Source organism: Nomascus leucogenys, chromosome 7b (genome assembly GCF_006542625.1).
Source record: "Nomascus leucogenys isolate Asia chromosome 7b, Asia_NLE_v1, whole genome shotgun sequence".
Lineage (NCBI taxonomy): Eukaryota > Metazoa > Chordata > Mammalia > Primates > Hylobatidae > Nomascus > Nomascus leucogenys.
Window position 1 is genome coordinate 105,093,435 of NC_044387.1, and position 72,089 is coordinate 105,165,523.

Genomic DNA, 72,089 nt, shown 5'->3' on the forward strand with positions numbered 1-72,089 from the left:
TGGTATGAAACACTCTACCAACTAAAAACCTGTGGGAGAACCCTCCTCAAGGCATTTATATTATATAATTGTGGGGATAAGACTCAGAAATGAAAAACTAATTTCATTTGTGAAATGCATTTTTAAAAAGGCAGTAGAGGATAAGAACCAAATGAATGGTATATAGGAAGTCAGTGATATGAACTCACAGAAGTATTGAGGAGGGAGGTTTTGAATTGGTCCTTTCGTGATGAGCAAAATTCAGAGGATAAAGTAAGCGGAGGAGAAACTTCACACTGGGGAAATAATGAAAGCAAAGGGCTGATTGAGAGCTGGCGAAGGGCTGAAAATCATACAGAAGAGTGTGGAGTTCATTGGAATTTATGAAGTTGGTGCTGAGTTGTCTTGTTTACCATTATCCCCAGCACCTAGCATATAGCTTGGCATAACTATGTGTTGGATGAATGGATTTTTAAAAAATGAATGAATAAGCCATAGGGGGCTACTGCAGATTCTTATTTACAATAACTTAAAGAAAATGATGCTTATGGGAGACTAACCTGACAGCAGTGATCATGATGAGCTGGACTGAATAGAGAAGACGGTGAAGAACAGACCAACTCCTGGGAGGTCACATGAAGTATGGATATATGGATCTGCTCCAGGTGGTGCCTGCAGGTCTAAGAAACAGTTGAAGGAACACATAAGAGTCACCAATGGAGATGAATGGTCAGGCAGAAGGAGGAGTCAAAGATGACTGGAAGAATGGCGGTGTGTTTATGTGGCCTATTGAGTTGTAAGAGAGGGGAATGTTTCAGGAGGATTGCCATAGGAGAAGGTGACGTTTAGGGGCAGGAATAGGGAGGGCATGAAGGTGTGGAGTCCCTAGTCTAATTGCAGAGAGGAGCATCAGAGTCATCTGCTCTTGTGGGCAAATGCCTCACGTGAAACGTTCAGGCTTCTAGTCCTCTGTCTTCTTGTAAGCTAAGTTAATTTCCTCTGCAATTCTGTAGCAATACAAACTCATTAAATAACCAAATCAGGAAAGTGTGTCTGTGATGTAGTTCCATCACCTTTGATTTCTCCTTTGTTTTTCTGTGATCCTGCAGATGAAGGCTATTTTTTGTTTTGTATGTTCTAAGTAGGGGTGAGGGTTCTGCTTTGCTTGCTTCTGAACTGGAGAATGCTGTTGGTGAGGTCCCCAAAGGCAGCAGGAAGAGCCCTGGGGTGGAAAGTGACGCTTGCTGTTGTTATTGTACCCGCTATTGTACCCACCCTGTGGGGAAGGCTATGCAGCCAATGAATGGTCTAGTCAAAGCCTGGGCCTGCCTGTCTCTGGACCCCACATCTGTGGAGGGCTTTATAAAGAGGGTAAATTTCTGTCTGGACCAGCCAAGTGAAGACTTGCCCAAAGGCAGGTGTATATTTAGATGACTGCCTCCAGTTGTTTCCCTCCCACAGTGGTGTCTCTGTGGAAGTACATCTGTTACATGTGGATCAAAGTCATCTTGCCATGCAGTTCACAGCATCCATGTTTTTGTCTTGTCAGAAGGAAAATAACGGCCTACAGAATTCTGATAGTGGTGGCAGCGACACCTGGACGGTCAGAAATAATGCACGTGAGAGATGAAGGGGGCTTATCCCTAGGTGATAACAGTGACAGTGGAAAAAGTGGATGTAGTAGCAATGGATGTTGCAATAGGACTGTGTCTTTTCTTTTTCTTCTTCTTCTTCTTCTTCTTCTTCTTCTTCTTCTTCTTCTTCTTCTTCTTCTTCTTCTTCTTTCTTCTTCTTCTTTCTTCTTCTTCTTCTTTCTTCTTCTTCTCCTTCTCCGTCTCCTTCTTCTCCTTCTCCTTCTTCTTGTTCTTTTTTTTTTTAAGACTGAGTTTCACTCTGTTGCCTAGGCTGGAGTGCAGTGGCATGATCTCGGCTCACTGCAACCTCCGCCTCCTGGGTTCAAGTGATTCTCATGCCTCAGCCTCCTGAGTAGCTGGGATTTCAGGCACATGCCACCATGCCCAGCTCATTTTTTTGTATTTTAGTAGAGACAGGGTTTCACCATGTTGACCAGGCTGGTCTCAAACTCCTGATCTCAAGTGATCCACCTGCCTCGGCCTCCCAAAGTGCTGGGATTACAGGCATGAGCAATAGGACTGTTTCTTGAATGGATGGGATTGGGTGGTGGTGATCAGGGGGGAAGAAGAGTAGGAAACTAGAAGACTCAAGAATGACTTCTAGGTATTTGCCCTGAAAAAAACCCGATGGATCATGGCGCCAACTATTAAGATGAAAAAGACTTAGGTAGGAGCCAGTGTGTGGGGAAAATAAAAAATTCTGTTTTGGAGATGTGAAGTTTGAGATGTCTATTACTCATCTAAGTGGAGTTTGCAAGTAGGCAGTCAGATATGCATCTCAGGGGAGTTCAGGGCTAAGATTCAAATTTGGGAGATGGATTTTTGCAAATCTCCTACCTCCTTCTCAGGCATTAGTTTAAGATAAGGAGAGGGTAGAACTGCTTCTTGACTTACCAGAAATGAGGAGCAGGTGCTATTGTTCACTCGTACTTTTGTCCATCCCTCAAATATTTATGGAATACTTTCAGTGCTAGGTACTGTGCTGACTTTTATGGACTGGATGAGCAGATACAGGTACAGACACCACTCTCACTGAGTTTGACATCCAGGGCTGTGCAGTAGAAAGTGAGCCTACTACATAAGCTGAAATTTTCTAATGGCCACGTTGAAAAGGTCAAAAGAAAGAGGTGGAGTTAATTTTAATAATCTATTTTATTTAACCCAATATATCAAAAATTAGTACCATTTCAACATGTAATCAATATAAAATTACTGAGATATTTTATGTTCTTTTTCTCATACTGTCTTCAAAATCTGTTGTGTCTCTTACACACAGCACATCTCAATTCAGACTTAGCCACTTTTCAAGTGCTCGATAGCCCAGATCTAGAGGATGCTGTAGAACTTGGCTCCTCGATGTCTAAACCATCCCCCCTCTTTCCTGCCCATTGGTGATCTCCGGACCTTTGGGGACTGTTGGGAGCTCCAGCGTGCTGTAAAATAGTGAGGTGTAAACCTTGGGCACACAGCCCCAGAGCAGAACCCCAGTCCACCTTGCCCAAAGTGCCAGCAATGGCAGCCTGATGATAGAGGTGCCATCATCACACAGATCAGTATCCAGCTGTTCCTAGCCACACCTGGATTAATTAGTGACCATTGGAAGATAATTGCTGTGTTTTAAAACTGAGAGCATTGCCACCATGTACCATGGTAAATATGTTTGTTAACAAGGTAAAAAAAAATGTTTTTTAGTAAAAGCAACTTCAATCCTGGTGTCTCCCCCGACAACTCCCCTTGTCCTGTTTCCCTGGCACTGGGTGCTGACTATTAGGCAGCATTTCTTCTCTGAATCCCACCGCCTGGGCACAGGAGAGATCAGAATGTGTTTGGGGAATGAACGAGCTCAAGAATGGGAGGCTTACTCTGTGACTCACGAGAGGAGAATGTGTGGGACTTTTGATATTGGTTCCTTTTTCGAATGACAGACACAGACAATGATGAATGCTCTCTCTTCTCATCAGGAGAGCTCAATATGAGCATTTCTTTCCGTAACAAGTATGCGTCATGGCTGGCTGGCTCCTCCCCATAACAAGCAGTTTAAAGGTGAACAAAAATGGGTCTTGACGATAGCAGCTTTTGGAAGCCGAGGCGCAGTACAGAAGGTCAGACAGGAATGGCTTGTCTTCCGCTGCAACATGGGGCTTCATCGGAAGCACCGCTGCTGAGGAACAACCACCTCCTCCCGACCATCACAAGCTGCCCAGGCAAACATGCTGCTAGCAGTGGCTGTTTCCCTGCCTAACTTTCCACCAGAAGATTCCTCCGTGTCTACGGGCGGACCCAGGCCAATCTTGGCATGCATGTTTAAGTTTGTCTGACCTTTCTATCTTTTGCCTTCCTTTTCACTAGAGAACCTGAGCACTAGGTTCTCCTGTATTATTTATTTTATCTTATTCTTTTTTTAATTTTTTGAGGCAGGGCCTTGCTCTGTCACTGAGGCTGAAGTGCAATGGTGTGGCCATAGCTCACTCCTGGGCTCAAGTGATCCTCCAGCCTCAGCCTCTAGAGTAGCTGGTATTACAGATGTGCAGCACCACAGCCAGCTAATTTCTTTTCTTTCTTTCTTTTTTTCTTTTTTTTGTAGAGATGGGAGTCTTGCTGTATTGCCTACGTTGGTCTCCAACTCCTGGGCTCAAGTGATCCTCTTGCCTCAGCCTCCCAAAGTGCTGGGATCACAGGTGTGAGCCACCACATCTGGGCAGATTCTTCTTTAGGTTCCTGAGCCTGGAGAGATGGCCTGAAGGGGCATCTGCTGCAAAGGAATGAGATAAGCTGTGATAATCTGGGTCCTCCAAGAAGCAGAGGCCATAGATTTTATCAGGGAGCTGGAGAAAAGTGGGATGACCATTGGACTGCAATGCAAGTCTGACTCCAAACGAAGGAGAGGAAAGGTTGTATAGAGGCCTCCTTGGCTCCAGGGAAATTTCAGCAAGGCAGAAGAGAAGTGCTGAGACAATATTCTAGGCAGAGGAACCCCATGTCTCTCAGGAAGGGGACTGCCTAGTGCCTCTGCCATGCCCCATCATGGGTGTGGAGCAGCCCATGGAAAGAGGGGCCTCAGCACAGGCCAGGTTGGATTCAGAGCATAGAGTGGCAGCTGGTGCCCTGGGCCAGATGTGCTCCCAACTGGAGGCACTTTCTCACAACTGCTGTGTAGGCCTGGGTCCACGTTGTTTCATGAGGAAAAGCCATGCGGGTGCTGCCTGGCACATATGTAGAGCAAGTGCCATATGACACGGTGGAAGGTGCCCCGGAATTGGCATCAATGTCCCGGGTCAAGTCCCTGATCCATCACTTATTATTAGTTCATGATCTTAGGTGAGTCACTAAACCTCTCAGAGCCTTGGTTTCTTGATCTTAAAATAATACCTGTCTTACAGTATGGTTGTAGAGTGAAACTAGCTCTTGTGATAAGGAGTGCTTTGTATAATGTTGACACAAATGCACACGTGGTAACAAAAGCAACAAAGCACAACTATTAAAGACCGATGACAGGAGCTCTGGAATTTTGCTATAAGCAGTCCGTGGCAATGATAGAGATGTGTCTGTCTCTGTGATTATACTTGCACGAAAATGCACACCATGCCAGTATACAAATTCCACAGGGTCTCAGTCACTTAGCAGATGTCAGTTGTCTTGACTGTTCTGGGCAGGTATTTATAAAAATAAAAAAATTAAAAGCATTTCAGAAAACCGTATTTTTTTAAACAAAAGATGGCTATTCTGCAGCTGCTAAATAATTCAAAGTCAGCAGTAATTCATAGTGAGTCAGCAGTAGTTTCTTACTGCTTCCCACTGCTTTTTTTCCTTTTCTGCTTGTAAGATGAAGACACTGGCGATGAAAGGGCCGAGGTGTTTTAGTTCCCGGAAGTCTTTTGGTCTTTTTTTTTTTTTTTCTTTTAAGATGGAATCTCTCTCTGTCGCCCAGACTGGAGTAGAGTGGTGCAATCTCGGCTCACCACAACCTCCACCCCCAGGGTTCAAGCAATTCTCCTGCCTTAGCCTCCCAAGTACGTGGGATTACAGGCAAGTGCCACCAGACCCGACTAATTTTGTATTTTTAGTAGAGATGGGGTTTCTCCATGTTGGTCAGGCTGGTCTCGAACTCCTGACCTCAAGTGATCCACCTGCCTCGGCCTCCCAAAGTCCTGGGATTACAGGCGTGAGTCACCATGCCTGGCCGCTTGGGTTTTGTGTTAGGGAAATTTTGAGATCCGAAAGGCTGTGGAGCAACCTGTTAGCGATGACGCGTGAGCTCACAGGAAGAGGCAGTGGCTCCAAGGCCTCATCCAGAGACCCAGATCCCAGGGCAGATTCACTCATTTTGTCAACGATTCTAGGGGATGGGGAGACGGGAGCTGGAAAAATAAACCGGAAAGACTTCGTGGGTTTATTTTTAAACAGATGAAGGTTTCAGAACAAGGTAAATTTTATGCAGGAAAAAGGGGTGGCAGTAGATGATCTAGCGTTAGAACCTCAGCATGGCCCTGGGGCTGTGAGCAAATGAAATTAGACGTGGGACTGGTGGGAACCAGGTAGCCGAGGGTGGAGGCCCAACCAGAGCTGAGGGATTCACACCATTAACAATGACTGACTGTGAAGAAGCAGATCACCCCACCTGAGGACAGCCCCGAAGGAAGACGTGCTTTTACCACCACCCAAGGATGAAAGGCAGTGATTTCTCCTTCCAATCCAGCCCCAAAGCTGTGGCTCTCCTTACCAGTTTTCCTTTCCTTCTGGCCATGCAACCTCTTCTGCTCCATGGCCAGTTCAGAGGACACTTGACTCCAGCAGGAGGGGACAAAGCAGTCACCATTCAGGAGCCTGACTAAATCTGGGCTTCTGACACCGTGGGCCTCAGACTACCCACATCAGCGCCACGTGGGCAGCTTGTTAAGGAGGCGACTTGCATCAGCCCACCCAGATCTGCCCATTCAGAATGCCTGGAAGGGGACTCCAGAACCTGTGTGCCCCTCCCCCATCTTCCTCAAGGCATTCTTTTGCCCACAAAAATGTAAGAATCACCGGGTGCGGTGGCTTGTGCCTGTAATCCCAGCACTTTGGGAGGCCGAGGAGAGCGGATCACGAGGTCAGGAGTTCAAGACCAGCCTGGCCAACATAGTGAAACCCCGTCTCTACTAAAAATATAAAAATCAGCCGGGCGTGGTGGCCCGTGCCTGTAATCCCAGCTACTTGGGAGGCCGAGGCAGAAGAATCGCTTGAACCCGGGAGGCAGAGGTTGCAGTGAGCTGAGATTGCACCACTGCACTCCAGCCTGGGCAACGAGAGAAAAACTCCATCTCAAAAAAAAAAAAAAAAATTGTGAGATCCAATTAAATGCTCTCTAAGCTGCCAGATCAAAAATACTGTGACTTCAGAATCCTGGTTTGAGAAAAATGATCTTATTTCTCAGTAATTTATAGTTTTAAAAGTTTAATCTTCTTTCTCCCCTGAGTATTATCTCTCCATCTTTAAGTCCCAACAAATTATTTATAAAATAATGTATGGGCTGGGCGCCTCACACCTGTAATCCCAGCACTTTGGGAGGCCGAGGTGGGTGGATCACCTGAGGTCAGGAGTTCGAGACCAGCCTGGCCAACACGGTGAAACTCTGTCTCTACTAAAAATACAAAAATTAGCTGGGTGTGGTGGCATGTGCCTGTAGTCCCAGCTACTCAGGAGGCTGGGGCAGGAGAATCACTTGAACCCAGGAGGCGGAGGTTGCAGTGAGCCGAGATTGCATCATTGCACTCCAGCCTGGGGGACAAGAGTGAGACTTCGACTCAAAAATAATAATAATAGTAATAATAATAATGATGATGGTATATGAAGTTTATTATGTGCAGAAACCTATGTTGTGCATGGAGGAAAAATATATGAGGCACCCTGCCCTTAAGGTGTTTCTAGGCTGGAAGAGGAGCTGAAAAGGTGTGGAACCAACTTTGCCGCAAGGCAGAGGGTGCTCCCAGGGCTGGTAATCCAGGAAGCTTCCCTTCCGGGTCAGTTGATAAGTATCCTAAATCTCAATCCTGGCAATAAGTACTGTATAAATGATAGAATCAAAGGTCTCCAAGATTTCAGAAGAGGGAGATAGGAAAACTGGCGGGAGCAGTGAGAGAAGCTTCAGAGAGGAAGTGGCATTTGAGAGAGGCCTTTAAGGATAAGTCGTATTTCACTGGGCAGAAAACATTCTGGAAGAGATGACATGAGAAAGGCATAGTGGTGGGGAATTGCAAAATGTACTGCAGAACAGGGGGAAGCTCATTTTGACGTGAGTGGAGACAGGTTTCACTGGAAAGCTGGGATGGTGTATCAGTTCTCAGTTGCTGCATAATACACCACTCCAAAATCTAAAGGCTTAAAACAACAATAGTCGTTTCTTTTGCTCGTGGATCTACAGCTTGTCTGTGTTCCACCCTGTCAGCTTAATGGGACCCGGAGAGACCACTTTCAAAGTGGCTCCCTCACATGGCTGGAAAGTTGGAGGTAGCTGTCTGTTCCTTTTGTGGGCTTCTCTATGGCTTGAACTTCCTCACAGCAGTTTGATTTCAAGAGAGCCAGGTGAAAGCTGTATTGCCACTTATGACGTAGCTTTTGGAGTCATAGTATCACTTCTGCTGCGGTCACAAGACAACATCCAAATTCAAAGAGAGAGAGCAAAGACTCCTCTCAGTGGAGGAGTGTCAAAGTCATCATAAGAAGAGAACGTGAGAAGGGAGATATTATTGTAGCCAATTTTGGAAAATACATGTAAAACTGTAACGCACGAAATACACGAAAACTCTAATCAGGCATTAAATAATAATATAAAGTTTTAAAAAAACACAAATTTCATTATATATCACAATAACCTTTCAAATAGGCAAAGCAAGTATTATTTGTATTTTGCAAATAAAGGAATACAACTCAGAGAATTGGAGTAGAAAGGTGGATTTGCAATGAATTTAATGAAGTTTTCACTTTTAGAGCCCCTCACTAGCACTGACACCTTCTTCCAAGGCCCCAAAGGGGACCCAGAATTGTGTTCACATGGTCATATGTTTCGTAAATGTTCAGAGGTAAAGTATCTTCACTACAACTAGTTAAGTCTGCTGTACCTTCACTTCAGCCTCCCCTCCATCACATTTCCCCTTGTGTCAGGTGTTACTGGGCATTTTGGAGACCCAGTTAAGGGGAAATTGAGTTATAGCAATATTTAGTTTTGGTGGAGTAGGTTATAATGATGTGGTTTTCAGTAACTTCAACATATGGTTAAGTTATTACTGGGCACCCCAGTGTAGAAATGACTTCCAGGAATACTCCTATGGCTTACTGACTAACTCAAACAGCATTGTGACGCCAAACTCCAGGACCAGAGGTCATACTGTGGTATAACTGTATCTTCTAGTAACCAGAATTCGCATGAAAATGTATGGGTAGTGGAGAAAAACAAGGTTTGAAAAGTACATCACCAGAAGCTAGTCTGTGGAGAATTCTTCCAATCAGACATAAAATTACAAGGACAATACCTTTGTGTATAGTTCTGGCTTTTAAAATCTTTTGAATGTTTCACACATTCAAAGAACAAACTTAAAATGAATAAGGTCTGGCAAGGTTACAGGATTAAGAGCAATGTACAAATATTAATTGTATATAGTAGCAATGAGCAAACCGAAAATGAAATTAAGAAAGTAATTTCACTTAAGATAAAAATTCTAAAATACTTAGAAGTAAATTTAACAAAGATGTACAAAACTTATGCTGTGAAAACTACAAAGCTTTGTTGAAATAAATCAAAGAAGAAACCAAATAAATGTAAAAACAGTCTATGGTCATGGATTGGAAGATTTAATATTCTCGAGATGTCAGTATTAACAAGATGTATGTTATACTTTAGTTTTTAAAAAATGGCCAAAAATGTGCTGGGATAGTCGAATATGATTCATCCTTCCCAGACCCACATGACCTGAACGCTATGATGCGTTATAATGGCAGGGAGAGGAATTTTGGATTCAACCTGATCTGAATTGGAACCCTGGCTTTATTATTTACTAATGTATGTCTTTCCTCATTTTCTCTTGATGTTGCTGGTTCTGATTTTCTTCATTTACTCAATAAGGATGACAAATAGCTACTCTTCAGGGTTGCTGTGGGGATCAGATATGATACAAGTAAAGGGCTGGCACCACTGGTTTCCTAATCCCAACTCCCTTCCCTCTTGCCCATGTCCCATGCAGGTACTGGAAAACCCAAGCGTTGACTCTCCAGGCCAGCCTCACACCTAAGAACGCCATGGGATGCAGTTTCAGACAGTGAGAAATCTGCTGGGGATGCCTGGGAAAGGGACATACCTGGCAGGTGCCACTCCATGGCCTTCTCGCTGCCTTGAATTGGGACATGAGCCTGAGTTGCAGCAGCCGTCTTGTGACTGAGAGGTGGCAAGCAGGAGGAAGAGGCTAAGAGAGTAGAGACGCTGTTGAGCTGCTGAAGCACAGTGAGCGGCCACTTCTCCATGCTTCTTGCTATTTGACCGTTAAGCTAGTGCAAGTTACTTTTCTGGTCAGAATGCATTCATAACTGAAACACGCTTTAAAATATGACTACTATTATTAAATGCAGCATAAAGCTTTCCGTAGCTGCTACATGATCACACCCACTGCTGTCTCAGACTGACCAGTAGCCAACTAAACATCACAGCAAGTACCGTTGCCAGCCTCTGCCTTCTTGTACTTGTGGAGTTTGTTTAAATCTGAATTCAGGACTCACCCTGTTAAATTTTACCTCCTTAGCTCTATCCCCTTCTTTTCAGAGATTTGCAATTCAAATTAGTATTATAACCTCAATTGATACATAGCTGTGACCAGTCAGAAATCATCGAATCATCCCCCCGCTTTAGAAAGCATAAGAAGCTATAGTTGCATTTCATATTAATCCTCTCCTATGCTTTCTCCTACCGTACAGCGTCAACATCTCCTTTCTCTCAGAAAGACCTCATCTTACTTGAGGTGATATTTGAGTACGTAGTTCCTTTCAGGGTACTGGGGACCTTTTGGTGGTAGGGTGGAGAGTGTGCACCACGGAGACTAGTCACCAAGAGTCCCTGCAGTTACGTCTGTGTATCCTGTGCTGGTGAAGGGTGGGTGGGCTTTATGCAAATCTCTGCTTGGCTGCAGAGTCTCCCAGTGAGATGAGCAAGGGTGCTTTGAAGTCAGTGTTGAAACCCCAGAAGAGCAGGAAATGATGCTGTTCCTGCCCAAAGGCAGAATGAAATGCAAGGAAAGGAGAAAAACATGATGACATGAGTATTAAGAAAGATGCTGTTTACAGGAACTCTCTGAAAGACTGCAGTTCAGAGCCACTGCCAATTAAGAAAGTTAATGATGACTTGCAGCAGGTTTGCAGAAAGTAAAAGGAAAGTGAGGCTATTTAATTGCCACCATAATAGAAGAACTTGTAGAAAATAAGAATGGGATCGCAATCATTATTAACTCATAAAAACTTCTAGGGTGCCATTTTCAATATGACAGTGTGCAGGGATACTGCGGTCTAGCATTACTTCCAGTTTAGACAGGCGGAAATACATACAGTTTCTCATCTGTACGAGATAAGGTGACATAAAATGAAGCTGATCGGGCTAGTTCATTGGATAAAACCAACAACGAAGGGAAATAAGTAACTATTTATGCAACATGGTAACTATCTACATTGTTCATTAGCAGACAATGTTTGTAACTGGAGATGAAATGCATGAAGCATGTTTGGGAAAGGAATAAATGGGATGTAACCATGGAAGTCCTATGCTTAACCAGGGTGGGGAGGGGGGCAGGGATTTAGAGAACTTCAATTAGACAGGCTTTGTGGAGAAAGTGTGTGTCTAAGAATTACTTGCAAAGTGAGCTGTGTCAGGGAGTTTGTTCCCGGTGCATGCTCCAAGATATGTTGGATAACAGTTGAGTGCAACTCATGATGGAATTACACAACTCCAAGATACAGTTGGGTAGTTGGGTAACAGTTGAGCGTAATCATGATGGAAGAGATGAAGAGACTTTTTGAATGTGTCTGAGAGGAGTGAAATGAATCCTACAATGATAATAATAATAATTGCTATTATTTTTTCAGACACGTGTGAAACCAGAAAAAAATAAATTAGGTGAAAGAATCTTCATTCCTGGTGACACCTTAGAAGAAGAAACAGACAATCTTGGATGGATTTGTTAAAGATCAGAGGATCCATGATGTCATCCAAAATGGTGGGATTGGGGGCAAACAGATCTAGTTGATGAGTGGGGTTAGCAACAGTGAGACCTGAAAGAGAAAACAAGTTAACAGACGCCAGACTAAGTGCAGGACTAACCTGCACCCTAAGAGGGTGCAGGCTCAGGAACCAGTCCGTGAGGAGTTGTGCCATAGTAAGGGGTAGAGATGAACTGAAGCTCGCTCAGGATTGTCAGCGGTGTTGGCCTCTCCGAGAACTAAAAATAGCCTCCTTCTTTGTCTTGCTATTACTTCCAAGCCACAGCCGAGTTCTCTCTCTATACTTACACCTCAGATGAATGGGCAGTGCCTGTGGCTGTGGCCAGTGTCTTTTATTCCCACCTGGTTCCTCCCAGTCTGTGTTCCATGTTGTCACTGCCCCAACTGCAGCAGCCTTTTCCTAGTCCTCAATCTTTTCTCCCCACAGCAGCCCTGGGCACAGTAGTCCTCCCTCGCCTTTTGAGGAACTCCTTCCTGTTACCTGACTGCTGTGGTCTACGTGACCATCTTACCTCTTCCTCTGCATTTTCCCTGTGTCTGTCACTGACTCTCTCCCGCATCCTGCTCCCCAACTGTGGGCACCCCAGATGTGTCAATCCTCATTCTCTGATTTTCTCTCTTTATACTAGACTCTAATTCACCTTTATTCATCTATACTCCCAGAGTCAAGTTTTGATTATGTATCTATAACCAAATGGCATATATCTCTAACTATCTATCTACCTACCTATCTATCTATCATCTATCTATCTATCTATCTATCATCTATCTATCTATCTATCTATCTATCTATCTATCATCTATCTATCTATGCCATCTCATTTCATGTCTTCAGGAAATATCTGTTAGCTGTTTTTCTCCAGATTATCATCCTTAAGCACTGTTGTGGTAGCAGTGGTGGTGGTGGTAGTGCTAGTAGTAACAGCAACAACTTCTATCATATAGTAAATGCTAACTATATCTCAGGTACTTTAGTAAAATCTCATTTAAGCCTTTCAATGCTATACATTGATATTGCTGTTGAACACATTTTATAGAGGAGGAAACAGAATCTCAGCAGGTTTAACTGTGGTTCCCAGTCACACAGCTAACACAGAACATGGCCTTGAACTCAGATTTTGTCTGACTAAAGTTGGTCATCCTATTTCTGTGCTAAAACTTCTACGGCAGTCCCTGTTGCTTACCAGGTGAGGCCCAGCATCCTCATTGACCATCCCAGATCTCCGTAACGTAGCTCCACTGATCTGCCCCAGTGACTGCCTTCTGCTCCCAGAGTGGCACCTCCTTAACCACCCTCACCTTCCTACGCAGTGGAAGTGCAGACATGAATCCTGAGTCTGCCATTTAGTACTTCTCTAAAACTGACTTTTTGTATTTGTAAAATACCCACTTCGCAATCTCAGGATTGCTGTGAGCATCGTGTATGAGTGCAAAGGGCCCGGCATGGTGCAAGGGACATGATAGGTGCATAACGAATAGGACCCACTGAGGCTGTTACTCATATTTTTGCTCTTGTGCCTTTATTCATGTTATTCTCTACATATGAAATGTTTGTACTTCCTATTGCTCTGTCTGGCCTGACAGTCTTTAAGGGCTAAATTCCATCTTTACTAAATGTTTCCTTGGCTCTAGCTCACATTGATCTCTCGCCTCTGCAATTCTGAATGCACTTTCTTTTTTTTTTTTTTTTTTTTGAGACAGAGTCTCGCTCTGTCACCCAGGCTGGAGTGCAGTGGCGTGATCTCGGCTCACTGCAAGCTCCGCCTCCTGGGTTCATGCCATTCTCCTGCCTCAGCCTCCTGAGTAGCTGGGACTACAGGCGCCCGCCACCACGCCCAGCTAATTTTTTTGTATTTTTAGTAGAGATGGGGGTTTCAGCATGTTAGCCAGGATGGTCTCGATCTCCTGACCTCATGATCCGCCCGCCTCGGCCTCCCAAAGTGCTGGGATTACAGGCGTGAGCCACTGCGCCCGGCCCTCCGAATGCACTTTCTATATACACCAGGTGGCTGGTGTTATCTACTGTCTTATTCTTGAATGGCTTCAGGTAAGCGAGCCTCATAAGTTACTGGTGAGCTTGCTTGTATTTCTTCTGTTCTCCTCTCAGAGCTACTGGCACACTGTACCAAAGCGATTTGTTCATTGATTGATGGAGAAATGTAAACATTGGGACAAATCAGAGAGAAAAAAGGGCAAATTGGACATTATCTTGTTCGATTTCAGTTGGCAGTCAATGGTTTGTGTTCAAATTATCCTGCAGAGGCTTGAACCAGGAGGGGAGGTTCAGAAAACAGATGGTGGGAAAGAGACGTAGATCTCTGTGTTATGGAGCTTTGACTTTAAAATTATTTCTCTTAAAGAAGAGATAGACCCAAAAGGAAATGATCTGAGATAAATTTCCAGGGAACAGTAAGACAGAAGTACCACTAAATATGAAGAGGCAGTGGGCTGGGAATAATGAGAGAAGACCCAGGCAATCATGCCTGTAAGTTACGATAAAGAAAACAGGAAGCACATTTCGACAGAAAAACCATACTTTACATTAAAGCAGTGAGATTGTGTCTGTTCCAAGAGTGAGAGGGAAAGCCTGCAACAACCTCAGGGACCCAGTGAATTAGGTCACGGGAAGCCCAGGGCCTCTTTTGCTAGCTGCTAATGAAGGGAATTAGATAACCATGTTATTTTGAAAGAAAACAGATTATGTTTATTGAATGATCTAAAAGAAGCGAAAAGGGCTAGGTAAAGATGCCATGTTTTGGATTCTGATGTTGAGTCACACCAGGGCGCCCGTTCTTCTGTATTCACGAAATGCCCAAATAGGGAGAGGTCTTGCCAGGCCTGTGAACTCGCCACTGTGGGTGAGCAACAAAAGTACCTTGAAAGGAAGCGTGTGCGTTTGTGGCTTTGAGCCCCTTTTCCTATTCTGCTGAAGATTAGGAAATTATAGGTTATATTGCTTGACATGAAGACAGAGTAAATGGTAGGAGTGTTGTAAATCACCTGCGAAGCACCGTCTTTGACCATGCCGTATAGCAAGGCTACCCAAAACACTCCAGTCTCTAATTTGTTCAACTTAAAGAATAAGAGGGATATGTCAGTCAGGGCCTGCTAACTGCTGTATCCGACAACCCCAGATCCCTAACAACTTACCTCACAGTCATCAGGGGCTAGACAAGCGACCTTCCACACGATAATTCAGAGACACTGCTCCATTCCTGCAGTTCTCCAGTCCTCAGCACAGGGTCTCAAGATCATCTGGCATCAACCAGTCAGCAAATGTCGGAAGAGGAAAGACAGCTTCCTTAGTTCCTAAGAGACAGCATCTCGTTTTCACCACATTCCATTGGGGAGAACTACTCATATGGCCACACCTAGACGCAGTGGTGACTGGAAAGTTAATTTGATTGTGTTTCCAGGAAAAGGAGATAGGCTTGGTGAGTCAATCTCTCTAGAGGAAAATATGGAATTGGGTTGGATTAAAAAAAAAAATCCAGGCTGGGCGTGGTGGCTCATGCCTGTAATCCCAGCACTTTGGGAGGCCAAGGCGGGTGGATCACCAGAGGTCAGGAGTTCGAGACCAGCATGGCCACCATGGTAAAACTCCGTCTGGATTAAAAATTAAAAAAAAAAAAAATTAGCCAGGTGTGGTGGTGGGCGCCTGTAATTCCAGCTACTGAGGACACTGAGGCAGGAGAATAGCTTGAACCCGGGAGGCAGACCTTGCAGTGAGTTGAGACTGCACCACTGCACTCCAGCCTGGTTGACAGAGTGAGACTCCGTCTCAAAAAAAAAAAAATTCAGGTAATGATTTAATGTTTCTATCAAGCAATATGCCTATAAACATGGAATGATTGAATTTTCAGTTTCAAATACATGTTTTGGGTTGTGAAGACTCAAAAAGCTTGTGGGTCTCTTTGTTTTTGTCAAAGTCTATGAGTAAACGAGGATTGCAGAAGTCTACTTGTGGAATGAATACATTAGTAAATTAATGAAGCTTTCTCCTATACTGAAAGAAGAGTATAAGGTCATGACTCATGGTCATGAGGTAGGAAATAATTCTGCTCACCAACAAACAAGGACATTTAAAATCTCTAAAAAAGCAGAAATGAGAAAGGAAGCATGAAAAATAATCATTTAGCCAACAGTTACAGCACCTCCTGACAGACAGAAAGCGCAGGGTATTGACATAATTTAAATCCAGTGACTTCCGTGTTTCCTAATAGAATCAGAGTGATACTGCATTTTAAAAGTTATTTTTATTATTTCATGTCTCCAAACCATTTTCAGAGGGAAATTATCATGGCTGTCACAACAGTAGCTTAATACACAAGGTTGATGGTATTTTACAAAAGTGCCACAAGTGGATTTTAAAGTTAAAAAAAAAAAAGGGCTGAGTGCAGTGGCTCATGCCTGTAATCCCAGCACTGTGGGAGGCTGAGTTGGGTGGATCACCTGAGGTCAGGAGTTTGAGACCAGCCTGGACAACATGGTGAAACCCTGTCTCTACTAAAAATACAAAAATTATCTAGGTGTGGTCGTGCGCGCCTGTAATCCCAGCTACTCTGGAGGCTGAGGCAGGGGAATCACTTGAACCTGGGAGGCAGAGGTTGCAGTGAACTGAGATTGCACCACTATACTCCAGCCTGGGTGACAGAGGGAGACTCCATCTCAAAAATAAAAAATAATAAATAAGGTTAAAAAAAAGATCAGTATGATATAGCTTACTTGAATAGAAAAGATGATTCTTGAACAATAGCATGAGGCAAATGAGTTGAAAATAAAGACTAGAGGTCTTCACCTACGGCAGAGAAAATTTTCACTCTCCCCTACCCCCCAGAAGACAGACAGACCTACCCCAAGATTAAAATGACATTAGCCCCATAAGCATGTTTCCCTCCTCAGGTAACAAAGAAGATACCTCAGTTCTAAATCCACATAGTTTTAAAGATGTCATATATTTAATGCTCTTTTTTCTTTTTTTTTTTTTTTTTTTTGAGATGGAGTCTTGCTGTGTCACCCAGGCTGGAGTGCAGTGGCGCGATCTTGGCTCACTGCAACCTCTGCCTCCCGGATTCAAGCAATTCTCTGCCTCAGCCTCCCGAGTAGCTGGGATTGCAGGTGCCCACCACCATATCCAGCTAATTTTTGTGTTTTTAGTAGAGACGGGGTTTCACCATCTTGGCCAGTCTGGTCTTGAACTCCTGACCTCGTGATTCACCTGCCTTGGCCTCCCAAAGTGCTGGGATTACAGGCGTGAGCCACCATACCCAGCCTAATGCTCATTCTAACCAGAAGCAAGTAAAGCCTCAGGGCAGTAAAATGATTTGCCACATGTCACAGTTGCAGTAAACAGTTCGAGTCCACTCCATAAAGAGATACTAGCAATCCTACAGTTTGTCGAAACCCAGGCTTCTAGGATAACAAAACATTCTAGGTTCTTTGACAAAATGGGTGATGGGAAGTAAGGAGGAGGGCCTAGTTTCTGAAGCTGCAGGTCATGGAAGGAGCTTGCCCTCAGGCTGGCAAGGCCCAGGAGTGGGGGGTGCAGGCGGCCTTCAAGTGCCCGGGAGCCAAGAGGAAGTGCTGCTGTCCCCTGAAATCTTTTTATGGTAGGAACTGACACTGTGGGTCTGTTCAAGTCCCCAAGATGGGGACAGGCTGGGGGCTGTGGACACAGACGCAAGGCCCCTCACTGGCAGTCATGGCCAGGCCAAGGAGCCCAGGTCAGGGCTGCTGGCTTATTCTCAAGCCCCCCAGGGATGTGAAGAGGCGTGCAGAGACTCACGTTTTGCACCCACAGAGTCCAGGACTGGGGTGTTAGAAGTGGGGTAGATTTAGTGGACGCAGCAGATTAAGTGCATGTGAAGAGCACACCAGCAGCTCTGCATCTCCCAAAGGTCCCAGCTGGTCCTCTGAAGACCTGGGATCACAACTCCACATCGTCACCTTGGGGTCCCAAAGGTCCCAGCTGGTCCTCTGAAGACCTGGGATCACAACTTGACATCGTCACCTTGGGGTTGTAGACCCAGGCAAGTAGTTTGTACTCATGACAGTGCAGCTCCTTTCTTTGAAAGGGGGGAATAAGACAGCTGATAAGTAGGCCAGACCTCAGTGAGCTCACCATGTGCAAAGTTCACACCTGGAGCAGATGGCGGAGTTGCTGGAGGCTCAAAGGCTCTGAGGCACGCGGAAGTGGCTTCAGGGCAGGGCAAGAGGGGCTGTTACACTTTCCAGTCACCTCTTCTCTGGCACCAGCAACCCATTCTTCCAGATTTTTCCTCACAGTTCCGTTATACATTTTCTCCCCATATGATAAAGTGTTGGGTTAGACTGAGGCCATTAAGAAAGGGCTACCTATCTAGATAATTTCATAACCTCTACCTATTTAAGTAAAATGTTACTGAAATGTTACTAACAGTCAACATTATTGAATCTTTCATCAGTTGCCAGGTTCTATGGTAGATGCTCTTTTTTTATCTTCATTACCCTCCTGCGGTAACCCCACAACCTGGTGTCTATGACTAGCACCAATTTATAAATGGGGACACTGAGGTACACAGAGGTTACAACCATCAAATGGTGGAATCGGGACTTGAACTCAGGAAGCCTGAGCTTTATAACCTCCAAACTACATAGCCTTCCTTAGAGAAAACTACTAGATCATAAACAAGTCAGAACAGAGAGTAGAGAAGAAATTTTCCATGGAAGAGCTGATAATTGGAGATTTTGGGGAGAGGGAGATGAAAAGAATTGAAATGGAGAAGAAAAATCCGTTTTTGTGGGGGAAAATATAAAAAGTAAGATTTGTCTTGGAATGAGATTAAAATGAAACCATCAAAGCTGGTTTTATTTATTCATCATATACTCATAAATTAAACCTCCATTCATTAGCTAAAATTAAACATGCTATCAGCCTTGAGGGGACTCACAGTCCAAAAACCAGATGTTCCTACACTTCCAAAATCTAGTTCAATGATGAGAGAGGTTTCTGACGGAGAGGGAGTGGAAGTTACTGCCTAAAATAGATCCCTAGGCCAAGGGATACAGAAGAATAACAGTAGCCAAAGATGCCAGGGATCATCGTGTGGATCTCTTTCATCTCATACTCCACGGGGCGCAGGCTGCCAGAGATGAGAGACAGCTGTGGGGTCTGAGGGATTCCTCCTATCTCCGCACAGAGGAGGTGGGGCGTGCGGCGGTGTCCCTTTGCAGCCATGATCAAGGAAGCAGAGTTTCATTCATCTGGGTCAGACTGCCACTTCTAATATCAGCCAAGATCAGACAAGAATGAACAAAAACTCAGGGTCAATTAGTTGGGTATGGAAAGGAAATGTAGAAATGAGGCCACTGGGGACTTTTTGCATTGCAAAGCCCTGAAATTCTCGGTTTTGCTATGTTGCAAGAGGAGCCCCAAATTAGCAAAGATTTCTTGGAGGAAAGGTGCTCAGCCCTTTCATTTATTAACCTCTGCCTGATATTTTCAGATAGCTTTTCGAGTCTCTAGAAGGGTTATGGCCTGGTATAAGCAGAGGAGGGGTCAAGACAATTATCCAAGAGCTATTGCAGGACTATTGTTAAAAGAATAAGAATCCTAGCACCAAAAAAAGAGAAGCTCTGGATCTTTTGAACACCGATGTAAACGCCCACTGGGTGGAGTGAGGGGGGTTGACAGATCACGGGAGTCAGGATGACTCTGGAAGCCAGAAAGCCCAAAGCATTGCTGGGAGACAGCAGGATGGCGGACTGAGCAGGCGCCACTCTCTTGGTCCGTAAGTTCCGATCCTCCTGCGTCCCTCCTTCATCATCATCGGACCTGGTCCTCTCTGTATTGATGAGGTGTGTGCTCACAGCATAAGCCCAGAAGGAAGAGGAAAATTAACAATCATCTCAGGCCAACATTGATTTCATAATTGCCTCCCTTCTTCCATTTATATTTTCCCCATACATAAAAATACAATGCCCTTTGGAAAGATTTGGAAAATATAGAAAGGGGCAAAAAAGAAAGAATCTTCTTATAACCCCAGTGTCCGTTCCCCCTCCACTAGAGCAAGGGGCTGTTTGTCTTGTTGACCAAGCTCTGTCCCCAGAACCAGAAGAGTAACTGGCACAAGTAAGGGTTCAATAGAATTATCTTTTTTTCAATGAATCAATGAATACTCTGAGATTACATCTTAATATCTCATTACACATTGTCCTATATCTCAAAGCATGCGTTTTTAAAAAAATCATGTATATGGTTTTTTTCTACGCATTTTCTATTGTGGTAAAATATACTAACATAAAAGTTACCATTTTAGCCACTTTCAAGTGTAAATTCAGTGGCAGTGTTTCTTCACAATGTAGTGCAACCATTACCACACCCAGTTCCAGAACTTTTTCTGGAAAAAGAAACTGAAACTCTGTACTCACCAAAGAATAATCCTCCATTCCTGCTTTCCCCCAGCCCCTGATAACCTCTATTCTACTTGCTGTCTCTAATAATTTGCCTATTCTAGGTAACTCCTATAAGTGGAATCATAGAGTATTTATCGTTTTGTGTCTGGCCTATTTCAGTTAGATAATGTTCTCAAGGTTTACTCATGTTGTCACATATAGTGCCATTTAATTCCTTTTAAAGGCTAAAGAATGGCTGGATGTGGTGGCTCATGCCTGTAATCCCAGCACTTTGGGAGTTGACCAGGTGACTCTAAAGTTTATGGGAAAATTAAAAGGACCACAAACATTCTACGCATGTTTGTGCGTGGATCATCTGAGGTGGGTGGATCATCTGAGGTCAGGAGATCGAGACCAGTCTGGCCAACGTGGCGAAACCCCATCTATGCTAATAATACAAAAATTAGCCAGGCGTGGTGGTGCACGCCTGTAGTCCCAGCTACTTGGGAGGCTGAGTCAGGGAGAATCTCTTCAACCCAGGAAGCAGAGGTTGCAGTGAGCCAAGATTGCACCACTGCACTCCAACCTGGGTGACAAGAGCGACATCTATCTCAAAAAAATAAAATAAAAAATAAAGGCTAAAGAATATTCCATTGCATGTATGTCAATGCTACGTGTTGTTTCTCATCCATCTGCTGCTGGTAAGCATTTGGGCTGTTTCCAGTGTATCCAGTTTGCATCTCCTTCTTTCACTTTAAAATTACTAGCATTTCTTCATTTTATTAAATTGCCTTCAGGAAACATTTCTTCTGATTGACTGCCAGTCTCACTATAGGTGGACACGGTAATCTAATCATTTTGGTGTGTGTGTGTGAACATTTAGGTGATTTCATACTTTTGCCACGGCAAATAAGGCTGCAGCACTCTCAGACATAAAACTTTAGCCAAGTGTATGATCAATATTATTTTCAAAGGATAGATTCCTAGAAGGTGAAACACTGTGATGAAGGATATAAAATTCTAAACATCTCCATGTTTTCTTTCCAATTTGTTTGTCAAGTGACTTTCCAGATAGGTTGTACCGGTGTGTACTTTTCCACATGTGCATAAGAAAATTAGTTTATTACACTCTTGCCAGCATGGAGTGTTATCATTTATGATGTCTTTGCTAATTTGATTGATGGAAAATGGTGTTCTGTTGATTTAACGTGCTTTAGATTGGTTACTTGACCTTCCTCTGGGGTAACTCCTTCTGTTTGTGGTCCTTTTAATTTTCCCATAAACTTTAGAGTCACCTGGTCAACTGTCACAAAAAATAAACCTGAAACTTCTTTTGTTTTTGTTTTTGTTTCTTTTGAGACAGAGTCTTGCACTGTCGCCCAAGCTGGAGTGCAGTGGCGCAATCTTGGCTCACTGCAACCTCCACCTCCCAGGTTCAAGTGATTCTCCTGCTTCAGCCTCTAGAGTAGCTGGGATTACAGGCACCCACCAACATGCTCAGCTAATTTTTGTATTTTTAGTAGAGACAGGGTTTCACCGTGTTGGCCAGGCTGGTCTCGAACTCCTGACCTCAAGTGATCCGTCCGCCTCGGCCTCCCAAAGTGCTGGGATTACAAGTGTGAGCCACTGTGCCCAACCTGGAACTTCTTTTGACTCTATAGATTAATTCATGGAGACTGACATATTCTGTATTACAATATAGAAGCTACTAACCCATAAACATGATATAACTTTTCACTTATTATGTTTTAAAATTTCGCTTAATAATATTTTTACAGTTTTACTGAAGATGTCTTACATGTCTTTATTTAGGTTTATTTTTACTTGTTGATGATAAGTTTAATGCTATTATAAAAGGTATAATTGATTTTTTATATTTTTGCTTGCTGTTGGGATAAAAATATAGACTTGGTTTTTGCATCTGTTATCCAGCAACCTTGGTAAACTTAAATTTAGTAGTTCATCTGTAGATTCTTTGGGATTTCTTCTTCTTCTTCTCCTTCTCCTTCTCCTTCTCCTTCTTCTTCTTCTTTCTTCTTCTTCTTCTTTTTTTTCAGACAGGGTCTCCTTCTGTCACCTGGGCTGGAGTACAGTGGCATGATCATGGCTCACCACGACCTCAAGTGGTCCTCCTGCCTCAGCCTCTCGAGTAGCTGAACTACAGGCATGCCACCAAGCCTGTATTTTTTTCCCTGATTTTCTGTAAAGATAGGGGTCTCCCTGTGTTGCCCAGGCTGGTCTTGAACTCCTAAGCTCAAGAGATCCTCCTGCCTCAGGCTCCCAAAGTGCTGGGATTATAGACGTGAGCCACCATGCCCAGTGGATTTTCTGTGTACATCACTCAATTGCCTGTAAATAGGGACAGGTTTAGTCCTGTGTTCACATTCTTATGCTTGCTTACTTTCTATTGCTTATCAGATTGGCCAGGACACTCTTCTCTATTCTCAATTTCAGAGGGAAAGTTTTTAACATTTAATCAAAATGTTTGTGTAAGTTTTTTGTTGGTGCATTTTATCAGATTCAAGCAGTTCTAGCTATATTTGCTAAAAGATATGATCATGAATGTATACTGAATTTCATCAAATTCCTTTTCAGCATTTATCTAGAAGGCAGTGTTATGTTTTCTCCTTTTCTCTGTCAATGAGATGAATTTTACGTTTTCAAATATTTAACCATTCTTACTCTTGAAATAGGCCAATTTGGTCACAATGTATTCACCTTTTCAGACATTGCTGTTTTCGTTTTGCAAGAATGACAAAAAAAAAAAAACCCCATGGGCCAGGCGTGAGAGCTAGTTCTTTGAAAAGACAAGCAAAGTCATAAGTCCCTGGTGGGATGGATCAAAGAAAAGAGAGAAAGTTTATATATATATATATATATATATATATATATATATATATATTTGATTTGTTTTCTATTCTATTTAGTTCTCCTCTTTCGATACTTTCTCTCTTTTACTATCTTTGAGTTTAACTTGGTATTTTTCTAACTTTTTGAGACAGATGCTGGGATGTTACATAATATATACAATACATACATAATTAAAACATATATATGTGTAGGTTTTTATCCACAGCTCCTGTCTCATAACTCCCATAGCTCTTGCTGTAGTCTTGTAATAATGTTGGGGAACTTCAGGCCTCAGAAGCAGGACTCAGAAAACAAAATCTCTCTCTTTCTCTGAACTTCTCCTGCCCTCCTTTCACTTGCCCAAGGCAGGGCTCAACTATTCCCCCATCTGATTGTGTGTCATAAGACCCTCATTTCAGAAGGGCTTCTGCCCCACACCCTGGAAGAATGTACGCCGCACAAAGAGGCCAAGAAGAATCTCAACAGGCACGCCTTGCTGGGTGTCCCCACTCAGTCGATGAGTATTAGATCAGACCCTTTTTGTCCAATCACATATCTACATGGTTGTCAAGCATGCTGCCCAGTGAAGTCTCCACAAAGGGCCCAAGAGGATAGGGTACAGAGAGCTTTTGCTCTAGCTGAACACATGGAGGTTCCTGTAGGAGGTGCCCCCTGGAAAGACCTGGAAGCTCTGTGTCCCTTCCCCAACACCTCGCCCTATGCATCTTTTCATCTGTGTCCTTTGTAATATCGTTCATAGTAAGCTGGTAAACTTGAGTGTCTTTCTGAGTTTTCTGAGAGCAAATTAATCAAATAGAAAGAGGTGATTGTGGGAACACCAACTCGAAGCTCATTGGTCAGAACCTCCTGAGGCCCAGACTTGCCACTAGTGTCTGAGGTGGGAGCATTCTTGGGGACTTTGCTTCAGCCCGTGGGATCTGACACTCTCTCCAGGTAGATAATGCTGGAGTTGAATTAGGACACCCAGCTGGGGTGTTGGCTGCAGAATTGCTTTGCTTTCTTGGTGTTTGGGGAGAAACCCCCACATTTGATCACAGAAGTCTTCTGTGTTGATTGTTGTTGTACAGTGAAAGAATAGCAATAAAGCACTTTGAGTGTGTTTTTTCCACTCTCAGAGATGCTGACATTATTGTTTTGCAGCCTTTTTCTTTTCTATTATGTGTACTATATGGGTATAAATTGTCCTCAGTGGCTTTAGCCACCCATTACCAACATTCTTTGTAATATTTTCATTTTCATTCTACTAAAATATGTTCCTATATATATTGCTTTTTCTTCTTTGATTTATGGATTATTTAAAGGATAATTCTCAATATCCACATATGGAGGGATCTTCAAATTATCCTCTTATAGTCTACTTATAATGTAGTTCTCCTAGCCAGGCAACAACCTCTTTTATTTCAAGCCTTTGATATTTGTTGAGATTGGATTTAGAATCAGCATGTGGTAATTTTTATAAATACTCCAAGTGTGCTTTCAAACGAATGAATTCTACAGCATTAGGTGAAATAGTCTTTATATGTCAGGTAGATCGAGTTTTTTCATTGTGAAGTTCAAATCTATTTTTTGTCTTTAAAAATATGTATTTGAATTTTTAATTAATTAATTAATTTTTTGTGATAGAGTCTTGTTCTGTCACTCAGGCTGCAGTACAGTGGTGAGATCATAGCTCACTGCAGCCTCAAACTCCTGGGTGTGTGTAATCAAGGAGTGTCTGTGACAGTGTTTCTGGAAGAAATTAGCATTTGAATCAGTGGACTGAGTAAAGAAGATCCCCCTCACCAGTGTGGGGGGGGGCATCACCATTCCACTGCAGGCCCCAATCGAATGCAAAAGTGGAGGAAAGACAAATTTGCTCCCTGCTTAAGCTGGAACATCCATCTTCTCTCATCCCCGGACACCAGCACTGCTTGTCCTTAAGCCTTTGGACTTGGACTGGGACTTCTATCACTGAAACAGAACCACACCACTGGCTTTCCTGGGCTTTGAGCTTGCAGACTACAGATCATAAGCCTTCCTGGCCCCCATAATCACAGGAGCAAATCCCTTATACTAAATCTCTTTTATCTATCTATCTATCTATCTATCTATCTATCTATCTATCTATCTATCATCTATCTATGTATCTATCATCTATCTATCTATCATCTATCTATCATCTATCTATCAATTATCTATCTATCATCTATCTATCTATCTATCTATCTATCTATCTATCATCTATCTATCTATCGGTCATCTCCAATCATTTCTGGATGAAATGTTTCATTTAGAAGAAAACTGACTAATGCACCTCTCCACTCCACTAAGAATATCTTCTTCAAGTCTGTAATTTACAGCATTTAGATGAAGTTTGCTGCTTAACATGAAACTAACCTTGAGGATTTCTCCCACATGTTAGTAATTGTACTTTTGGTACCTAGTGATTGGGGAAAAAAAGCAAAAACAATCAAAAGTTGCAATGAATTTGGTAACATTTTCAAATGAACTTGTATTTTATTAATCATAATGATTTTTTATCTATATTGGAAAAAGGACTAGTTATTATCTATTTAGCCATATAACTGTAACCTACCAAGAGTTTTGCTTCCATTTAGTGTCTATCACACCAATCAGGGAACTGTTAAAGACCAAACACCTTTTGGAACACAAGAGAAGAAAACAACCATTCTGGGACAGCAGGAGCCAGTGTTAGTATTTTGATAGCAGGGTCCTTGGCCTACATTAAAGAATAGTTTCAACCCAGAGCTGCAGGGAAAGGTTCATGCTGAGTTGAGAAGAAGCGCTGCTTAGAGACCAATGCTATCCCACTATGTTTCTATTGTTTGTTCTATTCTTCTATTTCTCCCGTTAGATTGTAGGCTGAGAAAGGGTAGGGGTCATACCTGTTGTATTTCCAAGCCCTCGCACAGTTACTAACACATGGTGAGTGTCAACAATTATTATTTTGGATAAACAAATGAATGAATAATAAATCTAGTCTTATACTACTGAGGCTTAGTATAGTCCTAACGATTTCTTACCAACGCCATTGGTCAAATCAGTGACTTCTTGCGATGGCTGCATCCTGTTCTCAGCCCCTACTCACAGAAAGAAATAAATGAAGGCATGTCTTAGTCCCTCTGAAAAGCTTCTAACACTGGGTATAGGCAGGATAATGCCTTGGTCCCAACGTTGATGTTACTGACAGAAATTATATTGTTATGTAGAATAATAATAAACCCTACTGAAAATAACTCTATGGCTATTTCCTGTAAGATAAAGTCTAAACTCTTTGGTCTAATAGAGGCCTGATAAACCATTCATCGCCTTACCCTCTGGTCTTCTTGGCCACTCTCTCCTTCACTGGCCTTCTCCTGGCCTCCAGCTAAGACAAGCGCCTCGCTGTTTTCAAACAGGCCACCCTCTTTACCCCTCTCCACCGTGGCATTCGTCGCTGTCCTTCAGAATTGCGTCTGTGCAGCCAGAGGCCACCTCCCCTTTTCAGTTCCCACATCACCCCATCTATGTCGCGGAAACAGCTTTTCCTGACTCTGAATTGACTGCAGTCGTGTAGAAGTCAAGAGATTGTATCTGCGTACGTTTATATCTCCAAGCTGCCGTACAATAGGTGCTTGATAAATGTTTATTTCAGGAACAAACTTATACGTTTATAAACTTTCCACTGTCAGAGGAAAATTCAGATAAAACTTCTAATGGTAGAGAAGCGCCGTCTTGACCTGCCTTGGATGTTTGCTTTACATTTTGCTCCCTTTGTGCGTAATGCCTGGAAACATGCCCTCAGATTCAAAGGCCTTTAAACAGTAAGGAACATCCTTCCTTTTCACCTGCCTCAATACTTAATTGGCATTTTATGATCTCCTTTCTAACTTTCCAGCTGCACTGATTTCAGTTTTCCATCAAGACCATTTTGTGAAAATAAGGAAATATTCCCTCCATGGACTCCTCCAAGGATGACGATGACTATCCAAGGGTCAGATTTGCAACTACACAGGCCAGCTACCTTTTCCCTAAGGGAGATTTGATCTCCATGACGACCTCTGAGTTTGATGTCACTAAAGGAGCCATCAGTTTTCCTTGTACTGTTTTACTGAAACTGTTAACAGGAACACTCACATTCTCCGAATCCTAGTATCTATTTAGATCGCAATGGAATAGAGTATCTGACTGTCTGATGTTTGCTACAGTTGGTGGTAGCATCCATCATTGCAAAGAGAGGGAAGAAACAGATAAAAATACACACAAAAGAAAATAAAATGTGCTATGGAATATTTTTATGCCAATAAATGTAGCTCTAACTTGTGATTTTTTATGACTTCAGAGGTTTCTATTTTATGACTTTATAACAACCCAATCCAATCTACATTCCTGGACATTTAATTTTCTCATGTTATACACATCTTTTGTAGATGGTTTTGAACTCTAGGCTGATCAAGAAAGTTAAAACAACAACAAAATGGAATCCGGTGCCTCCTCTTTTTTCCAGGATGCCTGATAACAGTGATTGATTTTGTTCAACTGACCTCCACCAAGTGGTCTTAAAGCCAAGAGCCTGGGTGGTCACGCAGCAAGGCACTGGCCAGGCTGAGAAGCCTGAGCTTTGTGTCCAACTCTGCCTCTTGGTCTGAAACCGTGGTCTTTCACAAGACATCGGTGGTGTCTTAAGCCTGAGGAAATAGATCTCCTTTAGGCAGAGGTCACCTTGTGATGAAAGATCTTGGCTAGTGGAAATTTGTTGGAGTAAAAAGATGATTCTGTAGAAATCACAATGTGAGGTTGCCAATTTCATGAAAAGCAGTTCCAAAAGCAAGAAGCCCTTTGATATATGGGCCAAAGAGCAGTCAAGAGCCTAATCTTCCATTTCCCCTCTGACGATGTAGTATAAAATGTAACTCTGAAATGATTAAAAGAGTTCTTTTGCAGTGCCTGCAGTTTTGGTGTGCTCTATTCTTGCTGTCTCCTTATTATCTCTATTATCGATGTGAAATATATGAGCATCTTTTCAAAGTACTTTCAGTACTTTCCAACTTTTCAGTTTTACCACAGTCTATTCTGCCCCACGGCTCAGCTAGGTCAGAAAGCTTTTCAGGTTTTTAGAGAATTACAGATGGTAGTTTATCACGGCTATAAAATCAAAAATAATATTTGGTATCACAGTTAATAATGTGCTTGGGTTTTCTCTATAAAACAGAAATTATTATATTGCATATGGCCATGTGTTTCTTTAAAAAGGGAAGAAAATATCTACTTCCAATTCAGGCAGGATTTTGTGGGGGAGTGTAGGACTGTGTCATTCTGAGGATGCTTTTTGGAATTTAAGTGCTTATATAGGGAATGAGGGCAAAATGCTGGTGAAATTCAGAAGCTAAACATATTAAAGTGTAGGGAAAGTCTGGCAAGTATTCAAGCCATAACAACTAAGCAGGGACAGTCCCTTCAGGGGACAGGACAGAACCTGCATTTTAGAGGCAGGTAGGACCTTAGAATATGCCCGGCACAGCCCCTCATAGCAGAATAACACAGCCCAGAGGACATGCACCCGTCACCCAGCTGGACCATCCTCCCTTCACCTGCCTGGGGGGCCTCATTCCGCTCTCAGCTACTCCTCTCTGGAAGCAGGAAGAATTCTAGATACAGACTAGAATATATTTCCAGATGGAAAATACGATGTCTAGGATTTCCAGGCAGTTGGGGGACATTGGTGGGGATATAGATGAAACAAAATTAGTCATGAGTTGATAATTATTAAAGATGATAATGGGGCCAGGTGCAGTGACTCATGCCTATAATCCCAGCACTTTGGGAGGCCGAGGTGGGCAGACAATGAGGTCAGGAGTTCAGGACCAGCCTGGCCAATACGGTGAAACCCCGTCTTTACTAAAAATAAATAAAAAAAAAAAATAGCTGGGTGTGGTGGTACACGCTTGTAGTCCCAGCTACTTGAGAGGCTAAGGTAGAAGAATTGCTTAAACCCAGGAGGCGGAGGTTGCAGTGAGCCAAGATCACACCACTGCACTCCAGCCTGGGTGACAGAGGGAAAAAAAAAAGGTTGATATTGGATACATGGAGGTTATTATACTATCCTTTCTACTTTCACATATGTTTGAACATTTTTGTAATAAAACATTAAAAAGACTTTTTAAGAGCAGGATCTTGCTCTGTCACCCAGGCTGGAATGCAGTGGGATGTGATCATAGCCCACTGCAGCCTCAAATTCTTGGGCACAAGCAATCCTCCCAAGTAGCTGGGACTACAGGCACATACCACTACACCTGGCTAATTTTTACGTTTTTTTGTAGAGATGGGATCTGGTTATGTTGACCAGGCTGGTCTTGAACCCCTGGCCTCAAGTGATCCTCCTGCCTTGGCCTCTCAAAGCACCAGTAGTACAGGGGTGAGCCACTGTACCCAGCCCATAAAACATTCTTTACAAACTGTGAGACAGAAAAAAAAGGAAGAAAGAAAGAAAGAGAAAGAAAGAAAAAGAGAAAGAAAGAAGAAAGAAAGAAAGAAAGAAAGAGAGAAGGAAGGAAGGAAGGAAGGAACAAAGGAAGGAAGGAAGGAAAGAAGGAAGGAAGAGGAAAGAAGGAAGGGAAAGAGAAAAGGATGCTCTCTAAAAATCAGTGAGAAGAGCTAGGAATGCCCTAGAGAACATCAGTCTGGTGTCCTGTACATGACTTTCGGTACTGTGATTCACTGAGGCAATGATGAGAACAATAACATGTGAAGAGACTGGCAGAGAGAAACCGGGTAGATATGAAGCGCAGTCCAGGAACCTCCCCTTGTAACAAGCACTTCAGATGACTTAGATACAGGTGGCATATGGACGACAGTTTGAGAAATGCTTCAATAATGAGTTAAATGATGTAGCTTCATTTTTAGCACAGCAGTATGTGGGCAATTCACCCAACTTACCTCATCAGCCTGAAGAGTTTGAAAAGTATAACAGGTAAGTACTTACCAAATGCTACTTGCCGAATTACAACAGAGCTATCGACAAGACAATCTTCCATAGCTCCTAATGATCCTTTTTATGCATCGAACTAAAGAAGCACCACCAGTTAGCAGCCAGGTTGTTAGGTGGTTTCATAGAAAAACTGTTAATCATTCAAAAAAAAAAAAAAAAGGAAAATACTGAAAGTTCTTAGTGTTGATGAAAGTGTCTGATATAAAGAACATTGTTCAAAAAAATCATCAAATCATATCGCTATTGGAGTAAACAATGTACTACCATGTCTTTGCCAGGTCTAGGGAGCAAAGTCTAGTTCAGGGAAAGGAACAAGCCAACGGTATTCCCCTCTGGGATATAGTTTCGCATTTTGGAAGAAGTCGTGCAGTCTGTGAGACATTTAAGAGCAAAGTTATGGGAGGCCAAGGCAGACGGATCACCTGAGGTCAGGAGTTAAAGACCAGCCTGGCCAACATGGTGAAACCCCGTCTCTACTAAAACAAAAAACCAAAAATTAGACGGGCATGGTGGCAGGCGCCTGTAGTCCCAGTTACTCGGGAGGCTGAGGTGGGAGAATGGCGTGAACTCGGGAGGCGGAGGTTGCAGTGAGCGAACATAGTGCCACTGTACTCCAGCCTGGTTGACAGAGTGAGACTTCGTCTCAAAAGAAAAAAGAAAGAGCAAAGTTAAAGGAAAACATGATGTCTCATATCTTGTTTTAGGACTGCAGAACCTCACAACTTCAGTGAAGAGAGATTTGGCAATATCTTTCAAAATTACAGACATGCTTGTATTTGACCCAGCAATCCTCCTTCTGAGTGTTTTTCTATAGATACAACTCCACACATGTAAACAAACAGCACTGACGCAGTAATTGTAATAACAAACAATTGGAAATAGCCAAATTGTCCATCAATAGGAGACTGGTTAAAAAGCCATAGTCATCTACACAATGGGTGCCATGCAGCTGCAAGAGAGAAAGAAAAGAAAAAAGAAAGAAAAGATGAGGATAATCTCTACAAAAAGGGTTCCCTGTTGTTAGGAAGAAAAGCCAGGTGCTGAAAAGAATACATAAAGTGGAAAAATAGAAATCTATATTCCTCTTTGCTTGATTCTGCATCAAGAAAAGCTTGAAGGAACTAGTGAAAGTGGTTAACTATGGATAGGATAAACATATTATTTTTGCCTAAATGGAATAGTTTTGAGAGTGAGAGGGTCAGTATTAATTGGTTTTTTTTTTAGACAGAGTCTTGGTCTGTCACCTAGGCTGGTGTACAATGGCGTGGTCTCGGCTCACTGCAACCTCTGCCTCCTGGGTTCAAGTGATTCTCCTGCCTCAGCCTCCCAAGTAGCTGGGATTACAGGTGCCTACCACCATGCCTGACTAATTTTTTGTATTTTTAGTAAAGACGTTTCACCATGTTGGCCAGGCTGGTCTTGAACTCCTGACCTCAGGTAACGTATCCTCCTAGGCCTCCCAAAGTGCTGGGATTACAGGTATGAGCCACCGCACCCAGCCAAATTATTAATATTTATACCAAGACAACAGACGTAGCTTGGAACTGTTCCAGACAAACCAGTCCCCACGGTCACTCTACGTAGAGGGGGTAAGGGATAGGGCTTGGGGAATAGAGTAGCTGGGGAATTCCCGAAGTACATCTTGTTGTATTGCTTTGACTTTGGAATAATGCACATATATTGCCTATTGGGAACAATACGAAATTTAGAAAATGTTGGGAGGACCATGCTCAATGTAAAATTTGTTGGTGGACTTTAACGGTCCCTCATGGTGGATGAGCATTTAATGGTATCTGAACTCCCTATTGACAGTGCTTGAAGACAAAACTGGAGCATGCATCACTACACATCTACCTTCTCACAGGTGAATTTTCTAATTAAGAGCTGAGGATATTCAACCTTTACTTATTCATCCATCCATTCAGCCATTCATTTGACTTTCAGCAAATATTAATGGGGCACTACACTAAGCACTGGGGACTCTGTGGTGCTCAGGATACATCAGTGCCTCCCCATGGAGCTCTTGGTCTCACGGAGAGTACAGACAAGTACACAGGATGTCAGAACAGAGTGGAAAAGTGCAGTCACCAGGGAAGTAGCCATGCTCTGGGCACTGCGTTTCCCTCAGGGGATCACTGGCCAGTTGAATGAGTGAGCAAATGAATGAATGAATGCAATGAAATAAAATGACTGCTTACATTCCTTCCAAATCTGCAATTCACTTGTGTAACATACAGGGTTTCCAATATTTTGGAGAAACAAGAATAGGATTAAACTCAAATTGTTCTGCTTGGTTACACAGAGGGCTTGGTTCATCATTTTGCATGTGTAAAGCACATTTTCTCTAGGAGAAGGCGTAGGTGTGAGGCAGGCATGGCATCATGAAGAGAGATGGGGCCTAATAGAAAAAAAATTAGCTTATTTCTTTTGAAAAAGTCTTCATAGTTTATAAGGCAGGGGGATTTTTTTTTTTTTTTTTTTAGACTGTGTCTCACTCTGTCACCCAGGCTGGAGTGCAGTGGTGAGATCTCGGCTCACTGCAACCTCCGCCAGCCGGGTTCAAGCGATTCTTCTGCCTCAGCCTCCTGAGTAGCTGGAACTACAGGTGCATGCCACTACACCCAGTTAATTTTTGCATTTTTAGTAGAGACAGAGCTTCAGCATGTTGGCCAGGCTGGTCTCAAACTCCTGACCCCAAGCGATCCATCTGCCTCAGCCTCCCAAAGTGCTGGGATCACAGGCAGTGGTGAGCCACCACCCCTGGCCAGCAGGGGAAAAAATTAATCCAATAGAAGAAGTCCTATTAAGAACAGAAGTACCATTTAGGAAAATACTTTGATGGTATAAAACTTCAGTTATACAGGAGGAATAATTCAAGATGTCTATTGTACAACATGATGAATATAGTAAGAAGAGAGTGGGAGTAAGGAGGTAATGACATAAAATAGTCCGGAGCTCTGCGTTCTAGTCCCCCTCTTCCACTGGCTTGCTGTGAGACTTTAGGGACGGAAATGAGCCTCTCTAAACTTTTTTTTTTTTTTAAATTTTTGAGATGGGGTCTTGCTCTGTCACCCAGGTTGGAGTTCAGTGGTGCAATCATGAATTACTGCATCCTTGACCTCCCAGGCTCAAGTGATCCTCCCACCTCAGTCTCCCAAGTACCTGGGACTACAGGCATGCACCACCACCCCTGGCTAATTTTTTAATTTTTTTTGTAGAGACAGGGTCTTGCTATGTTGGCCAGGCTGGTCTCAAACTCGTGGGCTCAAGTGATCCTCCTGCCTCGGCCTCCCAAAGTGCTGGAATTACAGGCGTGAGCCACCATGCCCAGCCTATACTTTAGAAAATATAAACTAATGGTGTTTGGCGAGTTGTTGTCTATGGCTCCGCCTAGATACCTAATTCTTTGTTCTACTTGTGGATTTTTTTTTCCCAGTGTCTCCCTCTCCTTTGGAAGCAGACATTTAATTTCCCATCTCAGGGCCTTGGCACATGCCATTCCCTCCACGTGGCCTGGCCTTGCTCTCCATCTTCCCGCGGGCAGCTCCTCTGCACCTTGCAGGTCTCAGCCTCGCCTTTCACAGAAGTCTCTATCAAAGCTGGTCGCTCTATCAGAGTTCAGTGCCCTTGTTATTTTCTGTTTCCTTCACAGTTCTTATTGTATTTTCCAGCTTTTCATCTGGAATTATAAACTTAGTAAAGCAAGTTTAGTGAAGCAAATGTCCAGTGTCTAGCACCTGGAAAATAGTAAGTTCCCATAATGATTTGCTGAATGAATCAATGAAAAATCCTTCCATTTGATCATATTCTAATTTCCTGAATGGATTGGACGGTTGCATAGATAACCTCAAAGGTCCCTGCTTCCAGCTTAAACCATAGCTGTATCTTGCCCAGATTAAGCTGGCACCATCTCCCCGAATCCCGCCACCCCTACTTTGCCAAGAGGGGAGCACTCACATTTGGGCTGCTGCAACGCTTAGGTGATTGCAGATTGTGGGGACAGATATTGGAGGCAGTTAATTGTTTCCAAATCTGAGTATTTCAGAGATGTAGCTCCCACAGGACACTAGAGTTTCTCACTGGATATAATTTTTGCCAAACCAATAATTATAGCAGTTTATGCAACTGACATATAATTCCACCAGGACTGAAGTGGCAGAGTTGACAAGAAGCTCGCCAATCGTGTACGATTTGGGGCCCGTCTGCATAGGTCTATTCTCTAAGAGATCAAAAATGTCTTTCTTTGGGCCTCTTCCTTTTTGTGATTTTTTTTTTCCACTTCTGCTTTTGAATTGGACGTAACAGGCTGCCGCTAGCTTAGTTTTGTAGTTGCCACTCAGGGCCTCTCACCCTCCTGAAGCACTGACGTCATCTTCCACTCACTTTATCAATGACATCCACCCAGGCTAGAAATAAATGAGGAAACACCAGTCAAGGGGAAGATGAAAAATCTGTAAATTGCGGAATTGGGCTCTGCAAATTAATCATAATTTGGAAAATGTTTTCATGGTCACTGTTCATCAGATATCGTCTCCTCTTGCCTTCTGCACATGTCCAGGCCTCTTGGCATGCCATAGAACCATGGAACAACACCCACTCCAAAAACTCACTTTGCAAGTGATGGCAGAGAGGTCCTAATGGTGGAGTGATTTGCCAACACAACAGGGCACGGCCATGGCCAAGGTGGGAGCCAGAAAACCTTGTCCACCCTGCCAGCCATCCTTTGCTGCTCCACCCTTCCCCAGTGGGCCCATGTCCTGCCATATGTACCCCAGTTCACCTCCACATCCCATCCGTCGGCATCAGTGCAACGTGAGGTCTGGATTTCTCTTTTCTACCCAAGTAAGGCTGACTACCTGGTAAACAGGAAGCTTCCCAACTGTGTTAGTTTCCTAGGGCCACTGTAACCAAGAACCATGAACTGGAGGCTTAAACAACAGAAAGTTTTTGTCTCTCATTCCTGGAGGCTGGAAGTCCAGGATAGTTCAGCTGTGGGCAGGATGGGTTGATTCCTCCCCAGAGCTATGAGGAAGAGCCTGCTCTATGCTGCTTGCAGCTTCTAGTGGCCCCAGGAATTCCATGGCTGCAATCACAGAGCTCCAGCCTCCGCCTGCATCTTCCCCAGTTGCCTCGTCCCTGTGTGTGTCTTCACCTCAGCTTCCCTCTGTGCATGTCTGCCTGTGTCCACTTTGCCCCTTTTCATAAGGACACCAATCGCATTTGATTAGGGCTCACCCTAATGACCTCATTTTAACTTGATGACCTCTGTAAAGAGCCCATTTCCAAATAAGGTCACATTCTGAGGTATGGGGGGCTAGGACTTCATATCTTTTGGGTGAACATAATGTAACCCATAATATCATCTGAAACCCTTTCTCTGTCAAACGATCCGCAAAACCCCCACCTGACAGGGAGAAGATCGATAATGAAATGCAGCCAAGGGGAGGCTTCCTAAACCAAGGTGGAGTTTAAAGAACTGAGCAGATAGGGGCCGAGCGCGGTGGCTCACGCCTGTAATCCCATCACTTTTGGAGGCCGAGGCGGGTGGATTGCCTGAGGTCGGGAGTTCCAGACCAGCCTGACCAACATTGAGAAACCCCATCTCTACTAAAAATACAAAAATTAGCCAGGCGTGGAGGTACATGCCTGTAATCCCAGCTACTCAAAAGGCTGAGGCAGGAGAATTGCTTGAACCTGGGAGGCAGAGGTTGCAGTGAGCCAAGATCCTGCCATTGCACTCCAGCCTGGGCAACAAGAGCAAAAAACTCCATCTCAAAAACAAACAAAAAAACAAACAAAATCTTGAGCAGATAGTAACTTAAATTTAAAAGTAGTATGATTGTTATTACTGTTGTTCTTGTTATTTACTTTCAACATTCTCCTTAACCAAGTTCTCTCTCATTCACTTATTTTTTTTTTTTTTTTTTTTTTTTTTTTTGAGACAGAGTCTCGCTGTTGCCCAGGCTGGAGTGCAGTGGCGCGATCTCGGCTCACTGCAGGCTCCACCCCCCCGGGGGTTCACGCCATTCTCCTGCCTCAGCCTCCCGAGTAGCTGGGACTACAGGCGCCTGCCACCTCGCCCGGCTAATTTTTTGTATTTTTAGTAGAGATGGGGTTTCACCGTGTTAGCCAGGATGGTCTCGATCTCCTGACCTCATGATCCGCCCGCCTCAGCCTCCCAAAGTGCTGGGATTACAGGCGTGAGCCACTGTGCCCGGCCTCTCATTCACTTATTAATTCATTGCAGATTGAGTGCATGCTTCCTATATGTTAGGCACTATTCTAGGAGCCAGATACATCAACAAGCAAAGCAGACAAAAGATCTGATCCTCATGGAGCTACATCCTAGTTGTTGAAGATTGACGTATATTAAATATGTACTTAGGTCAGATTATAATAAATACTATGAAGAAAAAGCAAGGAAGGAAGGGTAAGAGTGCCAAGGGAGAAGAGTAACCCAGTTTTAGGCCAGGGGTAGAGAGAAGAGCTGACTGAAGACATGGCATTGGAGTAAAGACCTGGAGGACAGATGAGGAAGCTGTTGGGGGTACCTGGGGAAGTGCATTCCCAGCAGAGGAACAGCAATCATGAAGGCCCTGAGGTTGGCACATGCCCAGAGCAGCTGAGGACCAGCAAGGAGGCCAATATTGCTGGTGCAGAGGGAGCAAGTGGGGCAAGGACAGCAGGAGGGAAGACTGGGGAGGTGCAGCGTGGAGGTAGGTGCACAGACCATGGGCCTTGCAGGATATTGGAAGGATGTTGGCCTTTCACTCTGTGAGAAATGGCAGCGAGGATGGGCTTTGAGTGAGGGAGCATGCCATGGTTTGGATATGGTTTGCTTGGCCCCACCAAGTCTCATGTTAAAATGTGATCCCCAGTGTTGGAGGTGGGGCCTGGTGGGAGGTGTCTGGCTCATGGTGGGTGGGTCGCTCATGAATATCTTGGTGCTGTTCTCAAAGTAGTAAGTGAATTCTCACTCTGTTAGTTCATGCAAGAGCTGGTTGTTAAAAAGAGCATGGCACCTCTTCTATTTCTGCTGTCTCACCATGTGACATGCTGGCCCCTCTTCTCCTCCCACCATGACTGGAAGCTTCCTGAGACCCTCCCCAGAAGCAGATGTCAGTGACATGCTTCCTGTGCAGCCTGCAGAACCATTAGCCAAATAAACCTCTTTTCTTTATAAATTACCCAATCTCAGGTATTTCTTTGTAGCAACACAAAATGGACTAAGACAGAGTGATATGATCTGACTTGCATTTTTAAAATAATGCCTTTGGCAGCTGCACTGAGAGCAGACTCCAGGGCACAAGGGTGGAAGCAAGGCAGTCAACCCAAGAGCCGCAGTGGTGAGCTGGGCAGGAGGAGCAGAGACTGGACCTTGGTGGAGAGTGGGCGTGGGGAAAAGCGGTTGCATTCTAGAATCTAGGCACACTGGGAAGGTAGAGCTCCTCTTTTTTCCTAATAGATTAAACTCAGTTTATGAAAGAAAGGGAGGGGACAAGACTGGCTCCAAGATTTTTGCCCTGGCAACTGGGAGGATGCAGTAGCCATCAATGCATCCCAAGATGTAGAAACCTGGGATTTGGAGCTCAGTTTAGAACCAGTGAAGTTCAGGATGCTTATTAGACACCCATATGGAGATGCCAGAGTGCCTGTGAGTAGACTGTGCCTATAGGACAAAACAGCTGCTTGTTAGGCCCTCGTGGCCCTGCATTCATCAGTCCCACCCAGCTACCCAGTGTGATCCCTCACTTCTTCCCACTATGAACCGTGGTAGTTTTCCTCCCTCTCCCCACTTATTTGTGCCCCTATGACTTATCTGGTATTTTCCCTCTTTCTAAGAATGTCATCTCAACTCGTTTCTTTCTATCTGAATTCAAACTACCCCTGATTTTCTATTTTTCATTCAACAAACACTTACTCTGATCCAGACACTGCAGAGGCAGAAGTCCAGTGGGTGACTGTGGGCCCCTTGGCGCCTTTCTCAGCTGCCTTTACCCACACTGCTCTCCTCTGACCTCAGCCCTGACTGAATCCTGGCTGCCTGGAGCCTCCTTCAGGACTTGGTTGCATACCGCCCTGAGTGTTACTTAACAATCTGGGGCAAGTCTGCAGTTTTCTAATGAAGATGTAAGCTGTCTGCGTTGAGCACTTGGTCCATGTTCAATGGCTCCTTGTGGGGCTGAAGTCGAAGCTCTGGTTTGCTTGTTGGATCTACAGAGCCTTGCTTTCCAGGTGCACCTCCAGACCCAGCCCAATCTTCTCTCACCTCCCCAGGGGTCTCATCTCTCCTGCACTGGTAAAGGAACAGGAGGGAGGAGGGGAGAGAAAGGAGGGAAGAAAGGGTGTAAGTTGTCAGTACTGGGCTTTTGGCTTTGTTCTAATGGGCTGTGGGCCGTTGGTTCTTCTGCTCTGGCTCATAGCCCTGGCCTCCAGATGCAGCTGATGAATAGCCTTGCTCTGAGGAAGGTTGTGTGGTATTGTATAAGCAGCACGAGCTTTGCCCTCGAGCCGATTTGGGCTTGAATGCTGACTCCACTACCTGGCAATATAAAGTAACTCATTTCACTCTATCAGTCTCATCTTACTGATTTCTAGAATGGCATACTCTTCAAGGATTTTGTAAGAATTAATACATACATATATAAAACAGATAGCACAGTGCCAGGCATAGCAACCATGCCAGGGAAAAAATGCCACCTTCCCAGAAAAGGTCCACTGGGATCTTCTCTGGTTCCTGTGCTGGACCATGGTAATTTGAGCATGGTCAGTTCCTTGGCTCCAGGCTTTGGCCAATTCCAGAGCATCATGACCAGCTTGAGATACCTGCCCCACAGTGGGGGGTAACTGATATGTCCCAGGGTCAATTAGGGATGAGAGAGTTTGTATGGGGGAGTCAAAAAGGAGCTATGGGAATTCCATGTGGAACCTCATTCTAGACTCTTGGCCTTGATCTAATTGGCTGATCAACAGTGAGAACCTCCTTTCTTGGATGTTGAGCTTCAAAAAGCTGTGTGTGTGTATGTGTATGTGTGTGTTTCAATCAAGCAATAAGAGCTTGGGGAAATGTTAGTAAAAAAGATAAAGATGCCTTTTCTATACTGACCCTTGAACAATGCAAGACATGCCAGGAAGTTCACTGCTGATCGGGTCCTTGCAGTGGGGGAGTAGAGGTGTGAGGGTTGGGGCTACAGTGCAGCCCAGATATGGGGAGGGTGGGGAGGCAGGGATGGGAAGGGGTGCTCTGTGAGAAAATCTAACTGTTTTCCCAGCCTTTTCATTGTCTCTGTTTCCACTCACTCCAAATTAAGGGCCCAGCTCTCTTCTGGCCTTGTCCAGTTAGTTTTCTCAGTGCCCTTGCCCCCATCTCCTGGCCTTAGCTCCTCTCGTTGGCTCTCTCAAGGCAGTTCACCTCCTGCTTGGGTCCATCTTGCCCCCTGGCCTGATCAGTCAAGCAGAAATGACTCCATCTGGAATTGGGCCTGGATTCTCAGCACTGCTCGGAGTTTCCTGTAACTGCTACCGAAGGCCTTAGCCTTGCGGGTTTGGAATCCATGCATCTTAACCTTAATCTTGTACCTATTCATGGTACATGCCAATAATTATTCCTTGGCTAATTAGCACCTAATAAAACTTTCTTGAACAAACATAGTTGTGAGACAGAGTAGCAAATGTAAGAAGCTGCGTTTTCTCAATTTGCTGGCCAGCATAACTTCACAAAGCCCCTGACCCTGTGGCGAGTGTAGCTCTCCGGAGGGATGCTCTGAAGACACGGCAGGGTAGAGCACACGGCGCCCACATCTCTTGCCTGGGTCACTGTATTCCAGGAAAGGTAAGTGACCTGGTCTTCGCCCTTTCCTAGACATAAGACAACATCTGGTGTGGTTAATGATTATGCCTCTGTGACCTATAATCAGATGTACTCTTACATCCCAATCTTGATGTATTTCTGCTTTACTGTAACTTCTGAACAAGTTTGATGTGATTTTGCATAAACTATGAACTAAAACACTGCTTTGGAGGAGTGACCTCTCTGAAAGACTCCTCCCAGGCTGTAGTCCTCAGTCCATAGTCCTGAGTCAGACTTCTGAATAAAACTAACTTTAATTCTTTAAAAGCTCGATTTTCTTTTCTTCAGTCAACATAATATCAGAGCCCCAACACTTCCTTTGAACGAAGCAGAAGCATGATTTGATCAGAAAGAACTTTTGAAAGGTACTTACTCCAACTTTCTTGCAACACACAATCTTCGCAACAAATATTTATTGAATAAACGAACATCTCAATACATTTGGGAATAAATAGGACACAGAAGTTTTTCCTACCAAATACATAAAGTTTCAGAGCGTGCACTGACACTTTGCATAATGGGGAACCTCATACATTTGGAAGCAGCCTACCCTGCTGCTGCACCATTTTATTCTTTCAGGCTCTTTCTTAGGTTGGGCCAGCATGTTCTTGCTGATGAATGGCTTTTGAGGATGCCTGCCCCTTCTTCTCTAGCAAAGCACTTCAGATACAGAGAGACAGTTGCCGTAGCCCCCGTCTCCTCTTTTCCAAACCAGGATCTTGCTCTTGACTCATGATGTGTTGCAGACCCTTCATTTCCTGGTGGATGATATCCCTATCCATATATGGTCCTCAGAGTCAAACACAACTCCAGTGAGTTCTGCCCAGCACAAAGCCCATGGTGTCATCCGTGATCTTAAGTAGCTACCATGTTCATGGACAGGCAGCCTATGATTCTGATAGTTTCTTTAGTAGCCAACATTCTACAGTTGGCACACAAAAGTAATCAGTCAACTCCAACATCTTTTTAAAAAATCAACTTTTCCCCCTTGATTAAAAAGCAATACATTATGACTATTGAAGGCTTATGTGGAAAATACAGTGAAAGTAAGGTCACTTATTATCAGTCTGTTTGCTAATCCTGAGTTAATCACAGTTAACAGTTTCCTATATTTTCTTACCATCTTTTTTCTGCATATGTATTTTCATTTACTTAGTATCCTAAAGTGTATGCCACTTCGCGTCTTGGTTTTGTTTTGCCTTTACTCCCTTCTAAAATGATTTTCACATAGATTGGCCGCACACTCGGTCAGAATCTCTGGGAAAGGATCCCAGTCATGTGATTTTTCTCTCTTTTTTCTTTTCTTTTCTTTTTTTTTTTAATTCCCAGGGAAATTAAACTAAATTAGAAGGCATGAATATTTTAAAAATGTGTTTCCCTGTTGATTCTAGTGCACATCCAGGGGTGAAAATCATTAATAGAATCTTATGGGCATTTATTTGGTTTTGTTTATCATCTATTTAGTTAGCATTTGCTATTTGGTTGTAAGTATTTTTCCCACATTTGCAGATCTGATCAGTATGCTTTCTCTGCATTACTCATTAAGTTGTCAGTTTGACCATGGCCAAAAACAGAGACCTGATGATCTCCCTCTGGCTAGCACACTGATAGTGATCAACTCTGAGGAAACACTCGTCCAGCAAGCTATGTTCTTAATAGTTTTTCACCTCCTTCTACAACAAGATCATGCGCAACTCTATAATATAGTATTTTCTACAGAAAAAAAGGAGTTGGTTGAATATGACTTGACCATGATCATTTCAGTGCCTGGACAGTCAGCAGAATGCTAGCCTGTCTCTGTTGCTCTAAGAAAGTAAATGTGGGATTAGACACAGGTGAGTTATTGCTAGAAGAACCAGCCACCAAGCTCCTGAGGGACAGTGGGGTTGGTCACCAGCCTCAGTCCATACCTGCCTAATCAAGCTGGGTATTCATTCCTCAACTCAGCCAAGAATATCTGAATAGCCAAGAAAGGGGAAATGGGTGGTGGATGTAAATTACAGGAGAATAATTCTCTGCAATTCTTTCAATGCACTTGCAAAGATATAATTTCACTTACGTCTTATTCCTCTCTAGGATGTGTATTCCCCATGTTATAGATGAGGACATTGCCCAGAGCAGTGGGATGGCAGAGTCAACCAGGTTTTCTGACTGCAAGACTAGTATTCCTCCCCTCTCTATCTTGCCTCCCATATGAGTCTCAACCTCCCTCTTTCCTCCTTGCGTCTGTGGCAACTGCCTTATGACTGACTTGCACACTGTACTCCCTACCTGACTTTTCAGTAGGATGGCTTATGTAACATCTTTTAAAAGCCCATTTTCCTAGTATTTATGAAGAACTGGGAGCTTGGCCATGGGCTATGACTTTCCTCTGCTTGAGTTATCCAATATGGGATTGCCAAATCTGGGTAAATACGACTGCTTTCCCCAGACTGGCAGGAGCGAGTCAGAACCTCACATCTCTTTACCCTTCCTTTTTTATAGGGTACAAGGGTGAAAAGTCTTAGCCTTGCAGCACTTCTAATAGATAAATATTTAATAGAAAAGAGCACTGGGCTAAAAGTCAGTGCAAAGTTCTGCCTGGTCAGCAGCCTTCACCTCTGTCCCTGCACCAATCCCCTTAACTATCCCAAATCTGCAGGCTCAACCCCCATCTCACCTCTGGGACCACCCCTATCTCTATGCCTGTACCCAGAAGACGGAATCAGATGCAGGGCTTCAAAGGGAGACAGATGCAAGAAGTCCATTCAGATGCCTGTAGCTTCCGTTCCACGCCTGCAGCTTCCCATTCGGATGCCTGTATCTTCTCATTCCATGCCTGCAGCTTCCCATTCGGATGCCTGTAGCTTCCCATCCCCTGCCTGTAGCTTCCCATCCCATGCCTGCAGCTTCCCATTCTCCAGTTTCTTACCCACCACTTGTTGCTGAGTGACCCAGACAAATCAATGACTCTCTCTACACTTCGGGTCCTGGCCTATCAAACTTAGAAACCAAGAAAACTCACCTTGCAGTGTCGTCACAAGGGTGAACTGAGACAGAAGCACTTTGTGAACAGTAAACTACTGTCACAATGTCACCATTATTGTCGTTAGCTAACTGGAGCGTGGGATATAAAAACAACCGATGGTTTCTGCCTCCTTCTGAGGAGATTACAATCTAGGAAGCACATGCACTATATTCACATGAAAATAGTTTAAAGGTAGCCACATTCCGGAAGAAAGTCATCATCCAAGATGTGCCTAATCTAAGTCTAATTTTCCTATAGATAATCACAAGACAGGAAGGGAATATGTTCTCAGAGTGCCTACATCTATATTCATGGTATACTTGCTTTAAAGATGCTTCAAAACACGTCCTAGCACAATCTCTTTTATTTTGCAGAGTCTTTCTCCCAAATTAATGGCACGATGGATCACAACCAGTGACAGGCCTTCTTCGTCTATCACATCTAAGGTCACTTCATACTACAGTTGGCCCTCGGTATCCAGGAGTTCAACATTCTCAAATTCAACTAACCACGGATGGAAAGTATTCAAAAAGCAAGCAAAAAAAAGATGGTTTTGTCTGTATTGAACATGTACAGGCTTTATCTTGCCATTATTCCCTACGCCAAACAGTATAACAACTATATACATACGATTTATATTGAATTAGATATTATAAGTAATTTAGAGTTGATTTAAAGTATATGGGAAGGGGCTGGGCATGGTGGCTCATGCCTGTAAACCCAGCACTTTGGGAGGCCGAGGTAGGTGGGTCACTTGAGGTCAGGAGTTCGAGATAAGTCTGGCCAACATGGTGAAACCAGTCTCTACTAAAAATAGAAAAAAAATAGCTGGGCATGGAGGCATGTGCCTGTAATCCCAGCTACTTGGGAGGCTGAGACAGGAGAATTGCTTGAACCTGGGAGGTGGAGGCTGCAGTGAACTGAGATCGTGCCATTGTACTCCAGCCTGGGAGACAGAGCTAGACTCCGTCTCAAAAAAAAAAAAAAAAAAAAAGTATACTGGAAGATGTAAGTAGGTTCTATGTAGATTGTAGGCCATTTTCTAGCAGTTAGTTGAGCATTGCAGATGTTGGTATCCTGGGATGGAAGGTGCCGGGGGTCCTGGAACCATTCCCCTGTCATACTGAATGGAGTATAATTTACAGCACGTTTTCAGTGCCACCATGTTATAAAAGCTTACATGATACTTTCATAGGATAGAAAAAATATTAAATTATTAACACAATGCATTTAAAAAAAAACAAAACAACACTATAGCCACAAAAATCACTCAGGAAAACATCTGCTTCGATTCATTGTACTACTGCCCGTCATACTGACCAAGGCCTGTGGAGGTTTCCCTGTGGAGGTTTCTGTTTACCACAACTGTGGCACAGCCACCAGACCAGGGTCCAAACACGATGTACGTTTCACTGGCTGTGCTCTGGATTTGTTATGCCATTCCGGATAAATCATGCAAATTTGGAGGAATTTGGACTATTTCAAATGTTGTCCATTTTGAAATTGAGCAATCTCCAGTAGTATTTTATTGCTATTTTACATAGCATTATTTAAAATTTGCATGATTCAAATTTGCCTGAAATGTGAGTGTATTGTTCAAATGACAGCATCTTAACAGAGCAAACAGCATTCAAATGACCTCCAAATCAGTGGAATAAAGGTGGGAACAACTGACTTGCAGGGGCCTGGCTAATGGGGGAAGCACTTTTTGAAGGATGAACATTTTGAATATGTTGAATAAAAATACATTTTGAGTATGTCTGAATAGAGAGTGATTTGGAATGTGCTGAATAGAAGACATATTCTAATTCTATAATATATCACTTCTTTGGTGCCACTGGAAATGGCTCCATTTCAGAATCAGTAGTTCTGACTGTTGCACTTTAGAAAGGACATTGGATGATCTCTTTTTTGAAAAGCTGTGCCATTGTCATCCTTTGGGTTTCGCTCAGAGCCATGATAAACACCCAGGGTGGGGAACGAAGACACCCTCAAAGAGTAAGGAATTCTGCCTCAAATTCCTGAGGGCCCCAGAGTTTGGATCTGCTTCATCAAGCACAGCGCATGAATTATGCAATATTTTTCAATAACTAAAAGTAGCCATTAATATCTGCCTGAAAGAAGCTTGACCTGGGAGTATTATCTTTGGTTGCCAGAGGATACATTCAATCCTTTTTGGTGTTTGTTTGAATAATGGAATAGACAGTTTAGGTTGCTTAGCTGAACACAGAGCACATTTTTATCCTGAAAGGGAAATTAGAAATCCTGACTTTAAAACAAAGACAAGATTCCTTCTCTGCTTGGATCAGCACATTAATCAGCTAATAAACAAATATTTATTAAGTTCCTGCAATGAAACCTTTGACTCTCCTGTTTAATAACTTTCAACAAATTCTCTAATATCCTGGCAAAGAAAATATTTTCTCTACCAAGTCATCTTAAAACATGTTTATTTTTCCATTTCATCTTTGAACGAACTAAAGGTGTTTCATTTTTTTGCCCCTTAGAGATGGGTTATTCAATTCCATGTCTCTTTCCAGTTCTAAGTTACACAGCCTTTGGTCAGCAAAACAAATTTATTTTTCCATGTTGAAAAAGATAGACTCATAAGATAAGATCACCTACCTAATGGTTCCAAAATCTGATTTGTGTGTTAAAATCACATGGGGAACCTATCGATGTATAATCAAATTTGCCATTAGTCCGAATTTCATTTTAGGGAGCACTGACTTCATTTTACAGGCAGGGAAGTTGAAGGTAACACAATTTGTGGCAGAGTTGGCCAAGAGACCCCAAATCTCCTCCCAGCTCACAGTCCTGTTTTCATTCTACTGAACCTTCCCTTACATGCAACAACTTCCAGGATTAAAGAGATAAATACCTGTCAGTGAAATTTTAAGTGGATTTTTGGACATTTCTATTCGTTTCCCCTGAATTTCTACTCTCTATGAGTACATTGGATGTCAAGTTCCTTAATAGCAAGAACCTTTATGAAAAGTGACCAACAGCACAAAATCCTATACTAAGTACTGGTCAGAACAAACTTCGAAGACCCAGTTTCATCCATTAGGAGCTTATTTGCTCAGCATTTACTGAAGGCTCACTCCGTGCATACTCTCTGCTAGGCTCTCTGGGGATATAAGAATTTTAAACAGATGTGCTTCAAAGGAACGTGCAGTCTCATCGAACAGAGAGGACCCAAACATACAAAAAGGTAACTTAAGCAATTTGTGCAGTAATAGCTCTTGTCTCTGGGCGTTTTAGTTAAAGTAGCTGCTGTAACCCAAAAACTCCCAAATGTGTAGTAGAAATTCCTGATGGGTGGGTAGTTTTCCTCCAGGTGGTGACTCAGGGCTCCAGTCTCTTTCCATCTTTTAGCTCTCTCATCTCAACACGTGGTTCCCGGGGCCATTGTGTTTTTTTGTATCAAGTTGATAGAAGGGACACAGCAGTGGGGAATCGCCTTCTTTGGAGGTGAACCATCTTCTTTCTTTTCTTTCACACTCTATTGGCACTATTTCACACTTAACTGCAAAGGAGGTGAGGGTGCAATGTGCTGTCCTCCTAGAAGAGAAAACGGAAATAGAAGAGAAACTCATTAATTATCCCACAAGGGGCTTTGGTGTTCTTATCAGTAAAAGAGATCCTTGTGAATGCTCTAACATTCTCTTCTAGGTGGGGCTTCCCTTGGGCCCCAGAGGACCCCATCTGGAGATCATTCTGGAGAGCATTCTAGGTTAAAGGAAAGAGTTGTGCAAAGAAGGGGAAGGGATGCGAAATAGCAGGCACGGCGAGCCTGAAGCCAGTGTTCAACTGGAATGACAGGTGATGTGGAGAAATGGGACCAAGGCTAATATATTTGTTGGTGTTGGCTTGTGGTGGGCTTGAATACCAGGCTAAGGAATTTTACCAACATTTTAGGATAAAACCAAAACTCGTTTAGACTTTATAAAGTTGGGCAAGAGCTTTTTAAAACCCAGCCCTGGTTTGCTGTTCTCTGGGCGCTGTTCAGTTCCTAGTATTGACTGCCAGCTTCTCAGAAGATAGCAGCAATGAATCTGGCAGCTGGGACATGTCTCTGTCCTCTCTGCCTACCCCAGGAGATTGTGTCTGCACATGGCTGTTGTTGGACTCCGGGTGAGTTTTCAATTATTGGTTGACGGTGTTTTAAGATGGTTAGAGTCCATCAAGCAAGAGTGCTTGCTTCATGGTCCTCTCCTAGCTGAATCAGCTCTAAGGTGACCCTCTGTTTGGGATCCTCCTTAACCACTAGGAAGCTCCCGGCTGAGTTTTCCATCCAACCTTGGTAACTCTGCAAGGCCTTACGACAAGTGTTCTGCACACTAATTTCCCCGGCCTCCTTTCCTTCTACTTTTCTTCTGATTTGTTTTTAACATCTTATTACAGTATAAAATTTTATAAACCAATACTTATAAATGTAATAAATAAAAGCAAACAAATGCTAGCATACCATCTTGAAGCCTGTTCTAATGAAATACAATATGCATAGGTAAATATATAAGAATAAACGACATTGCTATTGAATCCAAAGAGAACTTGGCCAGCCTGTCTGCCCATGACGTTTTTTAACCCAAGTGAACCGGTAGCTGAGTGGGAACGGGAACGTCAGGCTCTCTTCCTGTACTGTGTGGTGACTGCCTTCCTATGCATGCCTTCCTAGGCCATGGAACCACAAGGGACAGAGGTCTTAAATGGGTTCCCCTTTGTGGCCAGGCAATAGGACCTAACCTTACCAACAGAATTACCATTAACACACACATAAAAACGAATGTCTTCTTTTTTGTAGGATGGGGAGGGGCAGAGAGAGGATCATGTACAAAACAGATTAAGTACGGGAAAGCCTGTTTTTAAAAATAGTGTCATAATAGGGAAGTTCTTCCCTGCAAGCGTGTGCACAGCCACTCTTGCTAATATGGTAACAAGATTCCACCCTTTCCTTCCTGAGACCAGGTCACGCGGAGAATTTAGTGAGTAGATATTTTTTGAGGATTCTTTTTGGCTCTTTCATGGGCCCCTCACGGTCCTGACATGGGTGACCACCCAGAGATGAATGTAAGGAGATGACACAGGATTCTCTGGCCAGATGGAACAGTGCTGGATGTACGCATGCATACCTGCCACTTGTACATGTACAGTGCTTTTTTTCTGATTATGCAAATAATGTATGCTTACTGTAAAAAAAATTATGAAAAATTTAGAAAAGACAAAAACTATTCCTCACCCCATCTTCCAGAGACAAACTATACTTAACACATCTCTTTCCTGCTTTTATATATATACATATATCTCACCACAATGCACTATCATTTCCTGCATGTATATATATGTACACATATAAATACGTATATATGTACATATATATACGTATATATATGTAGGAAAGAGATGTATTAAGATGTATTACAAATGTATAACATTATATATGTCTTTTGTCATCTGCTTTTTTTGTATTCAATTTTATATCATGAGATTTTTGCCCATCTCACTAAAAAATCTTGAAGGACATTATTGGTGAAGGCTAATATAAATGGACGATGATTTCCACAGCCATCTCACTTTGCTGACCGTTTCAGTTGTTTCCAGTTTTAAATGCAACAGGAGAGAGCGTCGTGTCAGTAGCTAAGCTTCTGCAACACACCTAAAGGAAGCATGTTGCTGGGTGCCCTGCCCTGATCCCCTTGGGGAAATGCTGAGGATGGATTTGATTTCAAATACTGTAAATCAGGCCAGGCGTGGTGGCTCACACCTGTAATCCCAGCACTTTGGGAGGCTGAGGCGGGTGGATCACCTGAGGTCAGGAGTTTGAGACCAGCCTGGCCAACATGGCGAAACCCCGTCTCTACTAAAAATATAAAAATTACCCAGGCATGATGGTGTGCCTCTGTAGTCCCAGCTACTTGAGAGGCTGAGGCATGAAAATCGCTTAAACCCTGTGAGGTGGAGGTTGCAATGAGCCGAGATCATGCCACTGCACTGCAGCTTGAGCGACAGAGCAAGACACTGACTCCAAAAAAAAAAAAAAAAAAGCCACAGCATGGGTTTCTATGCACATATGGCAGCGAGCCCATTCATTGACTGTCAGGTAGTGTCTACATATAATGGAATACTATTCAGCCTTTAAAAGGAATGCCATTTGGATATATTCTGTACCGTGAATGAACCTTGAAAACATGCTAAGTGAAATAAGCCAAATACAAAAGGAAAAACATTATATGATTCCCTTTATCTGAGTATCTGAGATACCTAGAGTAGTCAAATTCAAAGAGATAGAAAGTAGAGCAGAGGTCGCCAGGGGCTGCAGGGTTGGGGGTTTGGGGGGAAAGGGGAATATTGCTTAATGGGTACAGAGTTTGTGTTTGGAATGATGAAAAGTTCTCGAAATCAGTGGGGTAATGGTTGCACAACATCGTGAATGTGCTTACTGCCACTGAATTGTATACTTGAAAATGGTTAAAATGCTAACTCTTATGTACATCTTTCCGCAATTTTTAGAAAGCCACAATAAGGCAGAATTACAACACAGGAGGGTAAATACTAAGGTTCCGCCTAAAGGCTTGGTCCTCCTCGTGGCCCTGGATGACGTCATCCCCCTCGAGGGGGACGCCCAGGGACTTTGCCACCCTTCTGAACCCGGCCTTCTCATTCTCTGATTTTCATCCGGGCTCCCCTATTCCAGCACAGCCTCCATTTCCTCAGGTGTCTCATAAATTCACCCCGGACCTCTGAAGAGCTCCACCCCTTCTCACAGGGCAAGCTCACTCCTCGGTTCTTCTTCCCTTCCAGGGCTTCCATTCTTATCCCGAGTTTCCAGCTTCAGCCAGGTGCCCAGGGATGCCTGCTGTGGCCGGATCCAAAGGCCTCGGTGCGAGGAAACAACGCAGCTCTCTGGGGACCAGGGTGGGCGGCATCCCCCAGTCAGGTTTCCTTTTCAGCATCTGCCGGGAGGGCTGCAGGCCAGCTGGGTTTTTCACTAGCTCATCTACTCAAACAAGCACATCTCCTAATGACAAATGTTGGTTGTGTTCTCGGAGACACTGGAGTTTAAGTTCACATTGGGGAATTCGCCCACTAGCCAGGCACCTGTTCTGCTCTTGAAGTCAGCGGGTCCCCATCCCCGGGCAGAGGAGCTTTCGGTTTCTGACATTCTCCTCCTGAGGCTGCTGGAATCACAGAAAGACCTCATTCCCCTCTAATGTCAGCTTTCCCATCCCCTGCATGTGGTCTCAAGACCTTGGATCCCTTTCTTATAACAGGTGGGTGGGGGTGGGGGGGCAGGGGAAGGGTGACAGTTTCTTCTGTCATATAAACATGAAAACTTCAGCAACAGTGTCTGATTGTGTCAAAGCTGAGACCCAGATATGCTGGAATGTGGAGACAGAGACAGTCCTGGTGTGCTGGTGTGGGGGATGTTAAGGGACATCAGACCAGCTGTTGAACCACACCCTTCGTTTGCCAAAAGCTCCATGGGGAAAAACTGGAATCCTGTCAAAAGCTTGCACATATTCTGACACATGCAGATATGTCTTATGGGCTTAGCAGGCCCTGACAGAGGCGGGGATTGAGCACGAGGTTCGCAGGTGTCTAACTCCCCACAGGCGAAGAAGGAAGAAGGCTGAAGGAGCCACGCTCACAGCAGGACGGGCCCTGGGCCCCGGGTGTCTGGAAAGCTGTGGGTGATGTGCCCTGACTCGCCCCCATGGTGGAGCCCAGCACTCCAGGAGGGAGAATACTTGTAAAGAATTAAATTAGAATGATTTGCCTGGGAGGTGGAGTCAGCAGCATAAGGAGCCTGCTAAAAGGGCGAGGGCAGAGTAGTGAGAAGTTTCTATACAGGCTGGAGAGCCCTGGAAGCCAGTGGCAGTGGAGTGAGAGAGGAGAGAACAGACACCTCAAAGGCCAGGGGCCGTCGCTGGTGGCTGGACTAGGTGAGCAGCTCAGTGTTAGGGGAGCAGGTGGCCTCCATGGGAGCAGCTGAGGGCAGCAGGATGGCCAGGGCCACAGGAAGCAGCTAGGTTATTTGCAGACAGCTCCCACCTGGGCTGCATCCATCACCCACGCACTGTCTTATCCTCAGAGACGCAGGCCAAAAACGATTGCTTCTTTTCAGTGGCTACCTTTTGAATCAGGTGATGCTTGATAAAAATGAACCATCCTGCTCTTCTTCACTCGACCTGCCTTTTCACCTACCCAAACAAACAAAAGCAAAAATAAAACAAGACAATAATAGCAATGAGGCAGAGGAAAGACCGAGTCCCATCCTGCAAGAAGGGAGGCCTCGGTCTCCCCCCAGCCACTCCTATCACCCCAGATCATCGCTGCCTGAATGCTGCCTTCACCATCTCAGCCCAAGACACTGTGTTCTTGACATTTTGATCATCAGGATCATTATGTCATTTCTTTGGCAATCGAAAGCAATGTTCCTGCTCCTGTGTGGGTTTGAACAAACAGCCCAAGGGGAGAAATAATGAATTCTTAAAGGAGAAAAAGTCTGTTTCTCACCTCAAGCACCTGGAAGGCTAAGGCGGGAGGATTGCTTGAGGTCAGGAGTCTGAGGCTGCAGTGAGCTATGTTCACACCACTGCATTCCAGCCTGGGTGACACAGTGAGACCCTGTCTCAAAAAAAAAAAAAAAAAATCCTGTAAGCAATGAGACACACAAGGAGTAATCCAGCACACAGGGCCTTAGCATACACCCCAGCCTGCACACTCTGCAACCTTCTGCTCTTACCTCAGTGTCACAAGGTGTGGCTTGAGCAGCTCTTGCCCAGACAGATAAAAAGCAGGTGTAACATAGTGACCCCCAAGGGACCCAAGGGTGCCCATGGTTTGCAAGAGAGGAAAGAACAGAGAGAACCTGAACATTCCCAGAATTGCATTGCTCACTAGCCAAGCTGTGGCTTCCTTGGCACATGTAGCTGGCATGGGCTCCGTCCACGAGCAGGCCTGGCTGAGCAGAAGGCAGCTTCCAGGAACTCCAGGGTACAGCTACTGAGTTGATCCAACAGGTGCCCAGGCCAACACCACCATGGGGCCTGAAGCTACCTGCCCACTCCTCTCTGACCTCTCAACCCTGACCAACAGCCACCCTCACAGCAGGATGGGCCAAAGGGTCATGGGACAAGCCACAAATGCAGATGACACAGCCTGGGTACATCATGCACAGCAGGGTCCACTCTGTTCCACCATCAAAGACCCCTGCCTCCTAATTGGGCTTAAGAGCGGGCAGGACGCACCTGTGCTTCAGTAGTGCAGCTCCCGTAATGGCTGGATTGCCACATGCTGGGATCTCAGTACAGCTGCCCAGATGTCCTAAACATGTTTTAGTCATCTTTCTAGAGAAGGTAGAGACTGTGATTATAGCAACAAGAAAAGTATGAAACAGGGGAAAGTACCAGGAAGTCCCCTCATGGACTGTCACTACTGGCCATCACTACAGAACTTTTATTCATTGTTTCATTGTTTTTAAAACGCGCGTATGTGCAAGGCCTTAGATCTTTCTGCTATGAGTCCCTCATTGTTGACCTGGGACCACAGACTTCGGGTAGACAGCTCACTGTCATGCTGGATGAGGGCATGGCTCAGGCACTGCGGCTTATCGTTTGGGCTGAGGACAGATGTAGCTTTCACTGGACTCTCTTCCAGTGCACCAGCGCAGTTTTCGGTAGCGGGGAAGTAGAAGTGTGCCCAGAAGGGCTGAAGACGTTTTGCTTTTTTTGTTTTTGTTTTTGTTTTTTTTTTTTTTTTTTTTTTGAGACAGATCTTGCTCTGTCGCCCAAGGCTGGAGTGTAATGGTGCAATCTCGGCTCACTGCAACCTCCTCCTACTGGGGTCAAGTGATTCACCTACTTCAGCCTCCCAAAGTGCTGGAATTACAGGCATGAGCCACTGCGCCTGGCCAAAGATGTTTTTTAAAGAGAAATAGAGGGAAGAGCAGCTGCCATAGGGAATGGAAATGTGGGAGAAGACAGGCTATTTAAGAGGATTTTTTTTTTTTTTTTTTTTGAGATGGAGTTTCACTCTGTCGCCCAGGCTGGAGTGCAGTGGCGCCATCTCGGCTCACTGCAATGTCTGCCTCCCAGGTTCAAGCGATTCTCCTGCCTCAGCCACTTGAGTGACTGGGATTACAGGCACGCGCCACCATGCCTGGCTAATTTCTGTATTTTTAGTAGAGATGCGGTTTCACCATGTTGGTCAGGCTGGTCTCGAACTCCTGACCTCAGGAGATCTGCCCGCCTCGGCCTTCCAAAGTGCTGGGATGACAGGCATGAGCCACTGCCCACCGCCTGAGGATTTTTCTTTTTTTTTTTTTTTTTTTTTTTTTGAGATAGAGTCTGGCTCTGTCACCCAGGCTGGAGTGCAGTGGTGCAATCTCAGCTCACTGCAACCTCCACCTCCTGGGGTCAAGCGATTCTCCTGCCTCAGCCTCCCAAGTAGCTGGGATTACAGGCACCTGCCACCACGCCCAGCTAATTTTTGTATTTTTAGTAGAGACGGGGGTTTCACCATGTTGGTCAGGCTGGTCTCAAACTCCTGACCTGCAGTGATCCATGGCCTTGGCCTCCCAAAGTGCTGGGATTCCAGGTGTGAGCCCCTCTGCCTGGCCTGCTTAAGAGGATTTTGAAGGGGCTTTAGTGATTCCCTGTTCCATGTGCCCAAGAAATCACCTTCAAAAATCGATATATGTTTTGTTGTAACAAGGAGATACACAAAGGGATAGTGACTACCTCTGCCTCAGGAGTCAGCAAATACTTCATTCAAGAACTGATCTTGAAGGATGGGTGAGAATTTTCTAGAATGAAAAAGATGGATAGGTTAGAGTGTCTCAAAAGCAAGCCCAGGACGGATGCTAGTGGTTACATTTTCACTGGTCTGAAGGGACATGAGAAAAATAAAGGCCAGGTAGGAAGCTTTTCAAAAAGCTAAATTTATCTGATTGAAAGGAATTTAGGTTTGGGACGATGTACTTTCTACTTTTGGAGTGTTGGTGTTCTTCTTTCTCTTATGAAATCAAGCTGAATATAGATGATACCATCTGTATTATCATTTACATTCTCTCTTACTTAGCCTAATAAAAACATCATGTTTCCCACATTTTTTAAAAAAGGTACTGACCTTTGAAATGCAGAGGTCTGAGGGCTACCTTAGCACACTCTAAGCCAAGGTGCTGGATGGTGCAGGCTGCCCCGCTGGGCAGGCCATGGTGCATGTGGAGAACTGGGAGGAAGCCAGGGTATGTGGAAGATGGGACAGAGCAGTGGTTTAGGGGTAGATGGAGGACAGTCTTTCATAGGGACCTTGGACTTCATTCTTTAGGAATGATTAGGGGTTTATAAATGAAGGAGAGAGCAGATTATATTTTACTGGAACCCAGGAAGATTAACTTTGGTTCCAGTAAAGTGGTGGACTGGAGAAGAAAGAGATGAGACAAAAAGACCAAGACCACTGATGCAATTTTCCAGGGATAAGACGAGGGCATTCAGTATGATCAGTGGCGATACAGACAAGGAAACCAAGCAAGATTCGAGAAACTCCTAGGACAGCATTGGCCTCAAAGACATTCATGTGATGAATGCTTTAGAGCACTGTCAACTCATAGACACAACCAATATGTATATTGTGTTATACGGCCAATATATCTGAGGAGGTCTCAGAGCTGAGTCTTAAAGACTGATTAGTCCTTCGGGCCTACAAATCCTAGTTCCTGAGCCAACTCAAACAGCAAAGAACACTGGGCTACCACCCGTTGTTAGTGCCACCTAAGAACATAGGTCTTTGTGTCCGCTGGCCAGTACATGAGTCTGACACTTTTAAAAATAAGAGATGATAGATTTAGAAGACTCTGGGGCGGGGGGAGGTCAGGCAATTTTTAAAAGAACAGAATGGATTTGCAAGTATAGATGAGAAACTACAATGAACACTTGGCCTCAGTGCGAGGGCTGCGATAGGGAATGATGGTGACTGTGGCAAACTCAAGCTCACATGCCCTACCTAAAGGAGACAGCTGCCATTCTACACCAGCTAACTCTTGCCATATAGGAATGGAACCAGATTTTTGAAATTTTGAACGAAGCCAGAAATCTGAATTTTTGTTTTCTGCTAATTCAAGTTTTGAAACATAACAGCCACACCATGTGAGTTGAAACCAATTTTGTTAGCAAGCTGAATTTGTTCCACTAACCTCCAACCTTAGACCTTTGGCCCAGGGATTAGATAACTATTAGGGTAACACACAAGACCTCATACCAGAAAGAGAAACATGAAGATAGATAGTGATGGAGGTGAGATGTGAATCATCTGTTAGAAGAAAGAAAAGAGTATTAGACATTTTTTAACTTAAAATGAATAAACTGCTATTCATCATTCTCCACTTCTGTTACCAGAGGATGTAATAATGGGTTTTGGAAAATAGACAGCACTTGTAACCATCAAGCGATGCCATTGCCATTGCCACATTTGTCTTTCACAGTTGTTTTATATGAAGGAAGAACAGGCCGGGTGCGGTGGCTCACGCTTGTAATCCCAGCACTTTGGGAGGCCAAGGCGGGCGGATCACGAGGTCAGGAGATCGAGACCACGGTGAAACCCCGTCTCTACTAAAAATACAAAAAATTAGCCGGGCATGGTGGCGGGCGCCTGTAGTCCCAGCTACTCGGAGAGGCTGAGGCAGGAGAATGTCGTGAACCCGGGAGGCGGAGCTTGCAGTGAGCCGAGATCGTGCCACTGCACTCCAGCCTGGGGGACAGAGCGAGACTCCGTCTCAAAAAAAAAATAATAATAAATGAAGGAAGAACAGGTATTGTTATCCTCATTTGGCTGTTGAGAAAACGGAGGCATGGCGAGGCCTGCAGTTCCCTAAAATCCCTGAGTGGTAGCGGCAGGGCTCAGTCTAGAACTTTGTCTACTATCACCACCCCTGGCATTGGTCTACACAGCCACTTGTGAACAGGCCCTCTTAGAACAGGACATTTCAGCAGCTGCTGGTCTCTGAAAGTGCCAGAGAACCTCAGCGCAAGGAGGCAAGGTGGGAGAGCAGTTGCAGAAAGCACCGCAGGCGCTCCTGGGAATGCTCACCGTCCCACGCTTGCCCACGGCCCCAGCAGAGGCAGGACCGTGGATACCAATCCGGGAGCGTGAAGAACAGCATCTCTTGTCTGCACAATCCCTCAGCGGCTCCACTGGGGACTTTACTACACTCAGTTTTTCTCACCTGCAACTCGTCAAACAGCATTCTCTTTTTGTCTTCATCACTATTTTCATCGGAATCTGGAAGGAGCTATAGCTTATAAACACAAAATGGCAAAACAAAAAATATTTAAAAAGAATTTGGAAGGGGCTGGATTTTGGACTGCTGGGTTGTTTCTTAGGTTCCTAACTTTGGGGTGACTTATTTTGAAAGTCACTTTATTGGGGCTATTCCCGATACTTGCATTCGCCTTTGCCGACTAGCGTGAAAACATATATAATATTTGGAAAATATGCATACACTTAGGCAATGATTTTTAAATGTACACTTGGGAAACTTGTATAAAATCTGAGAAATGAATGAAACAGTAAGGAGACAGAATATTATAGTAGTTTGGAGTAGGGATGCCAGGGCATGGGTTTAAACCCTGGATTTGTCATCTTCTAGTTGGATGACCATGGAAACATACCTTCCTCCAGCTTCCAAATACATTTATCTGTGTTATAATACCATTAGGAGGTTTTATGATGTACAAGTAGGTTACCTGGGAAACAGACTGAATGCAGATTAGCCTGCAAGATTTTTATTGGGGGGTGCTTTTGGGATCTACTCCTTGTGGGGGAAGGCAAAGAAGCAAATTTGGACAGAGGGAGAAACTGGGTTGCAATTTAGTCTCATCAAAGGCCTCAGCTAACCCCATGAGAAGCTCTGAGCTAGTAGAACCTTTCAGAGTTATCCTGAGTTGGGATGAGGGGACCCTATCTTTCAATTCCCATGTGGATACGATGTCTTTGGGTACAAGCTGCCTCTGGGAAGGCAGTAAGTCTCAGGCGAAGTGGCTTCCTCCAGCCCAGAGCAACTCCTCAGGGGGACTGAGACTTGAGGGCTGTTTGCAGGCATCATGCCCCGCAGCTGGGGGAATAAGTCCTCTCTGGTGGCTCCCCAGGAAGCAGGGAAGTGGGGAACTGCGCTGCTAAGGTTCACGACAGCACTGCCCGCTCCAGCGGGAAACAATTGTTGCCGTTTGTAAGGGCACTGGCAGTGCAGGATATGCCTCGGTTTATTGAGGTGCTGTCTAAATAAACAAGCCTCAGATTCCACTGGGTCTTCATACTACCAATTGCTCGAGGTTTTAATGTTGCAACTACAGGAAAGGTAAGTTTTGCAGCTAATTCATTTTCTTGCCCATTAAGGGGAGAGAGAGGAGGTGGCCATTCACTTAATTGAGCAGGTGGAGCCCATGGGCTAGTAAAACAGACTTTTTTGAGATTCCCTTTCTTTTCTTTAATTTCCTCCATTTCCTGTTCCTCACATTCAGAATCTGAAGTTCGTTTTTACACCCATCCTCCTCTTCTTCATCTGAATCTGCCACATCATCTGTTTGAAATGGCTCAAGAGCTGCTTTTGTTAGTGCCCACATTGACCAAACTGAGACTAGAATTTTTGCTCCATCTTTATACACTTTTTAAAAATCTCTGCCAATTCTCTCCCATTCATCCAGCTCCATAGTCTCTTGTTCTGGGAACCATGAGCAAAACTGCCTTACTGCGCTAAAGAGTGAGTGAGAACAAATTCTGAGCACTAACTTTCACTCCCCCTCTTCATAATAATGCCTTAGGAAATTTAAATAAGCAGAATGTCTGCTTTCACTTTGTCCCTTTGTTACCCTGGTTCTTCTGAGTGCTCAGCTTTCCCGCCAAGCTTCTTTGAGATGTCCTCGGGTGTCCTTTGACGATGCGCCCTTTGCTTTCACATGCTCTGGTGTTCCTTCACCAGGGTCTTTGTTGTGCCACACTGGGCACCAGGAATGTTGGGGTGATCAGACCCAACACCAGGTCGTGGGGGTGACAAAGTCCGGCGGAGTCAAAGGACTGAGAAAAAGACAGTTTGAGAGAGAAAGGTGGGATCAGGGGGCCATCACTAGTGTATGGAGGCTGCGAAGTCCCCGACTCTGGGAGCCCATGCTATTTATTGGCAATCCAACAAAGAATCAGGTGGTGAGAACAGAACGTGGAGGTCAAAAGGGCAGGCACATGATCTACAGCTGCGATGGTTTAGCGTTTATAAGGAACGTGTTCTGCTACTTGAGATAATGGGAATACAATCAATCTGGGAGCCTAGGAGGGCTAGAAGCAAGGAGCCAGCGAGTCTAGACACATTCTAGAGGACATTATGCAAGCCCTGCCTCAGTTTCCCTCCCAACACCTACCAACCTCTGAATATCAGATTCAGCATGTTTCTCTCTGAAAATCTTAAGTACAGAGGCTGATTCATAAGGATTTTTTTTTTTTTGAGGCAAGGTCTCACTAGGTCACCCAGGCACAATCTCAGCTTACTGCAACCTCTGCTTCCCGGGCTCAAGAGATCCTCCCACCTCAGCCTCCGCAAGTCACTACACCCAGCTCATTTTTCAATTTTTCGTAGAGTTCTCATAATATTGCCCAGCCTGGTCTTGAACTCCTGGACTTAAGCAATCCTCTTGCCTCAGTCTTCCAAACTGCTGGGATTATAGGGATGAGCTACCATGCCTGGCCAGAATTAGCAGTATCTGAGATTTATGTATTATGTACAGCAACCCGGGAGCTGGCTCAGATGTTATCCTGCAATAAGGACACAAGGCTGCCTTGAGAACTGGACAGAAAGCACAAGCAGAGACATAGCAAATGTGCCAAGCAAACTGGACAAACAATCTGGTAAGTCAGTTTATTTTGAGTCAGGTGAATCTTTGACATGGGTTAGAAGATATTAAACAAATTATTTTTTAATTAAAAAACCTGCATAATAATATGAATAAAACCAGCCTACTTGAATCCACTTAAGAAATATAAATGCTTTCTTAAGCTAGAAGGATCATCTCTTTCCTTGAATATAAAATGAAAGATTAAATTTTTTAAAAGTTTAAAATTAAATTCACTTATTATGCAATGTTCTTAATGTATATTTTTCCTGGCAGGTAAGGTGAGGTGAAAAGTTCATTTGAACTTAGACTTGAGTTCAAGTTTTAGTTCCAGCAGTGATCAGGTGTGTGTACTTTGGCAAATGATTTAACTTTTTAGAGCTTTACATCCTCTGATGCCTATAAAATAGCTTTAATTGTGAAGTGGTTAAATGAGATGGCATTTGTTAAGGTCAGAGCTGACTACATATTTTGTCCAGCCGAGTGAAATGTAAAAATGCAGGGCCCCTTGTTCAAAAAGCAGGAAAAAAGCTTTCTCCTTCTCCAATGGTCACTGTCTCCACCTGTCTGGGTATTTTAGTGACAAGCTCCCTTAGGCACACATAGATTCATCATAGGGTGGGCAAGTGCAGACCCCAGCATGCTCCTCATACCCAGAGAACAGGGGAGCACAGCCAAGAACCCAGCCCAGGGAGGTGGGAGGTAGGACCCAGTGAGTGGAGGCACCAAGCGCCCCTCCCCAGTGGGCCCCCACTTGTCCCCTGCCCATGAAGCCAGCCCTGGGCAATGGATGTTCTTAGCATAGGGCTCTCCTGGCATTTAGACACAGAGATTGAAATGTTAACTTAGTCTCTCCAACCTGCCAGAGGATTTTGTGAAGATTACAAGAGATAATATGCCTGAAATGTCCTTTGCAAATTGTAAAGCACTCAACAATGTAAACTATTGTCTTTTAAAATCAAAATTTGTCTGAACTGGATAGCATTTTGTTTACTGCTTTGCAAGGCAGTGACAGAGAAAGTTTTCAGTAAGAGAAGGCTGCGTTTTAATTTTGCAAGAGATATTTTTAAAATATCTCTTGTTTTAAAGTCTTCTGTGATGGAGAATGAGAAACACTCATTTTCATTTTTCTTTCTTTTTTTTTTTTAAACTTTTATTTTAGGTTCAGGGGTATACATGTGCAGATTTCTTATATAGGTAAACTCATGTCACAGGAGTTTATTGTACAGATTATTTCATCACTCAGGTACTAGTGTGTCCAGAATTTGTTCCTTCCTGTGGGTTCTTGGTCTAGCTGACTTAAGAATGAAGCCGTGGACCCTCGCAGTGAGTGTTACAGTTCTTAAAGATGGTGTGTCCAGAGTTTGTTCCTTCAGATGTTCAGATGTGTCTGGAGTTTCTTCCTTCTGGTGGGTTTGTGGTCTCGCTGACTTCAGGAGTGAAGCTGCAGACCTCCGCAGTGGGTGTTACAGCTCATAAAGGTAGTGCAGACCCAAAGAGTGAGCAGCAGCAAGATTTATTGTGAAGGGTGAAAGAGCAAAGCTTCCACAGCGTGGAAGGGGACCCGATCAGGTTGCCGCTGCTGGCTCGGGTGGCCAGCTTTTATTCCCTTATTTGGCCCCACCCACATCCTGCTGATTGGTCCATTTTACAGAGCACTGATTGGTCCATTTTACAGCATGCTGATTGGTGCATTTTTACAGAGTGCTGATTTGTGCATTTACAAACCTTCAGCTAGACACACAGTGCTGATTCATGCATTTTTACAGAGTGCTGATTGGTGCATTTACAAACCTTTAGCTAGACACAGAGTGCTGATTGGTGCATTTACAATCCTTTAGCTAGACAGAAAATTTCTCCAAGTCCCCACCCAACCCAGAAGCCCAGTTGGCTTCACCTCTCAATCCCTCCTCTAAACAGGACACCCCAACTGTTGTTGGGAATTGGGCAATGACCACTGTAGCTACTTCCTGCTGGATAGGAGCAAAGAAGGGACCCTGCGGTTGTAGTGTCCTCCAGAGGGGAACTCTCTAGGCCAGTGAAAGGGCCAGTGGGTCAGTCCAGGGGTCCTCGGTAGAAGTTGTTAGTTGAGCTCATTTGGGGTTCCATTTGTAAGACCATCTGTAGCTTGATGGCCTCAATCCTAGAGGAAACAAATTTGACAAGGAGGTTAAAAATACAGGGCCTGAAGGTGAGTAATAGCAAGATGGCTGCCATGGGAACTAGAAAGGGGAGAAGCCATGTTGCCCAACTCCAGAGGTTGGTATAAGAGTTTGAAAGGCATTGTCTGATTTCAGAAGCCTTTTCCTGTAAACGCCAGGTGGCATCTCGTACTATCCCTGACTGGTTAGTGTGAAAACAACATTCTTCCCCTAAGAAGGTGCAGAGTCCTCCTTTCTCAGCAATGAGGAGGTCTAGGCCTCGGCGGTTTTGGAGAGTCAAAACTGCTGCCAAAGAGTCTTTTGGGGATTGTAGAGTAAGGATGGGTTTCTTTATTTCTTGCAAACTGTCTGAGAAATCCTTTGAGAGTGGGTGGTAGTAGGATAATGAAGTAGATAAACTGGCTATTCCAGTTCCTGTAGCAGTAGCCATTCCTAACCCTATAAGTAGGGGTGTCAGTTGCATGGCTTTGTGCTGAGGGACTTGAGCTTTGAGGGGTACTGATAGGGTCTGATTTCCTGGGGCAATGTTAATGTTGGGACTTAGAAAGACTAAGGTGCAGGTGCTGGTCCAGTTAGTGGGGAGGCAGATATAGGTCAACATTCCACATAAGAAGAATATACCTTGGCTGGGTTGACAGAAGTGGTTGTGTATGTTAAAAAGGTGTGTGAGTTTGTTGTTTTCATTTTCCCATACTCGTAGATTACTTGCCAAGGTAGCTCCGGTGAGTGGCTGGAAAGGGGTGTTGGGAGCAAACTGAGTGGCTCCCTGTGTTCTATTTTCCCACTGGAGAAAAAATCATTCATATCTACTAGGAACCACTTGAGAGAGAGTGATTGAAAGGGGATGAGAAGGCATTCACTAGTGATGGGGCGCTGCTGCAGGGAGTCCAGGGGTGAATGATCGTGCAGGGAGTATGTTTGCCCTTACAAAACCTGGCTGTTTGTTAAGTAGGGAGGAGGTGACGATTTTTGGGGGCCCTGAGGAGCGGACAAGCCATCTGATTGGAGCTGTTTGGGTGACTCGGAAGTTACTATGATCAGTTGGGGCTTGAATTTGTAGGGTGTAATTACACTGATGGGGTGGTAGGTGCCCCAGGGGCAGGCCTGGTAACAGGTTGCATTAGATGCATAAAGGGGCTTGGAAAGTTAAGATGGTATTCATAGTAACAGGGCTGTGTATGGGCTTTTCATTGCTTGTGTAATAGGTGAGTTTGGAAATGTAAGAACGTAAAAGTTGGATTGTACGTCCTGTTAGGGTATTCTTGGTCATATCAGAGATGGGGAAGTCGGCTAATGATTTCATATTTAGAAGTTGGAAAGGGTCTTTTCCTTCATAATGAGGGTGGTAGGTTAAGTTGGTAAAGACCCAGTTTTCTGTGGGAATGGGAGTGGCAACGTAAGCAGAGGTTGATAGAGAGATACAAAGCCAATAGTCATTTGCCAGGGAAGGATTGGACTGGTATAACAGAGAGTGGGTTAAGTTGAGAGTCTTGTAGAGGTAATTAGGAGCTAGTGGAAGGGGAGGGGTGATTGTATGTGGTATCCAAGGGAGCAGGAGGGATAGACAGGCAAAGAGTAAATAGGAAGGTAAAGAGGGTGCTCTGGAAGACGAGATCATTTTATCCAGGCTGAATTAAAGGTAGGAGTAAATTGCTGTCGGAAGGAAGATAGAAAGAAGGTTGATGTGATTAGGATTTTTGTCCCAACAGGAGCTACAGTATATAGCCCTGTCACAAAGAGTATGGTTAGTATGCTGCTTAATAATATGATGAAATAGTAAAAGGATTCCGTTAAAGGGGTAGGAAGAGGTGTTACAGATAAAGATTATGTAGATTTTCACTTATCTTTTTTAAGGAAGAAAGGGTTTTTCTTCAGGATTAGTGGTAGAAGCCTTTTTAGTCTGGGGTGTTTCCTTCCAAAATAGGAGATGCAAGTCTCCAATGGTTCACAGGTGTATCGAGGCTGGTCTGGCTGATCTTGGGACTCCTGAGGTGACAGTCCTGCAGATTCCTCAGGGGGTGTCCAAAATTTAACTCAGGTGTGGTGAATCCAAGATTCCACTCCTGCCACCTTAACTGCGGTGGAGGTAGAGAGGATTCCCGAGTATGGTCCTTCCCACAAAGAGTCCATAGATGGGGAGGTAGAGGGGAGAGATTTGACCAACACTAGATCCACTGGTTGAAACAACTCTGTTCCCTTTTCTCTGTGACATCCTTCAGGTAGCTTTTTAAGGTTTTGTTGATATTTTGCCAAAGAAGTTATATCTTTGACCAAGTTGGCCGTTTCCTGATCAAGTAGGAGGTCATTTGTGAGAAAATGTCGTCCATACAGCATTTCATATGGACTAAGCCCCATTTTGTGAGGAGAATTTTGGATTCTCTACAAGACCATGGGCAAAAGAGCAGGCCATGGGAGATGAGTTTCTTGTGTTAGTTTCCTTAAGTGCCTCTTGAGTGTTTCATTTGCCTTCTGGACCTTCCCTGAAGATTGGCCTCAAGGCACAGTGAAGGTGATGTTGTATCCCCAGCACCCTGGAAATTCCCTGAGTTATCATGGCTTCAAAAGCCGGACCATTGTCACTCTGTAAGCTTTGGGGAAGCCCAAATCTAGGAATTATTTCACGTGTTAGGACTTTAATGACTTCCTGAGCCTTCTCTGTCTTGCAGGGGAAAGCTTCTTTCCAATTTGTAAAGGTATCAACACAGACCAACAAGTATTGAAATCCCTTTGACTTAGGCATATGGGTGAAGTCTAACTGCCTGTCCTCTCCAGTATAGTGACCTATTCTTTGTTCCCCAAAAGGGGCCTTACAATGGACCAAGGGATTATTCCTTTGGCACACCTCACAGGCTTTGACTACCTGTCAGATGGTCCGAAGGAGATTTGGCCCTGTAAATAGGGATTTGGCCATTTGATGAGTGTTTTCAATACCCATATGAAAAGTTTGGTGGAGGATTTTAAGTATTTTCCACTGGCTGCCTTTGGGTATAAGTACCTTTCCTCCTTCTGTCATTAACCACCCGGAGGGGAGAAAACTATGGCCCCGTGAAAGTCCCCATTCTGTTTCAGTCGGGGAATACTGGGGCTTAATCTCTTGGAGGGGGTTGTTCCATACCAAGGGTCCTTCTGTAGGTATATATCTAATGGGAGGTTCCGCCTGGCAGCAATTTTGGCCTCAGCATCTGCCTGACGGTTTCCTTCTGCCTTTTCTCCTTCACCTTTCTGATGGCTTTGGCAGTGCAAGACTGCCACCTCCTTGGGTTTTTGCATTGCATGCAATAACTCCATAATTTCCTTGTGGTATTTAGTGGGGGTTCCCCCAGAGGTTAGGAACACCCTTTCTTTCAATGTTGCAGCATGGGCATGTAGGATTAGATAAGCATACTTGCTATCTGTATACACATTTATTCTTTTTCCCTTTCCCAGTTCTAAGGCTCGGGTTAGTGCCACTAGTTCTGCTAACTGGGCACTGGTCCCTGGGGAAAGAGGCTTACTTTCAATGTACAGTAATATACAGTTACATTACTAACTATGGCATAACCTGCCCTTCATATACCATTCTCCACAAATGAACTTCCATTGGCATATAGGTCAAGGTCAGGACTAGCTAAGGGGACTTCTAAGAGATCATCTCGGGTGGCATAAGTCTGGACTATCATTTGTTGGCAGTCATGCTCGATTGGTTCCCCATCCTCTGGGAGAAAAGTGGCAGGGTTGAGGGCCACACACGTGCGTATTTGAAGCACCAGTCCCTCAAGGAGTAGCGCCTGGTATCTAAGTAGGCGGTTGTCTGATAGCCATAAACTTCCTTTGGCACCTAGTATGCCATTTACATCATGAGTAGTCCAGACAGTGAGATCCTTTCCTGGTATTATTTTGATAGCCTCTGACGCTAAGACGGCCACCACTGCAACCACCCATAAACAGTGAGGCCAGCCTTTTGCTACTACATCAGTTTCCTTAGTTAGGTATGCCACTGGTTGTGGGGTTGTCCCATGAGTCTGAGTAAGGACTTCAAGAGCTATCCCTGCTCTCTCTGTGATGTATAAAGAAAAGTTTCATCCTGTGGGAAGGCTTAAGGCTGGAGCTTGAGTTTGTTCCTTCCAATGCCCAGACTTCAGAGTTGATTCCCTCCTCAAGTAGGAGACAGCAAATGGGTAACTTGTTCCCCATATTCATGTAGATAATAGCTCCAGCTTTGGCCAAAATATCCCCTCCTAATAAGGGTGTGGGACTTTCAGGCATAACAAGAAAGGCATGTGAAAAGAGCAAAGTCTCCCAATTACAACTGAGGAGTTGAGAGAAATACCTGGTTACAGGCTGTCCCAGGATTCCTCGGATGGTAACGGACCTTGAGGACAGTCATCCAGGTCAGGAGATTAACACTGAGAAGGCTGCGTCAGTGTCCAGGAGGAAGTCAATTTCCTGGCCCTCAATAGTTAAACATACCCAGGGCTCAGTGAGGGTGATGACATGAGCTGGCGCTTGCCCTGGGCACCCTCAGTCCTGTTGTTGGATCATCTGGTTGGGGGCTTCTGGCCCAGAGGACCATCGCACTCTGGGGCAGTCTGCCTTCCGGCTTGCTGACCGGTAGGGAATTTGTCCCTTTCTTTGGCTGTCATTTCTATCATTTACTTGACTAAGATACCATGTATCTCCAAACTCTCGGGCTGCAGCTAAAGCTGCATTCTTTTCATTAAAGGCCAGGGTTTGATCTAACAATAGCATGACATCTCTCCAAGCAATGTATGGTGAAGCACACCTGTAGTCCCAGGGACCCAAGAGGCTGAGTTGAGAGGATCACCTGAGCCCAGAAAGGTTGAGGCTGCAGTGAGCCATGATCACACCACTGCACTCCAGCCTGGGCAATAGAGGGAGACTCTGTCTCAAAAAAAAAAAAAAAAAGGAAAAGAAAAAACTTGAAATCCAACTTCCAATCCATGTTGAACTTGATTAACAAACAGTAAGTAGGCTTCCTCTCACAGTACTTTATTTTTTCTCTTGCAGAGCCAGAGATTATTCTGTTATTTAATGTGCTAGTGAGCTCTAAATGTGTGTGGTTTTAAAATGGCTTCTCACCATGAAGTGTGTTTTCCAGGAACTCACACGTTTTCAGGTCAGTTTTTACAGGCTCTCCTTTTATGTGAGTCTTGCCATATTCCCTGTTGGAGGAAAAACTGTGTCCACAGTGATGAGCCCAGAGGTGTCCTATGCAGACAATGGTTTGCTCCAGTCAGGTGGTCTCAGCAAACTCATTCGAGGTATCTATTATTCCAGTTGTTTTTTGTTTTTTGGGTATTTTTGAGACAGGGTCTTGCTCTGTTGCCAAGGCTAAAGTGCAGTGGCATGATCACAGCTCACTGCAGCTTCATCCTCCCAGACTCAAGCGATCCTCTCATCTCAGCCTCCCAAAGTGCTGGGATTACAGGTGTGAGCCACCATGCCTGGCTCATTCTTCAAGTTTATTACAAAAACACGCTGATGTGCCTTGTATTATCTTACCTCCTATGTTGTGGTGGTTTAATGACCCTTCCTTTAAGAGGCAGAGCTTAATTCCCTCCACCCCACAATTGCGGGCTGGACTTAGTGACTCATTTCTAGCTATTAGAATGCAGCAGAAGTCCTGTTCTCCTCCTCTGCTAATTGCTCGCCCCGTTGTCGTCCCCATTTCTATTAACAGCAACTCATCCTCTTCCTGCTGTCTCTCATACACGATATCCAATTTGCCTTCAAATCTTGCCCGTTATATCTTTAAAATATATCCAGAACATTTATCATCATCGCCTGTGCTACCACCCTAGTCCCAGCCAGCTTCCACTCTCAGCTGGATTTTGCAACAGCAACTAATTGGTCTTACTTCTACCCTTGCCTCTACAGTCTGTACCCAACAGAGCAGTCAGAGTGATCCTGTAGCATTTGAGTCAGGTTATGCTACATCTGTGCTTATGCCTCAGCCAAGCGAAGCCAAGGTTCTTATGAAGGCCTGCTAGGTGTTGTGGTGACCCCATTCCATTCCCGGGCACATCTTTGAGCTCATTTCATCCTCTCCTCTTGCTTGCTCCTCACGGGTCCTGCTTACTCCTTGAACGTCCAGTTACACACTTGGCTTCAGGTTTGCACCTGCTCTTACTTGCCCCACAGATACGCAGATGGCTTGCTCCCTCTTCTGATCTTCGTCCAAATGTCAACTCCTCTGGAAGGTGTTTCCTTATCATCCTATTGAAAATGTTACTCTTTCCCTTCAACATTGTCTTTTTAATAGTATTTTTATTGTGGAAAAATATATGTAATATAGAATTGACCATTTGAACCATTTCTAAGTGTACAAGTTGTGGCACTAAGTACACTCAAACACCGTATGGTCTCTATCCATTTCCATCCTACAAGATATCCAATTTGCTTTCAAATTCTGTCAGTTCTACCTTTAACATATGTCCAGGACCATTTCTGGGTGAGTTTGCTGAGCCAGCTAACTGGCCACGTGTTCATCATCCCAAATTGGAACGCCACTTCACGGCCATGTCCACGGCCTGTTACTCACCCTATTGGTGAGGGAGGGATTCCCGCCCTCGGGTTACCGGATGGCCAAGCACTTGACATGTGATACGGGAAAGGTGAGATCAGCAGCAATTCATTAGTCACATGTAGTCACAGCCTGGAGGAAAAGGATGCCACACACACACACGGGATTGCACTCTGTAACAGAGGGAAGATCTAGGGGCTGGGGGAGGCAGGCTTTGTAGTATTAATGTGGTGAGTGACCCCTGTTCCCAAAGGAAGGTGTGATTGGCTTGTTTGAATAATTCCATGGGCTGGTGGGGAACTGAAGCCCCCTACTCAGGGATGAGCAGGAGCTGCACTTGACCCCTTGATAAGGAGGGTTCTTTGGGTAAGAGGCCTTACCCAGGGAAGCAGAGTGGGGAGGGGACCTTGAAGTTAGGTCATCATAAAAAGTAAAGTAGAGGTTCTTCTTCAAAGACTTTCCTCCCCATCTAATTAGGAATAAATAGCAATTTCTCTTAGAAGCAAAATTTACTCAAAGACCTGTGCTAACATTCTTAAATATCTGCTAGGCGTAATAAGGAAATCAATGTATTTTATGTCCTTAGCTCCCACAATTTAGCATAAATATTTGCCCTGGCATGCTTATTTATACCGGTCCAAGCAAGCATTAGGCCATAGCCTGTTCCTCTTCCTTATTTGAAGGTGTTTTTACCTTTCTCAGCATTCCACAAGTTACTTTCTCCTTCTTTTGTTCTCCTCTGCCTTTACCTCTTTTAAAAAGTTCTAAGTCGCCAGCCAGTCGGGACAAATAAAGAATGTGAGGGCCCATTCCAGCCAATGGAAACCAGACACAGCAGTAGGGTGGACATGTCAGGTTATAAATGACCCCGTCTGCTTTGTTCGGTGTACTCATGTGGCAAAATTGCTGGTGAGTGTACCCTTCCTGCAGAAAGTAAAAATGGTCTTGCTGAGGAAATTAAATATGCTATTTCTTTACGGCACCGGGGAACAAGCATTTCTAACAGTCATTCAAGGTCCTCTTAGTTCCACCAGATGTAAAGGCAGCACTTAATATTGAGCCTTAATTTTAGGCCTTACACCAGAATTATTCCCTATTTCCTTTCCACGTTTTGTTTTTCTTTTTAGCACTTATCATCCACATTTTACTTATTCCTTTATCATCTACCTGCTCCCACTAAAAGGCCATCAGCAAAAGAATTTCTATTTGTGTTATTCGCTGCTATGTCTTTAGTGCCCAGAGCCATACCTAGCACATAGGAGACACATAATAAATACATGTTGAATTAATCAACAGTAATATTCATTTCCTACTTTGTCGTTTCCTTCCAAAGAATGTAATTGCCTTTTCTTACTTTTAAGTATCTATCCATTCTTATGAATTATCATGAATTAGATTTCAGCAACTGATAAAATATTGCTTCTACAAGTAAATTGGGTAGAATTTGTGTTTCATACGTGTGGCTGCTAAGAATGGTGGGATGGAAGAGATGAAAGAGGCCTTCGAGCCCTTGGACTCCAGTCTCCTTTAGACAAGAAACCCAAACACCAGGGGACAAGATCCTGCTGAGGTCTCGCATTCAGCAGAGGAAGGCCTGAGATTAGAAACCCCCACATCAGTGACACCTGACCAGTGTTTTTTTCCGTTTTATATGAATTAGACTCTAAGGAAACATAATAAAACAAATTTTAAACTGCTTACTAAAATTTTTGGAAGTAATTTTGTCTGAAGCTAAGGTGAAAGTTAAAGATGGTGTTTTAATATCTGTTTTTATCCAAGGACCTTAAGTTTAAAAAAAAAATTCCCCAAGAGACAGGTGAGATGTGCTGTTTGACATTTGTCAACAGCAATGTAATTATCAAGGTCAGAGTGAGTTATGCAGTAATACAGCCCAACGTTACCTGTCTCTGCATATCACATTTCTAGCCAACTGACCTCACCATCTCTCAAGCCTACAGAACTGACACTGTTTACTCCAGAAAGAAGTCTTAAAAATTTGAAGTGGAGATTGGAATTTTATTTTAAAAGCCTATTTAAAAACAAACTTTAAAAAAACAACTATCAAATATAGGAGGATGAATTACCAACTGCCCAAATGCAAATGATGATTCTACCAATTCTCTGACTTCTCATTCTGCAGAGATGCTTGCAAGGGGCTGGCCAAGGGCTGAGCCCAGAGCCTGGATTCTAGACCTTTATTTACCAGTAACAGATTTCATGACCTGGGGCCAGCAGGCAGTCTATTGGTATTTCAGTTTCTTCATCCATACAATGGGGCAATCATACCTATCCTACTTGTATTTTACAAGGTGTTATTAAATATAATTAAATACTGGTGTGAAGGTGCACTGGCTGTCACAGGAGCCTAGTTACTACCAGGCCATCATACAAGAGACCTTTTATGATCACCGTTCCACACTCTTCAGAGGCCTGTTTTGCAACTTCCCCTTTCCCCTCAAAGCTCCAGCACCTCCTCTCCTTTCTTTACCTTGTGGCTGCCCTTGCTTCCAATTTCACTGAGACTACTGAGGCAGTCAGAAAAGAGCTTCCACAGATGCACCCACTCCAGCCATCCCAGCATCTGAACCCACACACTCTGTTATCTGGACGAGAACCGGTTTCTAGTTTCATTGGGGGTTTTTTTCCCCATTGTTTTTCGATTTTCTATTTTGATTACTGCTCTCATCTGTAACTTGGATTTATTTGTTCTTCTTTGTCCAGCTTCTTAAGGTGGAAGCTTAAATAATTTTTAGATCATTCTTCTTTTCTACTTCAGCACTAAAGCAATATATGTTTCTTCTATGCGCTACTTAGCTGCTTCTTACAGATTTTAATATATGATGCTTTTATGATCATTCAGTTCAAAGTATTTTAAAAATTTTCCTGGTGATTCCTTCGTTGGCCCTTGGGTTATTTAGGAGTGAGTTGTTTGATTTCTAAATATTGAGGGATTTCCCATATATCTCCTAATTGTTAATTTCTAATTTAAATTCAGGTATTTGGTCAGAGAATATATTTTGTATAATTTTGGTTATTTTACATTTATTGAGACTTGTTTTATGGCCCAGTATATGCTCTACTTAGTGAATATTCAATGTACATTCAAAAAGGATATATTTTCTGCTGTTGTTAGGTGGGGCGTTCTATAAAGGTCAATTAAGACAATGTGGTTGGGGCCGGGCGCAGTGGCTCACACCTGTAATCCCAGCACTTTGAGAGGCTGAGGTGGGCGGATCACAAGGTCAGGAATTCGAGACCAGCCTAGCCAATATGGTGAAACCCCGTCTGTACTAAAAATACAAAAAATTAGCTGGGCGTGGTGGCACGCACCTGTAGTCCCAGCTACTCGAGAGGCTGAGGCAGAAGAATTGCTTGAACCTGGGAGGTGGAGATTGGAGTGAGCCGAGGGTGGGCCACTGAACTCCAGCCTGGGTGACACAGTGAGACTCTGTCTTGAAAAAAAAAAAAACATGAGACAAGGTGGTTGGTTGATAGAGTTGTTCCAGTCTCCTGTGGCCACACTGATTTTCTATCTACGTGATCTAAGGTTATCAAGAGGAGTGTTGAAGTCTCTGGCTATAACTGAGGACTTGCTTATTCATCCTTTAAGTTCCACCCATTTTTGCCTCATCTATTTTGAAGCTCTGTTATTAGATGTCTGTACAATTAGGGCTATTTATTGTCTTTTTGAAGAATTGACTTACTTGTCATTATGAGATATTTCTCTTTATCCCTGGAAAGATTCCTTATCCTGAAGTCTACTTTGTATCAATTAATGTGGTCACTTCAGATTTTATATGATTAGCATTTGCTTGGCATGTCCTTTTTCATCCTTTTACTTTTCACCTATCTATATTTTTATATGTATGAATTTATTTTTATAGTTTAATTTTTAATTGGCAAATAATAGTTGTACATATTTATGGGGTAAAATGTGATATTTTGATACGTGTATACATTATGAAATAATCAAACCAGGCTAATCAGCATATCTATCACCTCAAATATCTTTATTTTTAAAGTCCATTTCTTATTAACAGCATATATCTGGATATTGCTTTTCAGTCTTTGTCATTTTATTGGAGAGCCAAGGCCCTTTACACCTAATGTCACTGTCAATATGGTTGAGTTTTGGTCTACCATCTTAATATTTGTTCTATCCATTCTTTGTGTTTCTTTTTTCCTTCTTCTGGATTAATATATTTTTAATATATTGTCCATTGGTTATTACTTATATCTCTTTGGGGTTTTTTAGTGATTGTTCTAGGGTTTATCATAATATTATAACACTTCCCGTAAAAGGTAAGAAACTGACAATAATATACTTTCATTTTCTCCTTCTTGTCCTTTGGATTATTACTGTTATGCATTTTATTTCTATATCTGTTATAAAACTAACAATACATTATTACTATTTTTGTTTTAAGCAAATATATTTTAATAAAATTTTGAAAACTAGAAAAAACTTTTTTTACGATTACCTATATGTTTACCATTTCTGGCATTCTTTATTCTTTTCTCTGGATCCAAGTTATCATCTGGCATCCTTTTTTTTTTTAGCCTAAAAAAGAATCTTTTAATATTTATTGCATTACAACTCTTCTGTCAA

At 43.8% G+C, this 72,089-nt stretch overlaps 2 long non-coding RNA genes across 2 annotated transcripts; both read right to left on the reverse strand.

Annotated features, from left to right (window-relative positions):
* Positions 1-2,746: 2,746 nt before the first annotated feature.
* Positions 2,747-15,181, reverse strand: LOC100588187. The gene is made up of 3 exons (XR_001116089.2): positions 14,997-15,181; positions 9,944-10,048; positions 2,747-4,365 (listed from the first exon to the last, which is right to left on the reverse strand). It is a non-coding gene; the product is annotated as an uncharacterized LOC100588187 (long non-coding RNA).
* Positions 15,182-45,348: 30,167 nt separating this feature from the next.
* Positions 45,349-51,709, reverse strand: LOC100588528. Its single transcript, XR_004030874.1, has 3 exons — positions 51,664-51,709; positions 49,682-51,545; positions 45,349-46,478 (listed from the first exon to the last, which is right to left on the reverse strand). It is a non-coding gene; the product is annotated as an uncharacterized LOC100588528 (long non-coding RNA).
* Between the last annotated feature and the right edge of the window lie 20,380 nt (positions 51,710-72,089).